This window comes from Dama dama, chromosome 12 (assembly GCF_033118175.1).
Source record: "Dama dama isolate Ldn47 chromosome 12, ASM3311817v1, whole genome shotgun sequence".
Taxonomy (NCBI): Eukaryota; Metazoa; Chordata; class Mammalia; order Artiodactyla; family Cervidae; genus Dama; species Dama dama.
The window spans coordinates 43,567,692-43,639,780 of record NC_083692.1 but is presented as its reverse complement, the minus strand read 5'-3'; the positions used below and the strand labels follow the sequence as shown (position 1 = coordinate 43,639,780).

Genomic DNA, 72,089 nt, shown 5'->3' with positions numbered 1-72,089 from the left:
TTTTACAGCATACCACAGTTTCCTAAATATGAAGGGGAATTAAAATAAGCGAAAATACAATAACATTTATATTGCAAGTAGTAGTTAAGTTTTTTCAGTGGTTCTTTAAGATTGTTCAGATCCATCCACTATGTCTTTTGAGGGTTACATCTTCTACATTTTGTCTATGCATAAGGAAACAAAGGGGCCCACAACACTGTAGAGCTTGTCATTTTGGCTGTCTTAATGAGCTGTCTGACCAAGACAGACAAACAATGACAAGATTTGAGATATACAATGAGATACTTAGGACAGACTGGCTACTATAGACTAAGGTAATTTTCTGCTGTTTTGGGATTAGTTACTTCTGAAATACACATACAAATACACAAATGGTCTCAATATAAATCATAAACCAGGAAATCAAAATGAGCCTCTCCATTAGTGAGGGCTTCCCAGGAAAAAGGATAGTTTCATGAATGAAAAGCTTCTAATTATTTGGTGTCTAGGATTTTCAGACAAATTTGATGGCCCTTTTCCTTCAACTTTTGGGCTGGGATTGGGCTGGTAGGGTGGGGAGGGGTATGAGGGGAGGGTAAGAGCCGGCAGACCTACTGTCAAACTGTCCTGCTTTGTGGGAGGTCCACACTGCAAACAAATCCATTTACTTTGGATACCTTAATACCTGAATTGAAATGGTCAGTCAGGAATAATCAAGTATGACATGATTGGCTTTTTAACAGAAAAAAATTTAAATGAGTCATATTTGAGATAATTTGGTCATTCTCTGGTGAGAAGGAAGCAAGAGAAAAGCCTTCGGAGCAGCCCCTATAGGCCGGGTGCTTTACAATATGCAGTTCTGTTTTACAATATGCAGTTCTGTTTAATCCTCACAACAACTGTGCAGAGGCATCAGCGGCTCCATTTTACATGTGTGTGAACCGGGCTCAGCAGTTTGCCCCAAGATGTTGCTTGAACAGTGAATGTGAAGTTGGGGTTTCCACTCAGGGCCAGTCTGCCTCCCCAGCCCATGTGCTCTCCTTGTGCCACAATGGCACAAGCTACTATAAACTGACCTTCAGATAGTCCCTCTAGTCTTAGTAAAGCAAAAGTTTTTAGTAGGTGGGCTGGTGGTGAAGCTTTAGCATCTTTTCACAGCAGAGACTCCTTAACCTCTGGTTCTGGGGTGACTCAGATCCCCAATTTTCAATGGTTGTCACAGGCTATGAACTGGAGGGGGCACTTGGCTGGGCTGTGGCACCGGCAGCCGCAAGGCATATGGCCTCCTTGCCATGATGCACATCCCAAGTCAAGTGGGGTAGGACTCTTCGAGGTACCCTTTCTGTGAGAAGAGAGCCTGAGGCAGGGCTCCCTAGGGGGCAGCCCCTGGTCACAACAGTTAGGGACTGCATGGGCAGAGGGGAAGCAGGTCAAGTGACATGCCACCAAGTTACAGTCACTGGGAAGAGAGCCCAGGCGGGGCTGGGTGGGGGTGGGTGAGATGATGCTACTGAAAGCAGAGCTTCCTCTGAGGGACACTGCTTCAAAGCTGCAGGACAGCAGTGCCCTGTGCACTCTGGTTCTAAAGCCTCTGGTCTGTACTGTTGCCCCTTCTTCAAATATCCCTAACAAAGGGATGAGTCTTAGTTAATTTAACAAAACTTCCCTGAAACAGTATTTGAGGAGGAGATCTATAGAGGAGGGAGGGCCAGGGCAGCTGTGACTAACCCTGGAACAAAGCGCTTTACATGCCCTTGTCTCTTTTGATCCTTATATCAATCAGCTTAGAGACCCGAAAAGTCCTGCCCAAGGCCTAACTCAAATCTCTGACTGGAAATCCTGTGGTTCTTTTCCTGCAGCTGGGAAACAGGATGGTGTTAATAATATATACAAGCACATACAGATTCTAAAGTATGATATGGATCCAGAAAGGTTTGGGGTTGGAAGTGATCTGCCTTGAACTTGGCATGATCATCAAGTGAATAACAGGGGCAGCTCTTCACCTGCTACACTTGAGTCCATCCCTGGAGGAAGGGCTAACACTCTTTAACAGGCAACTTTCCACTTCCTTTTCCAGACTTTCTCTGCTGGGGTATACCCACAGGTAATTCCTCCAACCAAAAAATCAGAGGGTTAGTGGGCAGCTTAGGAAATGTGAAAAAAATGATAATAGGTTCTGCTTTTGCACAAAACATAATCATCATCTTTGTGCAAAGATATCCAAATAATTCACATGCCTCTACTTCCCTCGAGTACTTGTCTTCAATCACACTCTCACCCTCTTTGAGTTCCTGCCTGGTATGTGGTGCTGTGACACATATGGTCAGCACATAGATGCTATATACTGACCTTGGACAACACAGGCCATGTTGTCCCGGTCTCTATTCAGTGCACAGAAAGTCTCCTCTCATCCGGCATCCCTGGGTAGAAGAAGAGGGCCACTTCATTTCTTAAAAAGTATATCCGTTGCAGTTTGGGAGCTGACTTAGAATTTGCCTCGTTTAGACTTCTCATTTTGGAGGTGAGGAAACTGAGTTGAAGTGATTTGCCCAAGGTCCACGCAGCCAGTCATAACAAGGGATAGAACTCAGTCCTCTTGATTCCCAGTCCAGTGCTCTTTCCTCTGTATTATAATTATTAATGAAGAGGATGAGAGTTCAAACTATTACCCCTATTTTACAGATAGAAAAACTGAGAGCATAATTCAGTTTAGGAATGACTGCAACTCCAAAATTATGAAAATTCTTAAGTTTATGGAAGTGATTTGCCAGCTCCTCAGGAATTATATTTTTCACTCTCCCTGATGGAAACAAATGTGCAGAGTTCACTGTTGCAGTGAACACACTGAAGTGTTCAAGGGCTATTCAACCTGCTGATCATATAATTTCTCTCCTGTATGAAAAGTAAGCAAGGAGATCAAAACTGGTACTTGCCATGATGAAGCCTAGTATCCAAACAGATAATGCATTTATAGATTCTCCTAAAAAGGCAAGCCAGCATATATCTGCATGTCAGATGTGTCACAGCCATGCCCCAAACCAAAACTTGATAACAAAGGGTACTGTAAGAAGTAGTCTTTGTGGATTTTCCTCCTGCTGGACCCACACTTGAATTTGGTTCTACTCCAGAAAAGGCTTTAACAGAAATACCCTGATATGCAATTATGGGAGCTCTACAATTGTGATGACAATTCTAAAAATTTAACAGAAAGGTGTGAACTCAACAGGGACTGAACTCTGTGCCAAGTTCTGTGCTAGGACCTTTACATAAGTTTTCATATTTAATGTTCATGACCTATGATGCTAGCATTGTGAGCACTGTTTTCCATATTAGGAAGCTAAAACTTCTTCACTTAAGGAACTTGCCACCATAAAGTGGTAGTTGATTATTCAATATATGTTTACTGCACTTAAATGATATGCCTGGCACTGAACTAGATGCTAGTGATATAAAGTTAAATAAGACATGGTCCTCGTCTTGAAGAAGCTCATAGCTCATGATATTTGTTTCCAGTTGATATGAGGACTTCTGCTTGTCAGAACTAGATTAATGTAAATATAGTATTTTCTAAGTAAATTCTAAAACACTTACTCTAGAACATTCATTTTGAAGGTTGGAAAGGGTTATAGACGAAATCCTAGGATAGGAAAATATGTAGGACTAGGGTCTACAATGAGAGGGAAAAAAATGAAGACAGAATTGGCATTCATGACATGTGGAATAAAATGGGCAAAAAGCATGGAGGTGAGAATGATCAGCTCACATAAGAGGGCCAGCAAACCTTGGGTTTCTTCTCTTGGCTGAAGGTGTTCCATGTTGAGGAATAATGTGAACAATAAATATGGTGATACAAGACACTGGCAGAAAACCTTAGCGATTGGACAAAGCAGTTTGAATTAAGTGATCAGAAAATGAGGAATCAATAAAAATATGCTGATTCAGGCTCCTGGTTTTTGAATATCACCAGACTGTAGACATCTATGACAAATAGTGCCAGAGGAAGAGTTTTGTCCATGTGTTATTGATCCTGACTTGGGCATACTACCAACTAGATCAGTCTTTTGAAATCCTTGAACTCATCAGGAGTGAACTGATGGTCCTGGCCTGGGCAATAGCTGCAGAGGATAAAACCCAACTGGAGATGAGTTCAGAGCAAACAATGGGCTAGGCTTGGTGATTAGATGAAAGAAGGGAAGGAGGAAAGAAAAGAGAATGCTGGTAACCCTAGAAATAACAGAAATTTAGGAATTAGCTACCTAGTAAGACTAGTTTTCAGTAAGGTTTAGATATTGTAAATGTGCTTATTCAAGTGGAGGACATTCCTTGAAAACATTAAATATATCCCCCAAAGTATAAATCAAGATATTTGGGGTCTAAGAATTTGTGCTCTTTTTAGAGTAGAAGGTGGGAGTGGGGGGAAACCTGGAAAACATCATGTAGATGCTAAGCCATTAGAATTTTTAAGATACTTTAATGGTTTTATGTGAAGATGAAGAGTAGGAGTACTCTGGAACACCCAAGAAGCCTGGGACCACACCTTTAGGCAACTGACAGATCTGTTGAAAAGGGTCTTGCTCCTACAAGTGTTTGGAAGGGTGTCTGTAAGAATGAGTGTGGAGAGGGACAAAACAGAAGACCTGGGTGATTAATGAGAAAAGAGGTCACAATAAGGAATCAGGACAGAAGATAAAAACTGACCAGAGACTTTAGAAGAGAGCCTGAAGCAAATTGTTGCAAGATGTTCTCTGCAGCAGCAGAAAAGTAAAAATTTTCTTGGACTGGCAAACAGTTCATCAGACTAGTGAGAGAGAAGTCATTGGTATCCGCAAAAGACAGCATGGGTGGGAACAGGAAACTGGTGAACCAAGGCGGGTGGAACATCAGAGTCCAGTCAGGCCTTCTGACATGCAACCCCATGTGCTGGATGGACGCAATACAAAAGCTTGGCCATCAGCATCAATCTGTTTTAATATCTAATTGTCTGGCTGAGTCAGACTGGGGAGGAAAGAGCATGAACTTTGGGAGTCAGACAGAAGGATTTTAATCCTTCCTCAGCCAGAAACCAACTGTGAGAATATCGAGGAGACTTAACCTCTACTTTTTCATCTTTAAAATGGAACTGCTTTTATTTATCTTACAAGGTTATTTTTTTTTTTTTTTCCTTTTTTAAAGACTAAGGTAAGAAAAGATGTCTATAAATTATGGTTAAAGGTACTCAGGACATACCACCTCCCCTAGGACAGTGGGTTGTGTAGCTGTGTTACTTAGTGTCTTGCAGTTCTTAATAGGATTTTCAGAAACCGTTTTTGAAGGTCAGGGGCAGGGAAGTTCTGGAGAGACAAGGGCTGAAGCTTCAACTACACCCTACTCTTACTAGAGCACTGCAATTCCATAGAATTTTTATTTAAAAAGATGAGGAGAGCAGAGACAAAATGACTGATACTACTAATGAATTTAGCAAAGTTTCAGGCTACAAGGTTAATATACAAAATTCAATTGTATTATATTACATTAGTAGCAATCAATTGAAAAATAAAAATTTAAAAACCATTCCAACAGAATAGGACCAAAAGCCATAAAATACTTGTAATAAATTAAAAAAAAAAAAAGGATGTTTAAGACTGCTACATCAAAAAGTACAAAACACTGCTGAGAGAAATTGAAGATCTAGATGGCAAGATACATCAAATTTGTGCTAAGGCTGTATCATTAAGGTGGCAATTCTGCCTAAATTGTTCTGTAGAATCAATGAACTGTCAATTAAAATTCCAGCAGGCTTTTTGTTTTGTAGAGTTTCAAAAAACAAAGCTGATTTCAAGATGTATACAGAAACGTAAATAACCGAAGTATGGTCAGTTAGGAACATCTGAGAAGCAGGCAGGGAGACTGGATTTAGATATGCAAGAGATTTTTAGAGGAAAATGGGGAGGAGAAAAGGTGGGGAAGGGAGCAGGAACAGACAAGAACACTGTCAGATCCCAATGCAGGTCTGGCACCCATGAAAGGAGACAAAGAGGGAAGAATTGTGTGGGAAGGGCTTCAGACTAGAGTGTAATTCTGAGAGTTTTAGTTAGGAAAGGGGTGTCCCCAGGCAAAGATTGCCTTTGGAAGAGTCTCACACTGGACGGAACTGGTTATCAAAATACCCACACCATACTCAGTCATTGGTTGGAGCCACCAAGAGAAAGATAGCCTTTCTGTGAACTTGCTGGTGAATCCATTGAGTTAGAGTCATCAACCACACTTCCAAAAGCAGGTTCTTTTTAAGGAGATCTGAGAAGCACACTTCCATGGCAAAGTAATTTATTTATTAGGCTGCTCTGGGTCTTAGTTGCAACGTGCAGAATCTTTTAGTTGTGGCATGAGAACTCAGTCACAGCAGGTACTAAGAACTAAGGACTCTTAGTCTAACTCCCCAACCAAGGCTTGAACCCAGACACAGGAACCCGGAGTCTTAGCCGGACCACCAGGGAAATCTTGCAAAGTAATTTATAAAGAACAAAGTTGGAGAATTTGTCTTCCAAGTTACCAACCTTATTGCTATACTTCATTACTTTCTATAAAGCTACAGTAATCAAAACAGTTTGGTATTGGCAAAAAATAAACATACAGATCCCTAGAACAGAATAGAGAGTCCAGAGAGTCCTACACATACATATACTGCCAATTTTAAACAAAGGTACCAGGACAGTTCAATGGGGAAAGAAAACTTTTTTCAACAAATCGTGCTGGATCAACTAGATATGGTTAAGGAGGTAGGGGGTGGGAGAGGCATCAACCCTTAACTCACACCATACACAAAAATTCACTCAAAATGAATCACAGACCTAAATGTAAACCTAAAACTGCTAAACTTTTAAAAGACAAGAGAAAAAAATCTTTGTAATCTTGAGGTGGTGAAGTTTCCTTAGAATACATAAAAAAGCACAACATAGAAGAAAAATTAATAATTGGACTTCATCAAAAGTTAAAAAACTAGATTTTCAATAGTGAAAGTGAAGTCGCTCAGTCGTGTCCGACTCTTTCCAACCTCATGGACTGTAGCCTACCAGGCTCCTCTGTCCATGGGATTTTCCAGGCAAGAGTACTGGAGTGGTTGCCATTTCCTTCTCCAGGGGATCTTCCTGACCCAGGGATCGAACCCAGGTCTCCCACATTGTAGGCAGACGCTTTACCATCTGAGCCACCAGGGAGATTTTCAATAGACACTAGGAAAACAAAGTAGACCACAGACTAGGAGAAAATATTTGGAACACATATACGAGACAAAAAACTTGATTTCAAAACTTAAAAAAAAAAAAAAAAAAAACTCTTAAAAAAACAAACAAACTTAAAATTCAATAAAACAAACCAATTTTATAAAACAGGGGTGGGAGTTCCCTAGTGGTCTAATTGTTAGGATTCCAGGTCCAGGTTCAGGCCCTGGTCAGGGAACTGAGACCCTGCAAGCTGTATGGTGCTGCCAAAACAAAGCAAAAAAGGGGAAATATTTGACCAGATGGTTCACAAGAGAAGATATATGGCTGGCCCAGCCCTGATGGCCCCCACAGCTGACTTGGGCTGGGTCTCCTCTTACCTTCTCAGTGAAGCAGGTTGGCGTGGGGGCCAGAGTTTAAATAAAAAAAAAAGAGGATATACAAATGGCCAGTAAGCTTGCTAAAAATAGCTCAAAGTTATTAGTAATTAGGGAGATGCAAATTAAGACCACAATCAGATACTTCTAGAATGGTTAAAATTAAAAGACTGACACATATCAAGTCTTAGTGAGAATGTGGAACAACTGGAACTCTGATACTTCTGGTACTTTGAAAGATAATTTGGCAGTTTTTTAAAAGTTAAAAATATAGCTACCACACGACACAGCCACATTCTATTCTTGTATGCCTGTGTTCATTGTAGCCTTATTTGAAATAGCCAAAAAGCTGGGAAACAAATTGACGGTTCATTAACAAGTGAATGGATAAACTGTGGTTTAACCATAAAATAGAATGCTACTCAGCAATATTGAGAAACAAATTGTTGAACTGAACAATGACATAAATGAGTCTCAAAACCAATATGCTAAGTGGAAGAAGCCAGACAAAAGAGTACAGCTTATATGATTACACTGAGATAAGATTCTCAAAAATGTAAACTGATCCATAGTGATAGGGAGCAGATTTGTAGTTGTCTGAGGATGAGGCAGAGGAAGGGATGGCTTACAAGAGGATGATGAAAGTGTTACCTTGAGTTTGGTGATGATCTCATTCATATATATACATACATAGATATGTGTCAAAACTCAAAAGATTGTATGCTTTAAATATTTGAGGTTTATTATATGTCAATTATGCCTCAATAAAGTGGTTTTAAAAAGATGAAGGAAAGAGATAAGAGCTAGTGTAAACCAGGCAATCCCATCAATATAATAAAAAGATTTGAATGGTGTCCTAGAGAAACATAGGGAAGAGTGAGTCTATTATTTACTTTCCTACTTGTCTATTTAGAATCTGCCTTTACCTTAGGCTGGAGAGAGTGGAGGAATGAGAGATGCCTAGTAATAACTGGCTGTGGCAGTTAAAACTTCCTGGAGCACTCCAGCTTGCTAGGCTGGGGTCTGCACAAGGAGTAGCCTTCCCTTTTGACAGGGGAGCAGGCAGACTAGGTGCCTGGGTAAACACCATGGGGGTTGATCACATAGAGTCTGGAGCTCAGACGGGGGTTGTACTTGCTGTTTTATGGTCTGCAGTCACCATATTGACTCAACAATTTTATCTTTGAGTCTTTGTTTTGTGAGCAAAGTCCCATGGGACAGTGAATGCACCAGGAACTTGGACCCTTGGCTCAAACAGGGTCATGCCTCCTGCAACTTCCCAAGGTTTGGATTCCCCACTCCTCTGTCCTGCCCAGTGAACACGGCTGGGCACAGATGGGAGGACAGGACTGGTGCACAGCCAAAGGGACTGAATCATCACAGGGTGGTTGACCTAAGAGTAGCCCTGTGCCCAAGAGAGCACAACAGCAAATGGCAAACTTTAAAAGGCGGAAAGACCATAGAAGAAAGGAAAACACCTTTCTCTCTCTGCTTTTTGAACAAGGGGCTCTGCCTCTTCACTCTGCACTGAGCTGTGCAAACTCTGTCTATGTGCTGGCTGTGGAGCTGCCTGCCTGAGACTGCCGTGCTCCTCCCAGACCTGCCTGCCCAGTCTCTGCAGCTGTGGACTGCCACCATGATAGGAGCTGGGCCAGTTTTGCTCCTAAGAGCTTCCCACCACTTGCAGGGGAAAGGTGTGACTCAATTCAGCCTGCCCAGGAATGACAGAGAGCTGAGAATTATCAGAAGAAGTCTGGAATGGAGGGCAGATTCGCTCTACAGAACAGGAACTCTATCAGGATAGACGCGAGGGAAGTCTTGCTCTCCTGAGATTCCTCTGGATGCAGACTTCCCTGCTTGTTGATTTCCTCTCCAGTGTGGATTAAGAGTGAAAGTCCTGATGTGGTATTTTGAAAAAAGTAACCATGACAACAGCCAAGTCCATAGAGATAGTAGTAGAATGTATTAAGCTCCCTTTCAATACCTACCCCTTCCTTCCGGAATGGCTGCTCCTATGCAGTGATCCAGCTTCAACAAAAGAGCAGAAGGAAAGAGCAGACCTGGAAAACCTTCGTGTGCCCAGGCCCATCAGAGATTAATGGTATCTTGTTGATTTGTCAGTTCTGTGCCTCCATCGGTCTTTACACAGTCCAGGTAGTCCGAATCAGCTTTAGAAAACTTATTCTGGAAGGATGAGAGCAGATAGGAGCTCTTTTTAGAAACATTTCTGTTCAATACATGTGCTTATAAGTAAAAATAAACTTGGAAAGTTTCATTAAGTGAGTTGGGATATGATCAAACTTTGACTCTGTGGTTGGAGAATGAACTGGTAGGAGTGTTTTTCCTTTGGCCCCAGGGGAAGGGCTTCCCACCAGCCCTTCTCCAGGGCAGAATGAAGCAGTCTAGTCTTCCAGGGCACTGGCTGGGAAGAAAGGAGGTCTGGGTTCTAAACTCTACCACTAACTTGGAAACTTGGGTGTGCAGTTTAGCCTCTTAGGCTGAGCCAGTGTTTGCCCTGCTCTGTCAGTGGATGTAAATCACTGTGACCTGTGAGGGCATATCACATCTTTGTCTTTGCTTTTCTCTGAGTCTGGCATTTTCTGCAAGGTGAAAGATAAGTCTTTCCTCTGCCGAGTCTGAGAAGACTTGGGGAGAGAACAGAGGGTTATTGCAGCTTTCCACTGAGGAAATCAGCTATTTTTCTCAGTGTTAGGGGAAGGTAGATTTGCTTTTCTGTGAGATTATGTTATAACTAGACTTATCAAGACTGGTCATGTATGCCAACCTGTAGCCTAGCACTTAGCTCACTGGGCATCAGGGATCTGAGAGGCTCTAGAGACAAAAAATTCAGGCAGGCATTGGGTCACAGAATAACAGATAATAATCAAAGGAAGTGGGGGAATGCCAGCCCCGTTGAAAGGGACAACAGACTGTTGGCCACAGGTATTGTGGGTCCAGTGTGGGCCGATCTGAGTTTTTCTCAAGAGAGGCCTGAAATCTGGGCTTTTAAAACTTCAGATGTCCAAAACTTTAAATAACGGCAGTGAAAACAAATTTAAAGCATAATGTAAGCCAAAATGAGACAGGTTAGCAGGCTGGGTGGGTTGATGACAGAAAGTCTGGTTAGCAGGGGGAAATACAAGAGCAGGGCAGTCGTGTCCTACTCCTGCAGAGAGCCTAGGCCGGAAGCAAGGTCCTAGGCTGTGCCTGTGCAGGCCACTCACCTCCTGTCTGTCAACTCTCCTCTTCTGTGTCTCCCCCTTCCTCCAGCCTGAGGATACTTCACCTCTCTGTGGGAGGAGGAGGTATAGGAACCCCTACCACCCAACCTTTTCCCAAAGCCACCACTGTGGCAGTCCTCCCTACCCCTATAGGGCCTGCATTTTGAAACTCAAAAGCCAGGAAAGTATTTTTTTCCTTCTGCATTCTGCTTTTCTGAGGCAATGCAAAATGCTCAGCTGATTTAATGAGGAGAGGGTATAAAGGTAAACCTGGTAACACTAGCTAACCTGCCCCTAGCCCAGGGGCTATACTGGATGGAGGAAGATCACACACAGCAGGAGGCTCGAATGTGGGCCGTGTGCTGGGGAAGTTAGGGCCAGTCTGGTACAGCTGGTGGAGTGTAGGGCAAATAGCAGGGGAGACTGGAAAGACAGGTGATAGAGGACTTAACATAAAAATTTAATTGGCTTCGATGTCTGATTACTTATGTGTTATTTTTGTAAGACTAGTGGTCCAACCCTACATCTGTTTTGTGTAATTTTTTCATCCATGCACTTTAAAGTGACATAAAGGACTTCAGAAAGCATAGTCTGGAAACCATGCTCATCATAATTTGCCATCTACAAAGTATTCAAAGCTGACACAGTTGAACTCCTTGAGGATATTAAGTAGCCCCAGACTTCCCTGAGAGGTGCACCACAGCCGTCACTAAGCCTTCTTGCGATTTCAGAAATCACTCCCACTTGCTGCGTGTCCTCTCCCCACCGCCCCGACCCAGTTCCCATTGCCTACTTTGCCAGACTCCACCAAACTCCTCTTCTTCCCCCAGTGACCCTTTCAAATCCATCTCTGACCCCTGAGGACACTGTTTTCCTTTCTACCCTCTCAAGCAGACGATTTGTTTTCAACGGTACAATCTCCAGTTTCAGTGTCAAGAACCTGGGTGCTGCCTCTGGACCATCACTCTCTTTTTCTTTTTCTTTCTAAAATACTGTAACATCCTTGAGGTTCACGCTGTCCACCCCCTTACCCTGACTTCCCTCCTCACTGAAGCCTTTAGCCTCTTTCTCTGGGTCTTCCTCTCCACTTTATCATCCTAAGGCACTACATGTCCTTAGTGCTGATGAAAGCAACACCTTGACTGCAGAGTTTGTTGATGACTGCACCTTCAGTGACCTTCCTCCTCCACACCTCAGCACACTTTGAGAGGCATAAGTGAAACCTTGTCATCACCAGAAACTGCACCTGCTCTGACATCCCATCCTCGTCATCTCATCCTCTCATCACCTTCCAGCTCATTTACTCAAGTCCCTTCACTGAAATATTCTCCAGCCTCACCGAGATCTCTAAGCCAGTGCTATCACCACTTTCTCTACGTCTTTGAACTTCCTCCTATCTTGAGCTTCTTCTGTATCTGGCCTAGAAGCCATAGTTCTTCTTATAATATCCTCAAAATATTACTGAGTCCATGGTGCCCCTTTTGCTTACCCTTGCCTGGCAAAGCCCCACAGACACACACACACACACACACACATATATATGTGTGTGTGTGTGTGTGTGTGTGTGTGTGTGTGTACACCTGTGCCTGAGTAGACCAGTATTGCTGGAGAATATGGCACAACTGTGTATATGGGCATGACGCTAACTTCATGTTTGCCAACCTTGTTTGTATCTTCAACACTGCTCAGTCATTTTACCATGCCTTGCTAGAAACTCCTGCTACTTTCACAAATTTCATTTCCTCTTCTCAGAGCTTTAGGCTTCCAATCCCTTTATTCTCAAGACAAGAAGAGAATGATGACCTCCACACTCCAGGGAGAATGACTCCTTCCCTCCTCTTTATCCCTACAGCACTTCATTCAAGTGGTCAATATTATTGCCAGTCGTATGTAACACAAGTGATCATGTAGTTAATTATGTCAAGGCATTGTGCCATCTCTGATGAAATAGCCACTTCAAACTAAAACAGCTGAAAAATAGTCATAAATTGAAAGAAGTATATTTATTGTCTTTATTTTCTTGACTTACAATTAATTAAAAGCATCTTTTCATTTTTTTTTTAAACAAAGTTCTGGTAGGCCATGTTAACAATGCTTATTGCTCATTTATAAATAAGATTTATATATACTCCTTCCTTTGGTTTTGGAATTAACAATTTCTTAGTTCCAAAATAGCTTGAGGCACCACCTTGGAGCCTCTTGTATCCTGAAAACTCATGGTAACCTCATTCTTACTCTGCTGGTTCCAATTAACCTTTCTGTAAGCTATTTATTTGTATATGCTGTAGCCTTTTAAAAGGGGCTAGACAATTTTAGCCACACTGGATCAAATAATAACATGGTTTAATTGATACAGGAGTGGATTGGATTATACATCTTGGTCTTCACATCTGTATATATATGCCTAAAAATCCCCAACATTCACTAGGGCTTCAGCAGTATTTTAGGACCAATGCCGTCTATGGAAACACTCAGAATGTATCTGAGTACAAGTCCTATGCTGTTACCAACAGCACTTGACCATCTAATTCCAGCGGAATCCTAATAATACCACAAGACCAGGACTGTCTCTCTGGGAGACAGTTCCCAGTTCCCATCTCTTCCTCTGTCTAGAGTAATCCATTTGCTGTTCCATCTTTGTAATTTGCATACTCCTTTCCTGCAGAGTTTACCACATAAAACCTTGCTATTTTTGTATGTATTCGTGTCTTTCTCTTTAAGAAGCTCCTGACGGCAGAGATAATATTCTCTTTGTGTTCCTCCTACCCACTCCCACACCTTCCACCCACCCAAACTGGAATCCTAACACCATGCTTTGCGCTTAGTTGAAGTTCAGGGTTCTAGAAAAGTTAATGGATGAATGAATCATTAACATAATGTGGGTCATTTCCCCCATGCAATGCATCACCTGTCTTTGCCCACTCTGGAAGCCCTCAGCCTCTACTCTGCCCACTCCCCCAGCTTCCCATAGTTTCTCCCCATCTGTCTGGCATTCATCTCTACCTCTAAAGCTGGCATTCATCTCTACCTCCAATCTGCTGAAATGCTGGTGCCTGCTTCATAACTCCCTCTTTTGACTCCTTTTCAAAGCCATTCAATAAGACTTAATTCTAAGGTTTAGCACTCTTCCATTTGAGAGCTGTCCTACCACTCTGGGCTTCTCTAGCCCTGATAATACTGCCCGCTCCCCATCCTCAACCTGTGCAGCAAAGGAGCTGGTTGTCTTGGAACCAAAAGAAGCTATGTGCAGTGCCCAAGTCACCCACTAAAATCCCCCTGGAAACTGAAAAGCTGAATGTGTTTCTCCCTAGGTTCTTTCCTTATGCCATCTTTTCTTGAACATCGCCAAAATGCTGCAACTATCTCCAATTATTCCTAAGCTTAAGTGTTTGCCAGAAACTGATGCATATGTAAAGCATGCACTCTTACTGCTCATGCAAAAAAAAAAAAAAAATTTTTTTTTTTTTTGCTTTAGTGATTACTTAACAGATGTTCCCGGCTATAGTGATCCTAAATTATAACTCGGCCTACCATTACTCCATAGATGTTTTCACTAACCACTCTCTCCTCTAATGATCACATCGCCCTCTCATTGTGTGGGGGGTAGGGGGTGCTGCATCATTAGTCCCATTTTATAGATGCACAGTCTGGGGCTGGAAGAGAGATTTTGTGATTTTCCTAAATTGCCATGGTTTATAAATGGTGGTGGTTGTCCTGAGACTTTCCTACTTTCTCAAGCTTTTGTCATATTTGTCGTGAGCAGCATTTGCTGCAGCCAACTTTGGTTCCTTGGACATTTAGTCATCCATTTAAATGCTGGCTTCTTTGTTTATTTTTGGATTTAATATCTTCTAATTGAATAAACCAGATTTACATTTTAAAGGGAAAATCACCCTTCTAGTCCTCTGTTTTTATAAATCTTTGTAACAATTTTAACAGGCCCCTATGTTAGAATTACAAGCAGCCAAAAGATATACATGGAGCACCTCCTTGTTAGCCCTACCGCCAGGCACAGGGAGGCTGGTGCAGGGTGGGAGATGGTATGGGATAGGGTGGGGAAGAAACGCAGGGAGCTGGAGGGCCTGGAATGCGGTCCACGTTCCCCTGAAGGAATAACTGTTTCAAAGTTTATCCTTCCTAAGATGGTTTTTTCCTAAATCACAGAAATGTGCTGCATAGACTAATAGAGGTCTTGCTAGAAGGGGAAGGGGGGAGAGAGGCAGGATAGTTTACCATCTAATCTGAGAGTCAAGCCACATGCCTCAAGTCACACGCACACAGAGGCCCCCACCTGGGTTGTGTTGGGATAAAAGACATGCTAGAAACGTCACCAAAAATGTACACCAAAAGCTGGCTGCAGCCATAGGCAATAAAGGAAAATAAAGGAGAGATGACTGTAGGGTGAGAAAATCTGGATAGCTCTGTAGAGAAGAGACAGTTATTTGGAAAGCACACAATCCTAGCTAAAGGAGGGCAACACTGTCCTGTCTCCTGGCAGAGCCCTAGAGTCCTACCTAGTGCTTGCTTGAGACTCCAGTCATGTGGACGTATGTAGAATATGAAATGCTACTGTCCGCTACAAAGGAGAGGAGAGAGAAGAAAGCAGGGACCATAGAGTGGGTAAGGGCGTGCTTCTGAGCCACACTTCCTGGATCTGTGTCCTGTTTTGCCACTCAGCAGCTACATGAACTTGGGCAAGCTACTGGTAGATTCTGGACTTCAGTACTGGTAGTGCCTACCTCCTAGAGCTGGTATACAGATTAAATGAGAATATTACCCACAAAGTACGTAGAACAGTGTCTGGCACACAGTAAGTGCTCAATAAGTGTTAGTTATTATTATGATCACACATGCATACATGTGTATACGTTTACTGATACGTACACATAGGCAAAAACAAAATGCCTCTTGTGATCCACAAGTAGTACTAGGATCCATAGATGGAGATTTATTCTAAAAGACACCAGGAAAGATCAGAGAAAGAGGACTTGGCCATCATGTGTTGCTGTTGTTTTTACATGAGTTAACACTTTGAGATAAGAACTCAGAGGAAAGGACAGTAACGAAGATGGTGATGTTTGGGCTGATCTTATGTCTTGGGCTGAGGCACTGCAGCAGGGGGTCCAAACATTCAAGCCTTGTTTGGATTCCCCACACCACAACCTGGAGGCAAAGCTGCTATTGGCTTTGTTGCTCTGTTAGAGTCAACAGTCATCTGAGTTGTGCCCTCCCCAGGGGATTTTGTGGTCCAGGCCCTGGAGGTCATGGAGACCAGCCTCATTGGTAAGGGAAATGAGGGCTGCTCTCATCACTCTGACAGAGTCACTGCCTGCTCTGCCTTGTTCCAGACTGAAGGGCACACAGAGGCCTGCCCCAAAGTGCAGGAATTTGGGGCCATCATCCTACCCTCTACACTTGGTGAAATCTATACTCTTGGGCAAGTTACTTAATCTCTTCAAACTACATCTGTAAAATGGATGCAATAATAAAAAAATCATTATGGGACCAGTTGTGAGGTTTAGATACAACATGGTAAAGTTTAGCATTCTATAAAAGGTAGCCATTATCATTGTGAATAGCTTCAACCCCTGTTGTTTTGATGCTGCAGGTAGCACATCTGAAAGCACACCTGAAACTCATAATTATGGTGACCAGAAAATGTACTGATTAAACAGGGGAGTTTTTGAGTAAAGGGAGTGCTATTAGTGATGGCACTGGGACAACAGGCATAAATTGGGACTGTTTTGGGTAAACCAACCAGTTCACGATTTTCTACCCATTAGGAAATATTTTCTCCTTGACATTTCTATCTTTTGAAAGGCATTTATTTTATTGTTTATATTGTTTAGCTCTCACTGATGGGGGAATGAATATGTGCTAGCCCTTCTACCCAGCACTCTAAGGAAATGAACTCTTAACACCCTTATGATCACTATAGGAGGTAGGTGTGACCTCTACTGCACAGCTATGGAACCTGAGGCTCAGGGAGGTTACATAACTTACCCAACCAAGGTTACAGGTCCACCAAATGGTATATTGGGGATTTACAACATCGGCCAAAGCCTATGACTTCTACTGGATCAGAATGTTTAGAGGTGATTTGAGGATGATTTTGGGGGGCCTTCACTCCCTCCGCTCACCAGCTGGACCTAAAGGGTGGGTTGAGGTGCGTATCTTCCTCCCATGTGTTTACCAATTCCCAAATCACCAGCTCTGAATAACCATTGCTTGCAATCTGATTTTCATAGAAATGGGAGCTTCATAAATACAGTTATTAAACCTGCTCCTGGTTTGTTTGTATATGGAATTTTGTGTAGTTTTCATAAGACCTGAAGAGTAATAGCTAAGCTGGCAGTAGATTATATCTCTATTTTTTCCATTTTGATATTCCCTGGGTCGGGTAGGGGTGGGCAGCAATATCTCTAGACCTGATGCTCTTCATAGATGAGCTATACAGAAACCCTTGTTTCCGGAATGCCCACCTTGAACTCTGCCTTGGTGATATAGATGCACTGCCTTACCTAATAAGTAGCTACTGTGGAAAACATTAACCTTTGAAAGCTTAGTTCCATGGGAACAAAGCTATGGCTCCCATAAAACTGGGGAATGATACTCAGAACTCAGCTGAACTTTGGGGACAACTTTATCATTTCTGAGGCCCTAATTTTCAGTAGGATAGCTCCCATGGTGTAAGATAATGACTGGTACCTATAGCAGCAGCATGAGTATGAAAAGTGCTCTTTGGCAAACACATTATTCATCCATTGTCACAGAGCCCATCACGTCCAGGGTGCTCATCCAGAAGTAATCTCTTTACCGACATCCTGTCATAGCAAGCGCGTTTTCCTCCATACCCTCTGGGACTGGTTTCTCAGGACCACTGATAAGAGCTTCCATGTAGAAATTGGCATCACTAGCAGGCAAGTCACAACTTTTGTCTCAACTAAACTTTGGCCCCAGGGACAGCCTTCATCCAGGGGGTTAAGGGCTTCCAAACTTTCAACAGTGGCATTGATGCCAGTCCTGAGGAGTGGGAAGATCAAAATTCCTCCCTCCCTACCCACTCGCAAGCATGCAAACTGAAAATCTATTCTTAAATATTCTGTTGAGTAAAGATTCCTTTGTGTTATTTTAACTGGGTTTTTACGGAGACAGGGATTCATTTTTGTGTCTCATATCACAAGTGACTTTAATGAGAAATGGTGGAAGTCAATTCAGGGGAGCCTACACGCACCTGGGTCTAGGCCCCTACTTCACTCCCCTGACAGGTCAAGAAACCATGCAAGAAATTACAGCCTTACTCTTCCAGAGACCTTCAGCACAAATAATGCCTGCTCCTAATAACCAGAATAATGCCTCCATAATTTGGAAAGAGACTCCCTGCTTTTGGTACAAGTACTATCTTAACCATCAGGGGTGTCTGTACACACTGTTCTATCTCCCTGAAATAGGTCATCACTTTGTGGTTTTTTTCTTTTGGTAAACACCTGCTATCTTTAAGATACAGCTTAAGGGGGGCACCTGACCTCATCTGGAGGATATGGAAGTTACATAGGGCCCAACATGCTCCCTTTGACAAACCTCATCTCATTTTTATACTTAACTAGTTCAAGGCCTGCCTTCATTCTTGGATCATGAGTTCTAGCTCATCCTGGACCTGTCAGTCATGTTCCCCACAAGGCCATCACCTGGCAGAAGCAGAGAAGCTTCTCACTGAAGGAGTGGAATATTTGGGAGAATGTGTCTGGGGCAGTGGTGGTAGCATATCAGAACCTTGTAGGGACCTCTGGAATGCTTACCTGAAGCTGGAGATGCTTTCTGTCTCCCTTTCAGGGATCACTACATGGTTCGTTTCTGCTTTGCTCCTAAAGTCCTAGAGAGTTAGAAGAAGCCTTCAGAAAATCATGCCTTCCATTTGATTATATCACTTTACAGTTTATATAGATATTTCACCTATGCTATCTCAAGGCAAGGAAGGTTCTATTATTTCCATCTTACTGGCAAGGATACTGAAGTCTCAGAGTGGTGTAGTAACTTGTCCCCAGCCACACAAAGTATGGGGTGGAACTGGAAAGTGAATTATTTCCTGCTGTGACACAACTACATTAACAATATAGCATCATTAAAAACTATAACAATGCTGATTATGTCTTACTTTCAAGTTCCAGCTGGTCACAGATCATTTGGAGCCTTTTTCAAACTGTCTCTATCACTTAACAAGGATTCAATCATTGCCTCTTTGCAAGTTTACACTGACTTGTAGAAATTTTTATTATTGGAATTCTTATGCCTGGCCAAAATCTCCCATGTTCTGTGTTTCATCCATTCTTTGATAAGTCATTTTTATGTGTTTGCATTTCTGCTTGCTGCTCTTTCCTTCAGGCAGGACACTAACTTCCATGTCTAGCCTATGTTTATTCTTCTGGGTCTCCAAGTGCATCTTTTTTCGCTATTCATCCCCTGATACTTCCTATGTTACCTTCTCTAACTCTGGACCCTTCCTTAGGTGAGGTCTAGAGTACCTACGACATCAACGATGCTGCTTCGGTGTCACAGGGTCTGGTTTCAGAGCCACATGACTGCTAAGTTAACGACTACGTCCGTCAATTCATGTCCAAACAGGCGCTTCTCCTGTGAGCCTAACTGCTCAGTCTAATATCACCAAAACATCACTGGAGCACCTTCGTTGGAACTGCTTTCAGAAATCAGTGGCACCTTATTTTTAATATCCTCAGTAAGCTTCTGGTTCAAGACAATGGATGAAGCACATGCTACAGACTTTCCTTGTCACCCCAAGACTCTGAAAGTGATAGAAAAGATAATTTTTACCTTCATAACTGAATTATAAGACAAGAAGAGTAGCCCTCCTTGGGCCAGAAATTCTGGTAGTGTAAAAAATGTTGGGATCAACCTGATGAAGGAAACAAATCAAAATACATATGGGAGAGAAGAGTATCCCTCCACAAGCAGGACAAAACCCAGTAGGGCTCCACACTGAAGGCCATGGATAATGGAAGCTGGAGAGAACCGGGGGCAACTGGCGAATTGAAGAGCTGGCCTCAGGAGCTCTTATGCATCTTCTCTGCTCCTACCAAGTGGCAGCTGAAGTGCGGCTCTGCCCAGAGAAGCTACGGATAGGGAGGAGCGGGGCTGGAGACACAGAATATACCTGAGCCCTGATGCCTCGGTGCTCAGGTATTCTGACTAGCAGCACTCCTTCCTCGCTCTTCCTGAAAAGAGAGTACAATCTGCAGCAGAGTATCTGACTTCTTCCAGTCCTTCCCCAAAAGATGGGAGCACAGAAGCAGCCCAGCTGACAAAGAAATTCAGCCACAAAAACGAGCATGTAATTAAGACTCACCAAACATTTGATGACTGCCAATGCCATGGAAGGGACTTTATTTAATGAACTGTAAACAGAAGAGTTTATAATCCACGAAACAGGGCTCTAGAATATGTTGCATCAACAGCCTCAAAGACACCAGCAGACATTGCATCCATAAAAGGATGAATAGATAATGGACATTAAAATTTGACTTTTGAGATATAAACCTGAATGCATGGACTGAAAAGCCAAATACATAACAGTTGAAGTGATGGCTGGGAGATTCAGTCAAGGAACTACCTTACAATGTGGCACAAAGAGATAAAAGATGAGAAATACAAAAGAGGAGGTAAGAAACATGAAGGATGAATCTGTAAGACCCAGTATTTGTTTAACTGGCGATCTAGGAAATATTCAAAGAAATATTAGCCAAAAATATCCCAGAACTGAAGAGGACCTCCTAAATACTCAGCACTATAAATAAGTCACAGATATCTCAGTGGGGCCAGTTTTTCATCCACTGTAGACAGACTTGATTTGGGAAGCAGTAGAAAGCCATTTTAAGCCTAATGTAGTTCTTATTGACAATGAGATATAAGCTAAATTAGATGGAAATTTAAAACATTTTTTCAAGACTCATAAATTAGTTCTGAAGATGCCTGCTGCCTCTACTGTAAGCACCTACACATACAGTTTAGCTAGTAGGATTTCCTGTTTCCTTGTATAGGAGTATACATATGCTAGCTTCCTAGCATAAGAGTGTGTAAACAAATTAGAAGCCAAGGAGTCAAGTAAGAGAGCAATGCCTCTCCTGCATCCTCCTCAACATCCTCACCCCTACTTCTGGTTCCACCAGTGGAAATTATTAATGCTTCCCAATGTGACTCCAGCTCCTTTGGTTCATTATCCCAACCACACTGCTCTGTCCTACCTCCAAGCATTGCCAAAGCCCTCTTTTCTGCTCACCATCAAGATCCTAGCCACATTTCAAGGCACAGCACAAGTCCCACCTTTCACATAAAGGCTCCTTTGGCCCTCCTCTGTGCTAGTATCTCTTCATGCTTGTGACGACATCATGCCTATTAGTATTTCCTCCATCTAGCCTGCAAGCTTCCACAGAGTGGAAAGAGTGCTACACATGAACAGTTCCACCGAACTGCTTCAGGTGCCTGTTAAAATGAGAATACCCTCGGGAGAGAGAACAAGCTGAAGGATTAGCCCCTGGACACTAATTGTTTTGGTGAGATGATTTCCTCTGACTGGGGAGAAGGAAGTGGGTGGATAGGAAATGTGGGGAGATAGCACAGCCAAGGAAATGTGGTAGAGAGTGGCTCTAGAGTTGTATTTATGCCACCTCAGCATCTCTCACACGATCACCAATTACTCCATGGCACTAGAGTCACAACTGCTGACATATGGACCACCAAGGGGACTTAGAGATCATCTAGTTCCCAGGCCCTCAGAGTATCCAAGAAGGTGCAGTTATCTGCCTGCAAGGACACATTTCTTCAGTGATCACCCCCAAGAACACAACTCTAGTCTAGAGAATCTGCTTACCAACTATTCCCATACTATCCCTTATTACCCACACTCTTGTGGGAGACTAAAGACTAATGGCAGTAACAGTGTTTATTGAACTCTGTGTTTCATATAGATGCTCTGGTAAGGCATCAACATGCTTTATCTCTTTTCCTCCTCACAGTTACCATATCAAGAAACACTATTATTTTCCCAATTTTTCTGATAAGGAAACTGAAGCTGAGCTGTAGCAGTAAATGTACTCACACAGAGATAGGGAGTCCATCTGAACCCTGGAAATCTAATGGCATGGTCAGGGGTGCAGGAGAAAATTTGAGTTCCCCCTGTCAATTGTTTTCTCATTCTCTGGACCTGCAATGCCTTTCCCTCAACTTGATGTCTTGAATAAAATATTCCTCCTTCAAGTCCTGCTCATTAGGCCATACCCAGACTTCCCAGGATAATCTCTTTCTCTTCTACCCTATCGTTTGTTGATCATGCTTCCGGTTGAACAATTATAATATTAACAGTAATATGGGTGACTCTGCCTTGTCCAAATTAACTTCTTGAGGGCAAGGGCCTCATTTGGTTCATTGCTATATTCCCAGGGACTAGAACACTGGGTGGGTCACTGTAGATATTAAGTTTTTGGAGTGAATACAGTAGTCTGCATGTGCACTTGCTCTCCATGAGATAGGCTCCCCCATGGCAGAAGCCCAGAGATCCCATCAGCCTGGATGCCCACTGAGGCTTAGGGCAGCTGTGGACAGTGTCAATATGAAGTGGGCCCCAGACGTGTCCCTCATTCTCCCTGTAAATATTTCTCACTGGTTCCACTGGCTGCATAATTTACCACCGTATCAGGACTTCCTCATCTGAAGGATGTTGGAGCCCAAGTGAAAAGTTAAATGACATCAAAGTTAAAGGAGATTTCACTCACTTAACAACCTGGAAATCACACTCTACTGGTCAACAAAGGTGGTTCTGATCTGGAAAGAGCCTCTGGGACATTGGGAACCGGAAGTAGTAGGTGGATAAAGGATCTTAGGAGCTGTAAATCTGAAGTCTGTGATAGGCTGCAGGGAGTCCAGAAGCCAGCATTGTATTCAAAGTATATTGATTACTGAGTGTGTTTCTCCACGGCTTTCATTAGATTCTTAGAATGGGTCTGGGGCTCTAAAGAGAATGAGAAGAGCCAGAGATGGCCAAACCTGGCCACTTGCACCTCACATTCCCTGACATCCCAGGTCAGGGCTGGGTACCTGAACCCCTAGGTGACACTGGCTGGCCTGAGGGCAATCCAGAAGGAAAGAGCCAAGAAAGGGGAAGAGGGAGAACGCACTGGGGAAAGGTGTGAAGGGAAGCCGAGAGGAAGGGTGAGAACGCTGGGCATCAGACCCACAGCTCAAAGAGGTCATGTGTCCCAATCCCTTTGTTTTATAGATAAGGAAAGGAGGTCCAGAGTGGTTAAGTAACCCCACTGTTTGAGGTCAGTCAGTGGCTCCCTCACCAGAGATTGGCCCTGCTCTAGGCCATTTCTGTGGTCTCACAGTTTGTTCATTAAACAACAGATAAGCTCACAAGTAAAGGCCAGCATTGCTGCATTTATCTGACTATTTGGGTGGTGGCTTCAGGCCAATTCATTGCTGGAATTTGGCATTTGGAATCAGAGATAGGATAAGGAAAATATCCCTCTGGGCACATGTGAATGCATCATGACCCTAAGAAGCTTAGCTTATCAACTGTTCATTCATTCCCTTCACCAACATTTACTGAGCACATACTAGGTACAGGCACCCACTGTGTCCCCCTCGGAGGCCCCAGAGAGGAGTGAATAGTGAGGATTTGCCTTGGAGGAACTTGCGCTGTAGTGATGATGGACATCCCACTGCAGAGGCAGCTTTGTTGCTGCCCTTCAAAGGACTTATCACAACCAGGTAGGTGAGCCAACGCAAGGCTTCTGGGGACCTCGGTGTGGTTAATCTTGGACACCAAGGCTCAGATGTGGCTTTGAATCTTGTCACAAGAAAGAGGTTCAGTGGCCTCTGGCTGGTGGCCCTGGGACTGCCCTAAGAACCCCTGCTTTGCAACCTTTCACTGTTGCTCCTGGAGTCGGGAGTCACACAGTTCTGTGTGCCAGGGAGACTCTGAAGCCTGAGGAGCAACAGCCGAACCTGCTGGTGCCCAGTCCCAGAGGTTTCATTTCGACCCTGGGCTCAGTGAATCCTGAGGCAGAGAGAATCCACATCCTTGACTGGGGCTCAGGGAGGCTTGGGGAGTGAACAAGGTCACAGGGCTGGTTACAGAGCCTAGACTGGAACTTGGGCCCATGACCCCGAATCCTGCTATTGTGATACTGTCACTTCTGCATTTCCTCACCTCAGGAAAAAAGTCAAAATTGGGCTGAAAAAAATCCCACTACCAATAACCCTTTGAGGCCAGATAATATGTTGTGAAGTCACTTAGTCACATCTAACTGTTTGTGACCCTATGGACTGTAGCCTGCAAGCTCCTCCATCTGTGGGATTCTCCAGGAAAGAATCCTGGAGTGGGTTGCCATTTCCTTCTGAAGATAACATGTTAGATCTTTTAAAATTGAGTTGAAAAGTGAAGTGGTAGGAAACCTCTTGAACTGCTATGGGAATGATGCCCAGCCTGGCCTGTTCTCCCTCTCCATGAGACAGGCTCAGCCTGCTGGTAAGAAAAAAGTATGGTTTGGATGTCAAGTGGCTCCTTACAAAAGGCTCTGAGGATGCCATGGGTCTCCAGTCTCTCGACATCAAACCCCACCCACCACCCCCAACCCAACTTGTCTCATGGCCTGAAAAGGCCATCATCTAGAAGGCTCTTCAGGTGGTCAATGCTAATACTTTAAAACAAACTCACCTGGGGCAGGATATCAGATGCAGCCTACTGGGAAGACAATGGACTGGGTATCTGAAGGACAACGGGGCAGCTTCAGATGGGTGAAGGTGAATACTGAGGTAAAAGGGCAGTCAGTAAGCAGCTCTGGAGAAAGGAGCAGTTTCACAAGCATGCTTTGGAGTCATGGGACCTCAAAGATGAGTAGGCCTGCCCGACGCCCAAGAGCTTTGGGTCTGTGTGCTCATGTGGAATGTGGATTTTGGTATTTAGTATAGAGGGAAATGTGCCTTTCAGGCACAGTCAACTGTCTTTCCTATGTGTAAGGAAAGCTTGTGGCTGAGGTCTCCCTGTGGTGCCCTAAAGGGGAGTCCAGGCCAACCACACAATTTTTATCCCACCAGATCTCCCTTGTTGGTTTCTATTATCTCTCCTCCAGAATAAGAAATTCCCAGGGACTCACTCGGATGCCTGCTAGGAAAAATGACTGACTCACCAGTGTCATGACCCCAATGCTAGGACATGGAAATCAGATCACAGAATGTGTACACGGAAAACTTTTCCCACTTTTAAGTGACCATTGACAAGTGACCTTGGTTCTCTGGATCTCATGTGGTTGGTTCAGCTTTCAAAGGAGAGAACTATGCTATTATAAGATCTTGGAGTTTTGCTTCCTCCCCGCAACCCCGCCTGCCATCCCAGATCTGATACTCTGTGTTTTCTCAATGTTCATGGGCAGTTTTGCCTCCCATCTTACAGACTTGTAGTCCTCACATGATGTCCTGGTTTACAGCACCTTCCTCAGAAAACTTTCCACATACCTCCTGTGTCAGAATGTAGCACCTTGTTCAGACAGGGCCCTTAATGTTTAACGAAAGCCTCCACAACTCTGAGTTATAGAATGACTCAAGAGTCTCTCAGGATCCACATCAAAGGAAAAGGAGGAGGGGTGTTTCTACTAGGAGAGAGAAGGCTCAAGGAAGGAGAGGAAGACACAGACCTCTCCTGGGAAGCTTGCAGGGCAGAACCAGTTGAACTGGGGTGACATGGGGGAGACATGAGGTAGGTTATCTGTGGTTCAGTGAGGCGTCAGAATGTGGGTAGAGAGAGCCAAGAAATATGGCTGACTAAGGATAATTCTGGAAGCCTGTAGTTAACTGGAAGCAAAAAAGGTTTTTAACAGGATGTAATGAAAACTGAGTTGGAAAACAATCTGGCAGCAGTGTGCAGGATGAACTGAAAGGGATAGTCTGAAAAGCAGGACGTCAGGTGACAATGGAGAATAAAAATCTGCGTAGAGGTGGAAATGGTTCAAACACAGGGGACAGATTTGTAGTGAACATATGCAAAGGCCTGGACACTGTTCCCTCTGTGGGACATAGTTGTAAAGGATGTAGACCCAGACCCTCAGCCTTGGGGGACCCTCATCTTCCAGGAGTGAAAATAGGGAGACAACCCTCAAGAATGAAGACCTCATTTTATTCAGTAAAGGATTTGAAGAAACATACACATCCAATTCAGAAGGATAAATATAAATGATTTTAACTGTTGTCCTCAACATCCCTTTAGATGAAACAATGACTTGTGTGTGACTGACCTTATAAAGTCACTGGTAGTTGAAGGCCTGGCACCACAGCATGACTAGGCAAAGGCATCTGCAGAAGGAATTTCCACACCAGGTCCAAGTATGCAACTCCTCAACGGTTGTGGCACTTGATACTCAGCAAAGGCTGCAGACGGGCTGGAGTCTGATTGGACCCATGGAGAGATGTTCTGTTTGGCATCACATCTGAAAATCTGAGAGGAGTCCTGGGCTCTATAACATCTACCTATCTCCACAACTGTGTCATCCGTGTAGCCCTTAAAGTCATCAGATCTTGGGAATGCCAAGAGTGGAATGAAGGGTCCACCAGAAAACTTCAATTTGGGGAGATTTTTCCCAACAGAGGCTTTTGAAAACCACTGGATATTAGATTTGAAGGTAATTTTTTTTGCAAAAGTCTACAAGGAAGACATTAATTTGCTTTCAACTGACCACTGAGAATACGCTTTGGTCATTAATGGAGCAAAGGGTAGGGTTAAGGTCCATTTCAAAAATTAAGATATGGGTCCAAAGGTAAAGGGAAATCTTGTGTTAGAGATAAAACATTTTTAGGGAATATCTTTAGAACCTTGTGATAATGTGTTTAGACTGTGATAGGGAGCAAATATTCCTAGGGGGTAAGAAAGTAAGGGTAAGGGGTAAGTAAAGATTTTGAGAATGACTAGGAAAATGATATATGAGAAAGTTGGGGTGGGAGGAGAAGTTTAGGAGGAAGTTAGTGGATTTGGTTTTAGCCATACGTGTGAAGTGATGGTGAGACATCTAAGTGTTGATGTTCACTAGGCACTTGATGCTTCAGATATGGGGGTAAAGAAAGAGGACAGGGCCAAGAAGGGAACTGAGGGTGGGTACCCACACAGCAGCAAGAGCTAAAGTTAGGAAAAGAAATGCATTCTCAAAAGGAGTATGAAGCCAAGGGCTAAGCTCTTAGGCTGGGAAATGCTCAGGGAGCTAGGAACAGGTACAGGGGAATTTATTACAGAGGAGCAGTGGGAGAAAAGGAAAAGCCTATCAAAACAGCCATGGGCAAACAGATACAAGGAGGAGAAATAGCCAAATGCGTCCAAAGCCATTGGAGTGAAATCAAATGAACAAAGACAGAAGGTGGGAAAGGTACAGACTAGGAGGTAGGAAGGGCATTAATCTCTGAGGGACTGATGTGAATGTAGGTAAAGCAGAAGCCAGAAGTTATGAGGAAATGGGTATAAGGGAAATGGTAACATGGGTTATTTGAAGAAAAAGAAGTTAACCTGCAAAGTAGAGAGGAGGCCAGAGATGTAAAAGGCCTTTTTACATCCTTGTTTTAGGAGAGGCAGCCAGGAAAAAAACCAGGCGTGTAGTGAGAGGACACAGAAAGTGTGTTTGGGTTAAGTTATGGGCTTTCAGCTCTCACAGATTGGTGCTCACCTTCCACTTTACCACTTGCTTTGACATGCTGAGGCTCAGTTTCCTCATCCGTTAAATGGAGGTATAATGAACTCATTCTAGAAAGTTGTGGTGACTGAGCCCTAATACATGTAGAGCACTTGGTGAAACATTCCAGGTGAGAGTGAAACTGATGGCTACAGCTATCTGGTCTTGTCCACACTCTTCAAGGGACTCTTGACACCCACATCCAGGTTGTTTGTTCCTCTTGTAAAACATCAATAACAGCTGTTATATCTTTTTCTAAAAACAGAAAAAAAAATTTTTTTGGAGATTCATGCCTTTTGAACATTCTCCAGCTTCCATCTTCCTCTCAATTATCATAGCATCCTAGCCACGCCTCCTTGCTCATCAAAAATGCTGGCACTTAGCCATGAGCAGCCTCTCCTGGTTTCCTGTTAGCTTTGGGCCAGTCCTCCCCTGCCTTCCTTGTAAGTTTTATCCTCTACATTCTGTCATCAAATTTTGGTGTCCCTTAAGATACCCTTCTCAGTCTATACAGTTTCCATAGCTCTTAAGTCAGCTTAGACCTCTTTCCTGAATTATAGATTATATATTACCTCTTGGATATTCCAAACCTCAAAACTGGTTCACGCTCAGAAACTGGCACACCACCCCTCTAGATACAAAGTGTGGAGACTTAGTATGCCTTCATACTTAACATTTTCCTTTTCCCTCAAAGCACTGTATTTATATCATGACCATCATGCCAACTTAACCACCAAATATCTCACAAACCTGTCCACTTGTCTCTGTTTCCCAAGACCATGATACCTCCTATTACCTGAAAAACTGGAAGTCTCCTCCACCCTCTCCAACACCCCTCCCTGCACTGTATTCTTACCACTGAAGTCAGAGATTTAGATTTTTAGAATGCAGGTATGACTTTGTTGATTCCTTGCTTAAAGCCCTTCGGTGGCTCCTCACTTCTAAGACAAATTCTAACCTTTTTAATATGCCTACAAAACTTTGGTGTATGCTGTCACTTCAGCTCAACCCCAGTGCACCCCACACTCCTCCTGCTCTCTGGGCCCCAGGTCCCCAGCCTTCTTCCTGTTCCTTGCTGATCCTTCTTTCTGCTTTACATCATGCTCACTTTTGCTCTGCTCCCATTGGTCCCAGGCCACCAGTCTCATTCCAGAGCCCTTCCTTGGGATAGGACACTCTGCAGCCATAGGTCTTCCTGTCCCCAACTGGAAGTTCTCACTCACTTGGGGAACCATTCAATAAACATCTGTAACTCCTCCTCCAAGACTCTGTCAGTCCCTGGGGGCTGAGGTCACATCTGTCTTGCTCCATGCAAGAGCCCCAGTAGTCAGCCTTCTATCTGTGGGGACCAAGATCAGCAGGTGTGGCAGGGAGAACCAAGGTGACTGGGTCACGTTTTTCTGGGAGTGGGGGCATGAAAGAGAGATGGGCCAGGAGCGCTAGAGAGAATGAGGAGGGCAGGCTTGCACCCAGCACTCAGACCCTAGGGGGCTGTGTCTTCTCCCTACTGGACAGGTCACTGCCATGCTGCAAGGTAGGATTTGATAGGGTCTGGCCAAGTTGGGCAGCACTTTTGCAAGGTAAGAGCCTGCCTTCCCACCTTGCAGAGGGTCAGGGCTGTATCAGGGGATCTGGGAGGCCCTTCCAGCACTGTGGGGCCCAGAGTACATCCTGACCCCCAAGGCCCTGGTACACCCAGCCTCTGCTGTGCCCCCAGCTGACTCTGCCCTTGCTCACACTGGGGACTCTGTACTGGTATTTCTTTATCTTGAGGTTGTAGAGCATTAAGGTGGTAGGATACCTGTGGTTCACACAGCATGGGAGCACAGGCCTAGTTCAACAGGAGGCCAAAGTCTCTGCTTGGTACAGTGTGGGATGCCTCAATGAAGGAGACCACTCTGCAAACAAATGCCTGGAGAGCCAGGTATGTGAGATGGCTTTTGAAGGTACGTGACCACATGTGTGTATATGTATGTTTGTGGGTGAGGGGAAACTATTCCTGGCACAGGGACATATAAGTAATCTCTCTGAAGTTCTAGGACCTTACTCCATTCCTGTACCATAACTCAAAGGCCTATGTTCAACCTGTGTGGCCCATTGGAATGTTCTACTGGACAGGAAAACCAATCTGCAAGGCAGGGACAATCTTTAACGACTTTTCCAGCTATAGCATTCAGAGGTCAGAAAAGCTAACTTTTTAAAAGGGAGTCGTTCTGAATAGCCTGGGAATGAATATACATAACTGAAAGATCCTTGAATGTAGCGACCAAATGAATCCCATCACAGGCAGCTAATGGCATGATTCAGAGCATGGGCTCTGGAAACAGACTCCACGGGTTCCAATCCCATCTCTATAATAACTAGCTGGGTGCCCAAGGGCAAAATACTTACCACACTTTGGTTTTCTCATTTGTAAAATGGGTACCATCATGCTTAGCCTACTTATTGTGAGGATGAATGACTTAATATTTGTAAAGTGCTGGGAACGTTGTCTTGACACACAGCAAATGCTTTGTAAGTGTTAAAAAAATTCTCATCCTTTGGGTCTCTCGTGCTCTTTGAGGCATCTTTATGACATATTTTTGAGGAAGATGAGGAATCAGGCTTCTTTGCCCCTGCAAACATTTAGACATACAGGCAGTGCTAACATTGTGCAGTAGTGCAGGACAGTAAAATGACCATGCAAGCTGAAACTATGCAAGATAATCCTAAAAATTGTACTGTGACCTATAAAAATTTTGTTGAAACATGAAAAACTCTCTTACTATAGGTTTTAAGTGTATATGGAAGTGCAAAAAAAAATAAGACCAATATTTTAATACATTGTAATTTAAACATTAGAAACATTGCAATGTGTTTTTTTTCTTTGTAAAAAAAAAATTTAGCAAGAGTATTTCAGCAGTCCCTGCTGTCTTCTTTTTGTAGAACTGGAACATTTTTTCTATGCCTTGCTGAACTGTCATACTCCTTTATAAATTTGCATCAGCTTCCAATATCTTATACTTTGTGCTCCCAATATTGTAATATCTCTGTGAGAGTTTTTTAAATGAGAAATTTTTGCTCTCAGCACTTCCTCTGGGACATCATTCTCCTTCACTTTCTTCACTTATGCTTTTAACACTGCTTTCAGGTTTCATCAATGTAGACAGAAATGCTGAGGGTCTTGACTGTCAGGAAGTCACAAGGAGCTTACTCAGAATGAGCTTTACTTACTCAGTAAAATTTCAGTCTGGAAACTGAATACCTAAAAACTCAATCTGTTCAAAGGAACTGCTCACTAACAAAGGAACCAAATGCTAACAGACACAAGACTGACTTTTCAGTCTCAATTTACATATATTTTTTTTAAAAGGAAAAAAACTGCCCAACATATGTGCAAGAAGTTTTAGTGCCTTGCACTTAGCTGTTAATGATTACTTAAATGGTAGAATAATAGGATGAATCAATAGAGTGAATCAGGCAACTGAATGAATTCAACTATGTCATGAAATTTCTGTTCTTGCCAGAAATGTGTCCTTGATTGCATATCTAAGATTTCATATGGATAAGGGGAGAAAAGTAATTATATATACTTCAAGAATCTGATGAAAATTATGGCTTCTTTCCCCCATAAAAGAGCAGATATAACATTTTATTCAGTATTTCAAGGAGTTTCCATAACCCCTGATATCCACTTACAAGACTTCATTAAGAATCTAGAACTTTATCACTAGGTAAAACCCAGCCAATTGGACCATAAAGAAGGCTGAGTGCCAAAGAACTGATGTTTTTGAACTGTGGTGCTGGAGAAGACTCTTGAGAGTCTCTTGGACAGCAAGAAGATCAAACCAATCAATCCTAAAGGAAATCAATCCTGAATATTCATTAGAAGGACTGATGCTGAAGCTCTAGTACTTTGGCCACCTGTTGCGAAGAGCTGACTCATTGGAAAAGACCCTGATGTAAGGAAGATTGAAGGCAGGAGGAGCAGGGGACAACAGAGGATGAGGTGGTTGGATGGCATCACTGACTTGATGGACATAAATCTGAGCAAACTCTCGGATATAGTGAAGGACAGGGAAGCCTGGCATGCTGCAGTTCATGAGGTCACAGAGTCGGACATGACTTAACAACTGAACAACAACAAAAACTCAGCCAAAGTCTGTTTCAATAACACTGCAAGTCTTGGAAACTTAGGACACTTTCCAAGGGAAGATAATCTTTGGAGTAGTCACCTGGCACCAGGAACTGAATGGAATGGTTGCTCGTTCTTCATTACATAAGACGATTCAATATAAGTCTCTTCAACAAACTACAATCCCTGAAAATCTCTTCTGAAAGTATAGGTATTAGAAATCCTTATTGAAAAGAAAGACTCAACACTACATTGTTGAAAAACACTGCAGAGAGGAGTGGCCAAGATGGCAGAGTAGGAAGACCTTGAGCTCACCTCCTTCTGTGGGCACTCCAAAATTTTGATTATTTACAGAGCAACTATCCATGAAAGTGATTTGAAGTCTAGTAGAAAAGATCTATAGCTAAAGGTTTAAAGAAGGAACTATAATATGGGTAGGAGGAGATATATATAGTACAGTCAAGACCCATACCACCAGGTAGGTGAATCCACCAACAGGAGGATAATTACAATTGTAGACATGGCCTCCAATAAACGAGGGGTCCAGGCCTCACATAGGACTCCCCAGTCTGGGAGTTCTACACTGGGAAGATGAGCCTCCAGAACATTTGGCTTTGAAGGCTAATAGGGCTTGCTTTTGGGCTTCCCAGGTGGTACTAGTGGTAAAGAACCTACCTGACAATGCAGGAAACTTAAGAGATGTGGGTTTGATCCCTGGGTTAGGAAGATCCCCTGAAGGAGGGAATGGCAACTCACTCTAGTATTCTCGCCTGGAGAATCCCATGGACAGAGGAGCCTGGTGGGCTACAGTTCATAGGGTCACAAAGAGTTGGAAACGACTGAAGCAGCAGCAGAAGCAAAGCTTGCTTTCAGGAGCCCCAGAGGGATGTGGGAAATAGAGACTCCACTCTTAAAAAGTGTACACAAAATCTCACATGCTCTTGGACCAAGGGCAGAAGCAGTAATTCAAAAGCTAGCAGGCCCACTGGCTGATCTTAGAGATTCTTCTGAAGAATCAGGAGGCAACTGAACCTCAATGTGGGGATGACACTAGCAGCAGTCATTTTGGGGAGTGGATCCCACCACAAGGACATTGTTGCTGGTAAGCACCATTTTGGAATCCTTCGTCTAGCTTATTAATGTCAGAACCTGGCCCATCCCCACCAGCCCATTGATACCAGTCCTGGAAACTCCAGGTCAGGTGACTAGGCTAGATAGGGACACAATCCAAACCTACCAGCAGGCCTGTTTCTATACAAACCCCTGAGCCTCTAGACACCCTGGAACATGGCCCCACCCACCAGTGGGCCAACATTAGCCCTGGACCCAGAATCACTCATCAGGGAGGAACCAGCCCTGGGATCCCTTGGGTCCCAGCCCTGCCCACCTACAGGCCAACATCAACTCTGGGACCCCTGAGGCCCTACAGCCAAAGACCCCAAAGACCAGATCTGCCCACCAGTGAGCTGGAATTAACCTCAAGACCTGACTTCACCCTCCAGTGGGTGGACAACAGCCCTAGGACCCCCTGGGCCATGGCTTTACCCACAAGCAGATGGACACAGCTCTGGGACCACCAAGGACTGGCAGCTAGCTGTGTCACAATCCAGTGAACTTGCCACTGTGCCAGCACCAGATATGGGAACCCCTAGGCCTATAACCAGAGAACCCATGACCTGACTCTGCCTATCAGTGGATTGGCAGTAGTGCCAGGACCTGCCCTTATTGGTAGTTGGGCACCAGCCCAGGGAAACCCTGTGCCTTAGTCCCACCCACCAGCAGGCAAAACAACCACCCCAGGACCACAGTAGCCCCAGGCCCAGCTATGTCAATACCCAACCTACCCACCAGGAGATTGGCACCACCCAGGAATGCCCTGGGTCTGGCCCTGGCTAACAGGAGGCCTACAGCAGCTCCAGGACACCTTGGGAGGACACCCTGGGAGGACACCCTGGGAGGACACCTCTCAGCCAGCCAACTCAGGATTTGACTATAAAATATGTCAAAAAGAAATGTTGGGGAGAGGGAGAAAATTCAGAGTTGTTAAAATTCATTCAAACTTAAAAAATCAACACAAAATGACTATATAATATATATACACACATATATGCTCATATATATATTACTATATATAAACATTTTGTACCCTGAAATAAAAAATCTATAGTAGATATACACAGAAAAAAAGAGGACTCCACACATAACACTAAAAATAGCCATCAAATTACAAAGGAAGAGAGAAAAAGGAATTTAAAAAAGCTTCACCAAACAAAAGAGAATTAATAAATAGCAATAAATATATAACAATGAAGAGTTATTTTTTTAATCTGTTTTTTTGGGGCTGTGCTACATGATATGCAGGATTTCATCCCATGTAGATCCCTGATCAGTGACTGAACCTGTGGCCCTTGCATTGGAAACACGGAGTCAACAACTGGATCACCAGGAAATAATTACTTTAAATGTAAGTGGAGTAACTGCTCCAAGCAAAAGACATAGAATGGCTGAATAGATATGAAAACAAGACCCATATATATGCTGCCTATAAGAAACTCATTTCAGATCTAAACACACACACACAAAGTGAGGGGATAGAAAAGCATATTCCATGAAAACAGGATAGAATAAAGCCAGGAGGCCAGTGCTTATATCAGAATAGACTTTAAATACTGTTATGACAAAAAGAATGCTACATAATGATCAAGGGCTCAATCCAACAAGAAGTAACAATCAGTCACATATGCATCCAACATGGGAGTACCTAAATACATAAAGGGAAATATTAACAGACATAAAGGGAGAAATTGACAGTAATACAAAAATAGTACTGGACTTTAACACCCCACTTACATCAAAGGACAGATCATCTAGACAGAAAATGGATAAGAAAATATTGACTTTAAATGACATATTACACCAGAATAAATTAATAGATGTATAGAACGGTCCATCAAAAAGTGATGCATGTGCATGTAAATCATTCTCCAGGATAGATCACATCCTATGCTACAAAACAAATCTCAGTAAATTTAAGAAGATTGAAATAAAATCAGGCATCTTTTCCAGCTACAAAGTTATGAGAATACAACCCAACTACAAAAACACATAGAGGCTAAACAATACTAAACAACCAATGGATCACTACAGAAATCAGAGGAAATTTAAATATCTGGAGACAAGTGAAAATGAAAGCAAATCATAAAGGTAAGAGCAGAAATGAAAGGGAGACTTAAAAAGAAAAGATCAATGAAACTAAGAGCTGATTCTTTGAAAAGAGAAAATTGGAAAACATTTAGCCAGACATCAAGAAAAAAAGACCCAAATCAATAAAATCATAAAAAGGTACAACTGACACCACAGAAATACACAGGATCATAAGAGATTACTATCAACAATTATATGCCTATAAGGTAGATGATCTAGAAGAAAATGACAAATTCTTAGAAGTGTACAACCTCTCAAGACTGAATAAGAAATAGAAATATAGACAGACCAATTACTAGCTATGAAATTGAATTAGTAATACAAAAGCAAAATCCTCCCAACAAAAGTCCAGGACCAGATGGCTTCATGGGTGAATTCTACCAAACAGAAGATACCTAACACTCTTTTCAAACTATTCCAAAACTTTTCAGAGGAAGAAATACTTCCAAACTAATTCTACAAGGCCAGCATCACCCTGATAGCAAAACCAGATAAAGATAACACACAAAAAGAATATTACAGGCCAATATCACTGATGAACATAGATGCAAAAATCTTCAACAAAATATTGGAAAGCCAAACTTGACAATACATTAAAAGGATCATACATCATAAATAAGTGGGATTTATACCAGGGATGCAAAGATGGTTTCATATCTGCAAATAAGTCCATGTGATTCACCACATTCCCAAACTGAAGAATAAAAATCATAAGATAATCGCAATAGATGCAGAAAATCTTTTGACAAAATACAATATCCATCTATGATTTAAAAAAAAAAAAAAAAACTCTCAACAAAGTGATAATAGAGGGAACACAGCACACTGAAGCCATAAATGACAAGCCCACAGTTAACATCATATTCAGTGTGAAAAGCTGAAATATTCTTTAAGTTCAGGAGAAGGATGCCCACTCTTACCACTTTAATTCAACATAGTTTTGGAAGTCCTAGCCACAGCCAACAGAGAAGGAAAAGATATAAAAGGAATCTACACTGGAATGGAAGAAGTAAGACTGTCACTGTTTGCTAATGACTTGATAATACACATAGAAAATCCTAAAGACACCACCAAAAAATTTTACTAGAACTCATCAGTGAATTCAGTGAAGTTGAAGGAGACAAAATTAACATGCAGAAATCTGTTGCATTTCTATACAATAAAAGGCGCTACTAGAAAAAATTTTAAAAATAATCCCATTCATAATAACATCACAAAGAATAAAATACCTTGGAAAAATCTAACCAAGGAGGTAAAAGACCTATACTTGGAAAACTATAAAGACACCGATGAAAGAAATTGAAGATGACACAAACAGATGGAACGATATACTGTGCTCATGGATTGGAAGAACTAATATTGTTAAATGATCGTACTACACAAGGTAATCTACAGATTCAATAAAATACCTATCAAAACATAGCATTCTTCAAAGAACTAGAACAAGTATTCTAAAAATTGTTTGGAAACAAAAAAGATACCCATTAGCCAAGAGTATCTTAAGAAAGAAAAACAGGAGGTATCCATGATTTGAAACAAAGCTATAATCATCCAAATAGTATACTTCTGGCACAAAATCAGACACACGGATCAAGGGAACAGAGTGGAAAGTGCAGAAATGACTCACACTGATATGGGCAATTAATCTACAACAACGAGGAAAAGACAACCTCTTCAATAAATGGTACTGAGAAAACTGGACAGCTACACACAAAAGAATCAAACTAGACCACTTACACCATCTATGAAAGAAAATTAAAAATAGATTAAAAACTTCAATGTAAGACCTGAAACTTTTAGAAGAAAATACAGATTTTGACACCAGTTTTAGCAATGTTTTTGGGGATATGTCTCCTCAGGCATGGAAAACAAAAATAAACATAAATAAATGGGAGTACAGTGGGAGAAAAAAAAATCTTTTGTACAGCTAAGGAAACTATCAACAAAACAAAATGATCATCAACTAAACGGGAGAGGATGATATGTCCAACAAAGTGTTAATGTCCAAAATATATAATGAACTCATACAATTCAATATCAAAAAAACAAACAACCCAATTTAAAAATGGGCAGAAGACTTGAATAGACATTTTTCCAAAGATACACAGATGGCCAACAGTCACATAAAAGCATGTTCAACATCACTAAATTATCCAGGGAAATGCAAATCAAAATCACAATGAGACATCACTTTACACCAGTCAGAATGGCTATTATCACAGAGAGAAAAAATAAGTTTTGGTGGGGATGTGGGGAAAAGGGAACACTTGTGCACTATTGGTGGGAGTGTTAATTGCTCTAGCCACTCTAGAAAAAAACCCGAAGCTTCCTCAAAAAATTAAAAATAAAACTACCTATGATAGGCAATTCTACTTCTGGGTATGTATGGAAAAAAATTAAAACACTAATTCAAAAAGATACATGAACTGCTATGTTTCTTGCTGAATTATTCACAATAACCAAGATATGGCAGCAATCTAAGAGCTCGTAAACAGATGAATGGATAAAGATGATGTGGGGTGTGTGTATAAAATGAAATATTACTCAGACATAAAAAGGAGTGCAATATTATGATTTGTATCAACATAGATGGACCTAAAGGGTATTATGCTAAATGAATTAAGTCTGACAGAGAAAGGCAAATGCCATATGATTTCACTTATATGTGGAACCTAAAAACCAAAACAAATGAACAACCATAAGTAAACAAAGTCATAAACACAGAGAACAAATAGGTGGTTGCCAGAGGGGAGGGGTTTGGGGGAGTGAAATAGTTGAAGGAGATTAAGAGGTACAAACTTTTAGTCACAAAACAAACTAGTCATGGGTATAAACTCTACAGTGTTGGAACACAGTAATAATTACATAATATCTTTCTGTGGTGACAGATAACAACTAGACATCATGGTGATTATTTTTGAAACATATAGAAATAGCAAATCACTATGCTGTGTGTACCAGGAACCAAAATGGTGGTGTACTTCGATTAAACCTCAAAAACAAACTCATAGAAAAGGAAATCAAATATGTGGTTGCCAGAGGCAGGGGGTTGAAGGGGGCGGGGGATTAAATGAAGGTGGTCAAAAGGTACAGACTTCCAGTAATAAGATAAATAAGTGCTTCCCTTGTGGCTCAGCTGGTAAACAATCCTCCTGGGTTCAATCCCTGGGTTGGGGAGATCCCCTGGAGAAGGGAAAGGCTACCCACTCCAGTATTCTGACCTGGAGAATTCCATGGACTGTCTAGTACATGGGGTTGCAAAGAGTCGAACACGACTGAGGGACTTTCACTTTCCAGTAATAAGATAAATAAGTACTAGGAAAGATAAAGTACAATATGATAAAGATAAACTACACTGCTGCATCTTACATATGAATTATTAAGAGACTAAATCCAAAGTGTTCTCATCACAAGGAAGACTGTGATTTTTCTTTCTTCAATGTTGTATCTGTATAAGATGATAGATCAGCACTAAACTTATTTGATAATTATTCCAGGATGCATGTAAGTCGAATCATTATATTGTACACCTTAAAATTGCATACTACTGTATGTCAATTACAACTCAATAAAGCAGAAAAAAAAAATGCTCACCAAGAGAAAAAAGGAAAGAGAAAACCACATCAGAACCAGAGAATCAAACTGAAAATTATCCTGTACAGGAGATTAGCTGTTGTGGAGAGCCTGGTGGCTGGGTGGCACTTGAGGCTCCTGCTGGTGGTATCAACCAAGTCATCTCTTTTCTTCCTGCTTTCCCACTTCTCTTTTTCCTCCTCTCTTTTTATTCTTTCTCTCCTTTTCTTCTTTCCTACTACCTCTGTCATATTCCAATGTGTACTGCTTCAACCAGAGGTTTTCAAGCTTCATTAAGCCAATAGGAAAAGATTGTCCTGAGTGAGTCACGTTGAATTCAATAGACAATTTGTGGGAGGCTCTGAGAATGCCTCAGTGATGCCTGAGAAATACCTTCTGACTGGGTATTACTTTGGGGGAAGTAATCCCAAGCAAGCAAGGTAGTTGGGGATTGCATTTTTAAAAATGTATTTGGCTTCAGGGAAAAATATTGCTTAAAGAGAAACTGCTGATGAAGTCACAGAATGACTCCACCTCTGGAATGAGCTTCATTTTCATATATTTTGGTAAGAAATTTGGCTCTTAGTTGAGCACTCAGTCACTCTACCCACTCAAGGGCAAGGTGATAAGGTTCTATCAGACCAAGCGTCTAAACGAACCTGAGACTCTACCAAGGTCAGAAATGCTGCACTTCAAGCCAAAAGATCTCTCTTGGGCTTGCTTGTTTTGACTTGTAACTATAAATCTGTCTTGTCTAAGTGTCCAATCATATTATAAAACAAAGCGCCAATCTCTACGGTACAGCATCCTCTGAAGCAACAGGAGTCCTAAATGTACATTTTGGGGATTCTCTAATTTTTCCACTCTTCTGATCTCCACAGGACTTTAAATTGCTTCCCGAGATCAAGTAACACAAAATGTTCTTGGAAGTGCTGAACCCAAGGCATTACAATGTCACTAGCATGGTGTCCGAAGTTGTGCCTATTGCCAGCATTGCAATCCTGCTGCTCACTGGATTTCTTCTCTTGGTTTGGAATTATGAGGACACATCCTCAATACCAGGTAAGGCAGTCATTTATTTCTGTATCTAAGGAGATTGTTTCCTTGGGCTTTTGATCCATAAGGGTAAAGGAAATTCTACAAAACGACCAAGAGTAAACCTGGGGGGCTGGCTGAAGTCCACAGCATATAAGCAAATGAGGACTCAGGTGAAAAAATGTTAGGCAATTATCTGCACATGTTTAATGAAAACATTAAAACAATACCTCAGATAATCTCTTCCAGGCTCCACTTTGCTTTGGTAAAATAGACTTGGCACAAGTATCCTTTAAAATAAGTTTACCATGGGGACAGCAAAGTAAAATTCCAGGAACTTATTTTTCTTTTGATCAAATTCATTCCAACTTTGCTCTGAAGGTAAAAATGTCTCTGGAATGCCTTCTGTCCTTCTTTCTGTCTCCCTCCAACTTTGCCTCGGCCATGTCCTCTGCCCTCTCCCTCCCCAAACTTATTCTTTCTCTTTATCCCATTCTTTATTTTCTTTTATCCTTGGATAAGGTAGTGATGTTGATGCCACCATAAGAGCTGGATGGGTCCTGGATAGTGGAAGAAAAGTGGGGGACCACTATTATTGCCTTGAAAACCTAAAAACATCTTCAACAAGCTCTGTGGACCAATTAAAAATAGAGTATAATATAATTATCCAGATAACTTCAGTAGGAACACCATCACTCCACACTGTCATACTAACTCAGAATTCTCAGAAATATCAGACTGCTTTTTAATTTTCAGGGAAAACTCCTCATAGCAAGCATCTGTCCCCAGTCCCATAAGACACTTGATAAGGCTTTCTTTCAAGAGCATACTCATTACACACTTTCAAGTGTAGGCCTCTTTGCACAGTGATGGAGAGTGGGAGTGTAGGGCTGCTGCAAAATGCCCTGGGTCTGGTTTCTTTATCATTTTCGAGAGAACGGCCTGTCTCTCTGTTTGATTCAGCCTGGTATTTTAGGTTACTTTAAATGCCCAATGTAATGGAATGCTTAGTTGGTTTTCTTCTCTACTCCCTGATAGGGGTCTGAAGGAAGACTGTCCCATGGTCTTTAACTCATTGAACCCATGGTCTTTAACTCATTGAACCCCATCTCCATCACTGCCCCTTTCTCACTGGATTCTCTTCCCCCAGTGGGCACCTAAGTCAGGGTCCATGACTGGTAGAGGTGAGGGAGGGGCTGTTTTTAACAAGTCACCCCAGAGGTTTGCATTGCAGGTGATGGTAGAACTCCCTTGGACCTTTGGGGAGGTGGGGGGAGGCAGGCACAGAATGAGCATCCCTGAAGCTCTGGGCTGGGGACATGAGGCTGTCCCACACTCACAGTCTATGACACTATCACACAGTGCTGTCACTCTCAGCCCTGCCTGAAGTGGATCCTCGTGTGGACTTTTCATTTTCCCAGGTGGTTTTCCTGAGCAGTCAGGGCCGAGAGCACAGAATGGAGCCCAACCCCTTCATTTGATAGAAAGGGAAATTGAGCACCAGGGAGGGCCTCTGCCTGGTCCAGGCGGTATGAATAACCCCGGAGCCAATCTCCTCTGTTCATACGTGAGGGGTTAAAGCTCCAGAAGAGAAAAGGCTTGCCAGCATCTCAGCTGGAAGGAAAGTGGGAATAGGGGGAGCAGGGGAACCACCAGGAAGTCCTAAATCCCAGATGGATGTTCATTTTGCTACTAGGGAGCTTCTATTGAATAGTTCCATGCTTTCCCTGGGGAAAGGTGAGGTCTGGTTAGAACGCTCTAGCTCTAGAACCCTCTAGGCCAGATCCCTCCAATCATCAGCTCTCTGGGCTCTGAGTTTTATGCATATGGAGAATCTCAGGGTCAGTGGAGCCAAAGAGTAGGGAAGGTACAGTGAGCCAAATTCCTCAACTTAACAATTTTCAAAGCAGTTTCATGCCCACTTTCTCTTGTGAAGCTCTGGGCACTCTGGTGAGGCAAGTGTGTTGATCCCTACTTTGCAGATGAAAAAACTGAGACATAAAGAGGCCAGAAGTCCACAACTAGTAGATGATGAAGCTGGGACTCAAATCTAAGCTTCTTAAACCCACATTTACTGAGAGGCCCTGTGTTATCAGGTCATGGGGACAGGGGGTCCCCGGAGTGTGCAGAGGTGACACACATAGGCAGTGCCAGGGAGGGCCGTGGGGGTTGGAGAGGAAAGAATCATTCCTACTTGGTGATTTGCAAGCTTCAATTTGGGGAAACTGCACCAGTTCACTGATCTCTGCCAAGACTATGGTTACCTGGCACCTGGCAGCTCTCCCTTCCCCAAGGTTACAGGGTGATGTCTAACCTTGTACGTGGGCCCTGTCCTCCAGACCCTCTCTCTGCCCTGTGCACCACATTCTTTACAGGAGAACTGGGGAAAAAGGCATGGTGATACAGTCTCCTTTTGCCCGTTAAAAATCTGTTCTACATAAAATGCACAAATAAACATGTGATTACAGATCAGAACAAGAAGGAGGATGTTAGCAGGATCCCAGAAACTCCTCTTGTGCCTTTCCAGTTATACCCTCTGTCACCCCCAGAAGTAAATAAATAGCCTTCTATTCTATAATGATCACTCCTCTGCTTTCTGATAGATTTTTCACCTAATTTCATATTCTAAACAACATAGTTCAGTATTACCTGCTCTTGCATGTTTTAGCAACAGGAATCCTATATTACTTAGTCTTCTGTCTTGGTTTTTTCCTTACACTTCTGCCTGTAGGTTTCATTCAGGTTGTGGCATGCAGCTGCAGTTCACATAGTATGCAGTTACATGAACATCTCACTGTTTAGTCACCTATTCTACTGTTAGTGGACATTTGGGGAGTCTTCATTTTGGGGCTACTGTGAACAAGGCTGCTATGAACATTCATGTGCACAGGTTTATTTTGTCTAATGAGGTTTAGCTTAAGATTCTCTACTTAAACCAGTCCATTCAGACTGAAATTATTGAGCCCGAAAGGAACTGGTGTGGTGTGGACTACTTTTTACTTGTAGAGCTGTGAAGAGCCTCATGTTAACTTGTGTTGTTATTTTAATTATTTCGTATGTGTAACTCACCCATATACGTCAGAAGACGTAAAAGGACATTTGGATTTATAGGAACAAGAACAGCAGTATCTTAAGCAATTGCTCTTTTGAGTGGTGCTGAAATACTGATTGTGATCTGATCACTTTCCTAGGTCCCAGCTACTTCCTGGGAATTGGGCCCCTCATTTCCCACTGCAGGTTCCTCTGGATGGGGATCGGCAGTGCCTGCAATTACTACAACAAGATGTATGGAGAATTCATGAGAGTCTGGGTATGTGGAGAGGAAACCCTTATTATTAGCAAGTAAGTCTCAGTAACTGGAGAGATACCTGAAAAATCAAGGTTGGGATATTTCCTATTAAAAAGCAAACTTATTTTGATATTTTGCCATCTTTGTTTCCAATGGTTTTACTACTTAAATAAAGATGAGTGATTCCCAGGTAAAAATATAACACTTGAGACAAACAGAATAATTGGGTTTTGCTTGAAACCTGAGGTATATATAATGAATTCTGGAAAGACTGGAAATTATTCAAAATATCTCTGAGCAGGGAATGTGGAAACTTAGAATATAGATGATTTGCTTTTGACAAAACACTTGAAGGAGAGGTGTTATCTTTTATACTTCCCTAAGATTTTGGTCTTAACTGTAGAAGCAAGCATGAAAACAAATAAACAAGCAATAGTAACAGAAAACAAATACCTGAGGGGAGCGGAATTCTGATTGCATCAATTTGCTGATGTGTTTCTAATGCCAACAGGAGGGGAGACAGCAGACGAAGAAGGCATTCTTCTCTTTACAGAATGCTGCTATCCTAAGGCGACTGTCTGTCACTGTCCCAGTAAAAGCAATGGTATTCTCCTGCTCCTCGTACACTGTTACATTTTCCAGATAACTTTGGTAGAACTTTGGAGTTCACGCCAGTGTTAACAACATATGGATCAACTAAAGAACTAGCTTTGTGAAATATTAGTTCTCTTACTGACTGATCATAGAAAATGAAGAGTTTAAAATAAAGCACATATCATAAATGTTCAGCTACTTTGCTAGAATTTTAGCAAAGCTAGTTACCAGAATGTCTCATTAATGAGATTTTATATTTATAATCCCCTGACAAAGATTTACTCAGAAACTAAGACTGACCAGTGTGATTTACTTATTTATTGGAATTTTTTCTTCAGATACATAGACTATTGCCCAGAAATAAGTGAAGCATTTCTGGGAACTACATTGGCTTTTCTCATGCCATGATGTTATACATCATTTCTGAAAATACCATGGTAAACACAAAGCCTGAATATTTTGAACCAAATACTTGGAAGAAGGGAGAAGGGGAGAAAAAGGTGTTATCCTTCCAAATATTTCTACCCATCCAAGAATGTTATTTTGAACCAGACTAATTCCTCAATTGTTGCCTGGGTGTTTTCCCATTTCATTCAGTTAGGTGTTGTAAGAGTCTTAACAGTAACTAAGACTGACCATGTTTATACAACTAAACATGCTTATACAGCTTCAGTGGAAACGTCATTCAGGTGGAAATGTCATTTCACTGGGTTAAGGTCAAACACCCCAGTGCCGTGGTTCTGACTGTGGTCCCCTGACCAGCAGCAGCCACATCTGGCTTTCCATCCTTGGTCCCTCCCTGACACACTAAAGAAGAAAGTCTGGGGTCGGGGCCCAGGGGTCTTTGTCCATGAGCCCTCCAGGTCATTCTGAGGCACACTCCAGTTTGAGACTCGCTGCTCTAATGGTGAGACCATAGGTGCTCTTAGGCTTTACTCCTCTTGGTCTATCGAGCTCTGCTCAGCCAAATTTAAGTGAATTTGACATGTTCTCATGTTCAGAATCAGTACTTCACTCATTTTTGCAGCCAGTTTTGAGTCTCGAAATTGTCCTGGAACAGATGACGATTGAGCTTGGGGGACTGGGACACTGCCTCCTGCTCTTTGATCTCCCAGGGCAGAAAGCTGCCTTCCAGCCCTCCCCAGGTCAGCATCTGCCTCTCCCTCAGATACAGGTGAAGGGACCCACAGGATAGTTATCCAAAAGGATGACACCTGCAGCTCGGGATCTAGAGCACCGCTTCTTGCCCTGGCTTCACATCAAAGTCGCCCAGGGAGCTTTTCAACAACCCAATGCCCAGGTCACATCCCAACTTTTATAGTCTCTTGATGGGGTGACCCAGGCACTGATGGTGTTCAGAGCCCTCCAGGTAATTCCAATATGCTGCAGAGCTGGAAGGAGGAGAGACGGTAAGAAGCTTCCAGGACAGAGGGCTTTTCCCTTCAGTATGGGGAAATACTGAAGCAGGTTGCAGTGGATTTGTCTAATTTTCTCCCCCTGAAGTCTAGGTCAGGTGGTGGAGGTGCAAGACAAGACCTGGAGGGAAGAAGGAAGCACCTGAGAAAGGATCAGGTGATCAGGACAGAAACTGCTCACAGACACTAGATACTCAGATCCCCAGATAAATGCCCAGGAACCTCACAGGCAATTCCTGAAATAGGATCCTGGTCACAGCACGTGGCATCTGACCAGTCTGCACCTTTCAGGAAAGTGACCTTACTGACCCCGACACTGTCAGCTGCTTACTTCGCCCTGAGGACACAGACAACAGCCATCTGCCCTGCCCCCGGCTCCATCTCTGCTCTCCCAGCTCTCCCCCTGTCCTGTCCTCACAGGCTTTTCTCTGGTTGGATCTCTGTGTTCTCTATAATTGCCTCTGAGCTGCTCAGATTTTGTTGTTAAGGGCTGAGCTCCCCGCAGGAATAGGACGTGTTTGTCCCCATCTCCTTCCCTCGCTGCTCTTCAGATCCTCCCAGAACTTCCTGTACCTCTTGAAGAGACCCCACTGGACCCCAGAAAGCTTTTTCTTTGAATAATATGCCAGGTCTTTTCTCTCCTGAAAGTTTGATATCTGTCGCCGTTACAACTGTGCTGAGATTATGGCCCAACTTTTCAGATCAGCTAGTTCTGAAGTGGTGGGGGATGCAGAGCTGTGGGTGGGGGAGATGTCAGGCACCAGTGCTGCTGGGCTTCTTGCCTGAGCAGCTGGGGGCAGCGGGGGGAGGGCATCTGATCATCTGCAGGTAAAGTGCACACCATTCCCCAGGCAGGGGTGCTGTAAATAATGAGGGGCCACAGACACTTCATGCCATTAGTATATATTGGTGTTTGCAAGAATATCAAAAAGAAGAATGTGGGTAGCATCAATAAGGGAGTAGCACTTAATACACTGATGATGAGATGTCGCTTAGTCATGTCCGACTCTTTGCGACCCCATGGACTGTAGCCTACCAGGATCCTCAGTCCATGGGATTTTCCAGGCAAGAATACTGGAGTGGGTTGCCATTGCCTTCTCCAGGGGATCTTCCCGACCCAGGGGTCGAACCTGGGTCTCCTGCATTGTAGGCAGACATTTTACCATCTGAGCTACCAGGGAAGCCCACTAACTGGGGTCAAATTGGCCCATCTGCTACCAATTTAAATACTAATTATTGTTATAGTATTTATATACCTATTTTAATAGTGTATAAATTTATCCCCATGTTGTGGGATTTTTATGGTAAAACTCAGATAGTTCCAGGCAAACCAGGATGGTAGCCCACACTATTATCAGGTAGATATGTGCTGTATAGAAGATGAGGTGGGTGGAACATCTTTCAGATGGGGAAGAATCAGGATTCCATTTCAGATATGCTGACTTGACTTGCCTAGTACCACTGAATGGAATATTAAGAAGGAAGTTCTGACCATCCAGACCTTCCTCTGTAGTCAGAAACTAGCAAAGGAGCTGAGGAGGAGAGCCAAACAGAAAAGGGAAAACCAGGAGAGAGTGGTGGTCTGAAAGCCAGGTGAGGAACGCATGTCAGGGAGGATGGAACTGGCAAGTATCCAGATAGTGCCACATGACTAGACAGATGTGAGCACTGCATTTAGCACCAGGGAGGTTAAGGGTGACCTTGACAAGGGGAGTTTCAGTGGAGTTCTGGGGGCAAAATGTGACCACTGTGGAGAATGGGGAGAGAAGAATTGGAGGTGGCAGATACACTCTTCAAGGCGTTTGTCCTAAAGGAGGCAGAGGAATAGAATAAGGCTGAAAGGGGAATTTGGTCCAAGTCTTTTTATTTGCTAAGATACAAGATACTATGATATGTGTGCTTTGGTGGGAATGATGAGTCACAGAGGAAAAGCATTGATGCAGCAGAAAGAAGGAGTGTGCCAGGTGAGATGACAAAGGAGTGACAGGTGGAATTGGCCTTGAATAGGGACATGGAAGTTCATCCCCAGTAACAGAAGTGAAGATTGAACATATGGGCACTGATCCTGATGGTTGGACTTGCAGAGGTTTTAATTGCTTCTGTTTTCTCAGCAAAATAGGATCAAGTCTCTGTGTGTGTGTTAGTTGTGTCCAACTCTTTGTGACCCCATGGACTGTAGCCTGCCAGGCTCCTCTGTCCATGGGTTTCTCCGGGCAAGAATACAGGAATGTGCAGCCATTCCTTTCTCCAGGGGCTCTTCCTGGCCCAATCAAGTCTGTAGTTGAGATTAAAGGTGAGGAAGTAGAACAGTGGAGAAGACAGGAGGCAGGATATAACAGTCATACAGGAGACAAGAGCGTGATTGGACTCAGGAAATGTACTAGAATGGGCAACTGCACCTTGGGCCCATTTGAATTTAACTGAGACCTCCCTCTGTGTCTGTGTGTGTGTGTGTGTGTGTGTGTGTGTGTGTGTCTTTGTGCATGTATGGTTTTTCCCTAGCCCCATTCAGCTGCCAGGTGCAAGCAGAGTAAGCTGAGTTGGCTTTAACAGGGTTGAGATTTTACCAGGGAACTAGGACAAAGTAAGTAGAAGTTCAAGGAGGTGAGGATGCATGACAGGGAGAGACTTTAATGACAGACAAGAAACATCTTTCCAACTTTCTAGTAAGAAAAGTTCAAATGAACAAGAAAGAAGAACAATCTCCCTACTTTTTGCTGACCTTGACCTTCTGAAGAGACCATGTCAGTTGTCTTACAGGATGTCACACATTCCATATTTCTTTCATTGTCTCATTATGGTGTCATTGAACATACTCTTCTATTCCTGGTATTGCTTATAAACTGAACACTATGCTTATAAGATCAATCCAATCCAGATTAACTGTTTTGTAAGAATATTTTCCTGTTTAGTCCTGGACACTTCATATTGCATCATAATCAAGAGCCCAGGGAAGGTGGTCCCATATTATGAATACTAAATCTAATCAGCTTAGGGTGGTTGCAGTCAAGTCTGTTATATTCATTTTCTCTTACAGTGACCTCAGTATTAGAGCTGCATAAGAATATTAGAGGGCAAAAGACAGGGAAAACGTGATAGGATTGATGGAGTGTGAGTGACAGGCACAGAACAGGTCTACAGGAAGCAAGTGCTTTTGAATGTTTGGTCCCAGCTGTTCCACTGATTGTCTCCCCATATTTCTAATACTCATCATTCTTGAACCTCACCAAGAGTCTGTGAATTCTTTAAACTCAGAAGGGATTTTTTGTTTGTTTGTTTTTTTACCACCTAAACTTCTTTTTTTTACCACCTAAACTGACTTCCTGGCTACTTTTCATTCTGAAGAGACAGAAGATTTGCCTTCTTTGGAGATAGCTTTTGACTTCAGTCATGTTTTCAGAAGAATAATAACCCCAGGGACCAGGCATCTTAAACTACCCAGTATCCCTTCTGAGCTTGGTGACTCTCTGGTCTCTTCTCAGTGGTGAGAGACCCTCAGTCTCTCAGTCAATCAATGTAACATCCCCCTTACCTAGTGTTAGAGCCGGTACAATTATGGGAAGGAGGTCTCTACTGTCCACCTAAATGTCAGGAGAGCTCTGGGCTTAGCGCCTCACCAACCTTCCCTTCTTCACTCTCCTGATTTACTCTGGTTAGATAAAACCAGCCTACTTTTGATAAGTGATCTTGTTTTAAACTGCTTGTCTTTAGTCACACTTTGCTTGCTGTGTGTATCACCTTTGTCTTGCCTGCATGTGCGTGTTAAGTTGCTCAGTCGTGTCTGTGACCCTATGGACTGTAGCCCACCATGCTCATCAGTCATTGGGATTCTCCAGACAAGGATACTGGCGTGGGTTGCCATGCCCTCCCTGAGGGGATCTTCCCAGCCCAGGGATCGCTTATATCTCCTGCACTGACAGGTGGGTTATTTACCACTAACACTACCTGGGAAGCATTCTTTGCCAAGTTAGAGCCTCTGTCTCAGCGTAAGTAAGATATTGGTGCCCCTCGAAGAACACATTGCCTTTAAATGGTAGCTCTTTATTAACCAGCATTTACTTGGATTGAGATTTCTTATTCTCTTTTTTTAAACTGATAAGGTAGTTCCTCAAAACATATGGAAAGACCAATATCTTTTATGAAATATGCCAAAGCTCTAGGAGTCAGAGTAGAAAAATACTGTTCTGCCTGTTTCCTAATTAAAATGTGTATACTAGTTTGTGAATAATGAGACAATAAATTGCTTACTTTCTGCTTTAATTATAGAACAAGGTGGGGGAAGGTGAGAAAGCTAGAGGCCTAAAATCTTTTAATTAATAAGAATTTCAGTCCTTTCTACAGCATGATATTTCCACACAGGACAAAGTTTGGCTAGTTGGTCAAACTAATTCCTTGAAACACAAATAGAAGCATCTGGATATCTGGGTTTTTTGCTTTTATAGTTGTTAGGAAGAGAAAAACTTAGCCAAAACTTAGGATAATTTGGTTAATATTATCTGGGATTAACTCAAGAATATATGTGACTTAGTATTTTGGTTTGAAAATAAGATTTTGTTCCTAAAATATATATCAAGTAAATAATTCATTCATATGCTAATTCTGTTTTCATTTCAAAGCACTGCTTTCTTTTAAAGTTTAAATGGGAACTTGAAATCCATCACAGAGGTGTGGGTTTGGCTAGTACTTACCCCACCACCTAATCTACTCAGTTCGAGCTGAGCTCCTTTGGCCCAGGGTCTTCTATGGCAATGTGTTCTCACAGGCATTCACTGAACAACCTCATTAGAGCTAAATCATCCTTTTAGGAGTCAATTGCAACTTGGAGAGAGAGGAGCTAATGAGAAGATGACCACCCTAACCCACTGGAAGAACAAATGCATAGGGTATAGTAGCCACTCCCCATCTTTGAGAGTTGTCTGTTCAGAAAACAGCCAGAGTAGGAGAATTTGCAGTTGAGAAACAGAATTTTAGTATAGAAGGAAGGCAGAGCCAAAGTAGTGGTAAATACATGAAAATCTGTACAATATTAAGCACACCAAAATAAGGGAGAAAATAACATCTAAAGTAAAGCTAACATCAGAAATACGTTATGCATCTAGAATTTGCACAATTGAGCACTGTGTGATTCCTTCCAACTTCTATCGCCTGCACACCAGAAAAAGTCCAGATTCTCCCTCTTTTGCAATGTCAAAAAGATGTTTATAAATATATCCTAGGGATTTCCCTGGCAGTCCAGTGGTTAAGACTTCCCCTTCTAATGCCCGTGGTGTGGGTTCCATCCCTGACGGGGCAGCTAAGATCCCACATGCCTTGCAGCCAAAAGAATCACAATATAAGACAGATACAATATTGTAACAAATTCAATAAAGACTTAAAAAATGGTCCACATCAAAAAAATTTTTTCTTTAAAAATATATTTACTTTCCTGTTATAATGTGCATATTTTCCTTTATTCCTCTACTCAAATGTTTGATCCCTTTCTGATGTCATGATCGGTGTCTCTTCTGAACTCCACTCTGGCCTTGGATACATGGAATAGTGGGAAAGCTCTGGAAGGTCTATTTTAACTTCCCTAGCAGACGTGAGCAGGTAGGCTCTTGAGCCCTGAATTTAAGTGTTATATCATTTTAGCTGTGCCTATGGCAGCTCCTCACCAGAGCACACAAGGTGGGCATCTTTTATACACTTTCTGGCTCCTGTCTTGTAAATACTGCTGAACCATAGACTGATACCGGTTCACCCTGCACTGACTTTCTTCATGTCTCCAGCTGCTGCACTGCAAAAATCCTCTACTTCTCTGCTCACCACTCTGTCCCTCTTTTTAATTCCCAAGCTCTGCTTCTTCTTTCTGATTATCTCTGTAGAAAAAATGGTTGTCAATTTGAAGGTACTCAAGTGGAATTTTTTGAAGTTTCATAAACATATAAGGAGGAACGTCACTCTGCTATGCTTGTGTTACTAAGATAGATTTACACTTGGCCATGTGGTCCACATATAAATACTGTGACATAAACCCTGTAATCTGAAGAGCCTGTTGTCCTGTCCTACAGAGGGGTCGTGGTAACAAGCTTGGAACAGCTGTACTAGCATAGGGAGGTGGAAGTTGGTACATGAGAACTAAGGTTGGTCCAGTGGTTTGTGTGAGCTTTGTATAGGGTGAGATTTATGCTGAGGTTTTTTTTTTTTTTTCCCCCTCTGAAGGGCAAGGCTGAGTGAGGTGGTAATCATGTCTGCTGATGACTGGGTTTGTATTTTTGCTTTGTTTGTTGTTTAGATGAGGCATGCTGCACAGGGTGCTACTGGTGGTTGAGTGATGTCGGGTCTTGTATTCAAGTGAGCTGTGGATGTGAGTTTTACATGGTTCTATGTATTATTCTACACTAGTCAGGTACTCTTATCTGCTCTCAGCTGGTGTTCTGCATGCATTTCTGTGTCTGAAGGCGTATTCCTCATGTATCCGTGAAGAGAGATGTACGCCACATGCACCTACTCCTCTGCCATCTTGTCCTCCTAAAGTTTTTTATTAAAGTATAGTTGATTTACAATGTTTTGTTAGATATACAGCACAATGATTCAATTTTACATATATATATATATATATATATATATATATATATATATATATATGTATACACACACACACACACACACATACTCCTTCAGATTCTGTTTTCTTATTTGTTGGTGTTCAGTCACTAAGTTGTGTCCAACTCTTTATGACCCCATGGACTGTAGCCTGGAGGCTCGTCTGTCTGTGGGATTTCCCAGATAAGAATATTGGAGTGGGTTGCCATTTCCTTTTCCAGGGGATTTTCCTGACTCAGGGATCGAATCTGGGTCTCTTGCATTGGCAGGCAAATTCTTTAGTGCTGAGCCACCAGGGAAGCCCTGTTTTTCTTATACATTATTACAAAATATTGAAGATAGTTCCCTACGCTATATAGTAGGTCCTTGTTGGTTATCTATCTCACATATAGTAGTGTGTTTATGTTCCTCTTAACCCCCTTTCACCTTTGGTAATCTTGTTTTCTAGATGTGTGAGTCTCTTTCTGTTTTGTAAATAAGTTCATTTTTATCCTTTTTTTTTTTTCTTTAGATTCCACATACGAGTGATACCATGATATTTTTCTTTACCTGGTTTACTTACTATGATAATCTCTAGGTTCTTCCAGTTCCATTCAGTTGCTTGGTTGTGTCCAACTCTTTGTGACCCCACGGACTGCAGCACGCCAAACTTCCCTGTCCATCACCAACTCCTTGAGCTTGCTCAAACTCATGTCCATCGAGTTAGTGATCGCATCCAACCATCTCATACTCTGTCGTCCCCTTCTCCTCCTGCCCTCAATCTTTCCCAGCATCAGGGTCTTTTCCAATGAGTGAGTTCTTTACATCAGGTATCCAAAGTATTGGAGCTTCTACTGAACTATTGGAGTATAGGTCCTTCCATGTTGCTGCAAATGGTGTTATTTCATTCTTTTTTATGGCTGAGTAATATTCCATTGTGTGTATGTACCTCATCTTCTTTATCCACCCACCTGACAGTGGACATTTAGGTTGCTTCCATGTCTTGGCTGTTGTAAATAGTGCTGCTGTGAAAACTGAGGTGCATCTATCTTTCTGAACTATGTTTTCCTCTGGACATATGCACAGGAATGGGATCATTCGATCATAATGAAGCTCTATTTTTAGTTTTTAAAGGAACCTCTGTATTGTTTTCCATAGTGGCTACACCAATTTATTTAATACATTCCCACCAACAGTGAAGGTTTCCTTTTTATCCACATACTTTCCAGCATTCATTATTTATAGACTTTTTCATGATAGCCATTCTGACTGGAGTGAGATGATACCTCATTGTAGTACTGATTTGCATTTGTCTAATAATTAGCAACGTTGAACACCTCTTTGTGTGCTTGTTGACCATCTGTATGTCTTCTTTGAAGAAATGTTTATTTACCTCTTCTGCCCATTTTTTAATTGGGTTCTTTGATTTTTTTTAATATTGAATTGTATAAGCTGTTTGTGTATTTTAGAAATCAATCTCTTGTTGATCTCACCACTTGCAAATATTCCCTCTCATTGGTAGTTTGTCTTTTTGTTTTGTTTATGGTTTCCTCTGCTGTGCAAAAGTGTTAAATTCAGTTAGGCCCTGTTTATATTTGTTTTTATTTCCACTGTTCAAGGAGACACATCCAAAAAGATATTACTGTGATTTATGGCAAAGAGTGACCTTCCTATGTTTCCCTCTACTAGGGAAAATCAATTGGTGTGATATACCACATTAACACATTGAAGAGTAAAAACCATGCGATCATCTCAATAGATGAGGAAAAATGTTTTGATAAAAATTAACAGCCATTTATAATAAAAACTCACCAGAAAGTGGGCATAGAGGGAATCTATGTCAACATAATAAAAGCCATGTATGAAAAACCCACAGCAAACATCATACTCAATGGTAAAAACCTGAAAGCTTTTTCTCTAAGATCAAGAAAAAGACAAGGATGCCGACATTTGCCACTTTTATTTGCTATAGTTTTGGAAGTCCTGGCCATAGCAATCAGAGAAGAAAAAGAAATAGAAGAAATTCAAATTGGAAAAGAAGTAAAACTGTCTCTTTTGGAGATCACATGATATTACATAGAAAACCCTGTCCTTTCAATTATTAAATTATTTAAATGATTGATTTATACTTCCAATGCCATAGCCTGACTTATAAGTAGCCTTAATAAAAGAGCTTCTCATCAAAGTGAGCCTTTCTGCAAAAGAATTCTGTACCGCTGTCCTATGAAGACAATATTCTCCTCACATGTGGAGGCCCCATGATGCGTTCAGCTAGAAGTTTTAAAATTTCTATAAAACTCAATGCCTCATCATGCCCTAATTCTACTGGTATTGGAGGTAGGAAGCAAGCCCTGGAGGAGATCTGTGGGGAGGGGGCTGCCTCCTCCCTACCTACTTGTTCTGAAAGCTGAAGCTAGGCTGTAAGAACTGGTCCAGGAGCGAAGGTAGAGGGCAGAGTAGGGGAAGAAGAACTGGGAAGTTGAAGGAAGCCTAGGCTATTGGCAAAGTCCCAGGGATGCCATATCAAGGGCTATCTAATGGCTCAACATATCCTACATCTTGGGAGAACTCTGTGACCCTCTAGACCCTGGTGATTCATGATGGATGCAGAGCCTCAAAAGAACTGCTGTCACCACCACAGAGAGCCTTCCAGGTCCACCCAAGTCAGTCAAACTCAAGGCAGAGGTCCCCAGGTATATCCTTCAGTCCCAGAATGATACCCCTGGAGGGGCCAGGCCTGATTAGAGACTCTGGGGAATAGGTGGTACAAGGCAGAACTGCTGCTTTCAGACTAAAGAGATGAGACTTCAAATATTCCAGCCTCTTCCAATTCTGAGATTCACTTCTGTGGGGGGGTGGCGGGGAGAGGAGAGAAGGGCACCATCTGGAGTGGGGCTGCTCCAGGGCTGGAGGCTCTTGGAAACATGGTGGTGTGGAGGGTGCAGTCTCTCACAGCCTTGCAGCTTTGACCACATTCGTGGGTAATATTTTAGAGACTTGGTGTCAGAGAAGAAGGGCAAATAACAAATAACTCTGTGTGTGTTGTTTGTTGATCTTTAGTGATGCCCAGAGAGCTAGTAGGTAGAAATGTTTTAACTGGAGGAGGAGGTTCTTCTGCTAACACAAGTACATATTTAATCTGAACACTAGAAATACTGCATTTTTGTCTCAATCAAATGCACTTGCTCCAAGAGCCACCAGGTAGTCAAACTCATCATTGTGAGTTCTTGACCCTTAAAAATCAACACCAAGGTTTGCTTTTGCTGCAGGTCCTCAAGTATGTTCCATGTAATGAAGCACAGTCACTACATATCCCGGTTTGGCAGCAAACTGGGGTTGCAGTTCATCGGCATGCACGAGAAAGGCATCATATTCAACAATAACCCAGCGCTCTGGAAAGCTGTTCGGCCTTTCTTTACAAAAGGTATTCAGGTGCCGGGTACATTCTGCTGCTTTGTCTATGAGCATGTCTGTTTTGAAATCATTTTTAACTTCTGCTGCTTCACAGTTTTAAAACGGTTACAGCTAACATTCATTACATATGCATTATATAGTAGGTGCTATTTTAAACACTTAATTCTTAATTCCACAGTAGCTCCATGTAGTAAACAATAATAATATCACCTACATTTTGCAAATGAGAACACTGAGGCATAAAGAGGTTAACTGCCTTGCCCAATTTCCACCATTAGTAAATGGTAGCACAGAAGACAACCCCAGAGCCTACATATTTAACCACTTTGATCTGGTTCTTCCTGTTTCTACATCCCTCTCATGGATTTAAAAAAGAATTGGCTCTCTATATACTTAATGTCACTTCAATTAAGAATTGAGTGTGTCAGCCATATTTAGCACAGCCAACATGTTTGCTGAACCATTGGTTGACATCCCACATGTTTTAACAGAAAACAGTTTGCAAATAACTTAGATAATTTCAAAACTGTGAATGGCTATATATGTCATTTCTTCCAGGCTCTAGGTTTTTTACTTAAGTAAATACATTTCTAGAGAGCTTATGACTTTTCCCCAAGGCAACATCGCCAGATATGGAATAGCAAAAACTAGATCCCAAACATCCTAAACTAGCGATTTCCCTCTTTACCATCTGCCACTGGAATTGAAGTCTTTCTTATAGTTTTATGGGTCAAAAGTCTGATGTGGGTCTCACAGGGCAATAATCAAGATTCTGCTGCTGCTGCTGCTCCTAAGTCACTTCAGTCGTGTCCGACTCTGTGCGACGCCATAGACGGCAGCCCACCAGGCTCCTCTGTCGCTGGGATTCTCTAGGCAAGAATACTGGAGTGGGTTGCCATTTCCTTCTCCAATGCAAGAAAGTGAAAAGTGAAAGTGAAGTCACTCAGTCGTGTCCAGCTCTTAGCGACCCCATGGACTGTAGCCTACCAGGCTCTTCCGTCCATGGGATTCTCCAGGCAAGAATACTGGAGTGGGTTGCCATTTCCTTCTCCAATCAAGATACTGGGAAAACTCTATTCCTTTCTGGAGGATCTAGGGAGAAAATGTTTCTTTGCCTTTTCCAGCTTCTAGAGGCTGCCCACATTTTTTGGCCCATGGCCCTATCAGTGATATTACATTCTGTTTATACGTCTGAAATGTGGCTTCAAACTCTTGAACTTAAAGGCAAATCAGACATCAGCCTGGGACTGATATTCAAGGTCAATCCTTTCATGCAAAGGATTGATTCATGAAGGAATTAGTTGTCCCACTTGCGGATGTGACAGTCACCCAGAAAACAGCATCCCCACCTTCCATATCTCCAACTCCTTCCTTAAGTCAGGAAGTATGCTGCCAACCCAAGCTTCTTTTTTATACCTGGGTGGACATGCTTAGAGTCTAGAACCACTTACAGATCTCTTCCTTCTTTGTAAAGTGTGTCTTCAGGGGCTCTGCAGCACAGCTGATTGGCTTTGTTTGAGCACTTTGAATTTAACAGCAAATCTGAATAACAAAAGACATAAAAAACCAATTACTCCTAAAGAAAACTCAAAGAAACTTGGAACAAGGGGAGAAATAATTTTAAGAGTTAAACTCTCAAGTTAGACCATCTGCCATCATGACCCAGTAGCTGCTAAGACAGTCAGCAGCAGAGCAAAGGGAGAGAACAGAGCTAGTTAACTCTACCAGGTTTCATTCATTCCTCTATTTGACAAATACATTTGGAGAGCCACCATGTTACTATGGACTTGAAGTACAAAGCTAATAGGTTATCATTGCCCGGAAAGAGTGCCCAGTTCTATGAGAAAGACTGCTCAAACAAGGATTTGTTTTGTTGTTATAACATTGATTGAGTAAAATAAATGACTGTAGTTTGAAGAGAAACTAAGATTAAGAGAAGGTTATATTTGGTAAGCGCTTCCCAATTGACTCAGTGGTAAAGAATCCACCTGCCAAGCCGGAGACACAGGTTCTCGGTCAGGAAGATCCCTGGAGAAGGAAATGGCAACCCACTCCAGTATTCCTGCCTGGGACAGAGGAGCCTGATTGGCAACAGTCCATGGTGTTGCAAAGAGTCGGACATGACCTAGTGACTAAACAACAACAAAAACATTTGGTAATTTAGAAAATTAGCATTTTACAGGTATAACCTATAATTAAACAGTAAGCACCTTAGATCAAAACAGTAAGATCCAATTTGAATAGTTCTGTAGCAATATTCTGCCACCCTAGGAAACATAAAATATCCTACTACCAAATCCAAATCTTCTTTAGAAGGGTATATAATAAACATGGAAAATCACAGATTTGTGATTTATAACCCCAAGTATTACATATTTCATTTGCAATCTCACAAATGATTTATCATATGAATAAAGGTATAATTTTGAAAAGTCTGTTTTAAAAATACTTATTTTTTTCATTTTTAACCATAAATGTGATGACCTGCTGTAGAAAATTAGGAAAATACAGAAAAAGTATGAAGAAGAAAATGAAAATTTCCACCCACTTACTGAAGAAAAATTTGTGGTCAGTTAAGCTCCAAACATAAAAAGCCAAAATTGCCTGATTGCTTGTGTACCCTGGAGTTGGAGGAAGCTCATTCTGATGTTGTCCTCTTCAGCTTTATCCGGTCCTGGCCTGGTGCGCATGGTGACCATCTGTGCTGATTCCATCACTAAGCATCTGGACAGGTTGGAGGAGGTCCGCAACGACTTGGGCTATGTGGACGTGTTGACCCTCATGCGGCGCATCATGCTGGACACCTCTAACATGCTCTTCCTGGGGATCCCCTTGGATGGTACTGAAATTTTCATTCTCATGACTTGACATTCAGCCCTTTACTAAACACGGCATGAGAAGGGTAATGAACTTATGGAAAGATATGCTCTTTTGTACACTGTTCTTCTTTAAATCTTTCTAAGAATTCCTAAAGTGTTTTCCTGGTATGTCTGCATTCTTCATTTATAAGCTCTTAAATATTCATAGCAAGAGCCATCTTCTATTTCTTTTGTATCTCTCCTCATTGCTCTAGGAAATAGGATAATTCTACCCACAGCTGAAACTTAATAGATGTGATCATTTCATTTGGTCATAAATATATCCTACCACCAAACCTATGTATTCAACCATTACCAACCATTCTTTTGCACATGATATATGCATACACACACACACAGACAAACCCATAGCCACATTCAATCTATTTAACTTTCTATGTATATATACAAACACACACACATAAATACATACATATACCTCTCCCTCAAAGCCACTAAGTATGAAAACTTCAAGCTGATGCTGCTGAAAATGATGATGATAACTCCCATAAATTTAGGATCTACAATGTGCCAAGTAGTATAAAAAATTGCTTCACATAAAGCTTGTGATTTAGCATTTATAACAATCCTGGCAAGATTTCTCACTCAAGAAGATGCTTTCCTCATTATATTATAGAAACAAATATTAAACACATCCATTTAACTCTACCACCAACAAAAAACCAAACATTAATCATGTGGATTCATTCCATTCTGCTATTGGCAGCTTAAAGAAATTTCTCCTTATTTGATTTCTAAGAGACTTTATTGATTCATACATTCATTCAACTAATATTTATTGATTGCCTATTATATGGAAGGTTTAGGTTCTGGGGTTACAGCAATGAACTAGATAAAGTCCTTGCCTTCAAAGAGTTCACATCCCAGTGGACATATGGACAGTAAACAAGTTACTATCTAGCAATATTTTAGGCAATAATAAGTGCCTTGGGAACAAAAAAAGTAGGGCAAAGGGCTAGAAAGTGAAGGGAGGCAGTTGGAGAGAAGCCAAAACTATTGTGGAGAGAAGGGGTGATCAGGAAGGCCTCTGATCCTCTGATGTGGATTGGACATCTGAACAAAGCCCCAGAAGAAGTGTAGCCCTGAACCCTCTGCAGATCTGAGGGAAGAACATCACAGGAATAAGACAAGGCATGATTTTCACTCTTGCCCACACCAACTGAGCTATCATACCTGCTCCCTGACTGACCACATTTGGACAAGCAAACAAGTGATAAGCCCTCCCCTCCTTTTTTCCATTCTCCTCGCCTCCTCTCCCCTCTCTTTAATTATTTCTTTCAAGAGGACATAACAGTCTGATTGACATCAGGATGGGCGTCTCATTCACTCTGAGGCCCTTAGTCACAGCCTCTTGTCTGAACTCCTTTCAGACAGGCACTCTAAAAGCCCTATTTGCCTGTTCCACACACACTCCTAAGGATTGACAGGTACCTATTTTAGAAGTCCCTTCTCCTTGATTCCCAAACAGCCTTGAATCTTAGGAGGGGTAAAGAAAAGTTCATTGTACAACTCTCTGTTAACTTATGCATGCAGACTTTGTTCCTAAGAACCTGCATAATCCATACAGAGTTCTGTGTATTTCCACCTGCTCACTGGGTCCTTGTTAAACTCTCAGTGAGCCTGGGGGCCATGGTGCACCAAAGAGGAAAGGACACGGCCCTGAGGTCAGACAGGACTGGGCTGCTGCCTAGGGGCTGCCAACCACACTGGCTGTATGGTGTTGGACAAACTTCCTCAATTCTATGAACTGCGGCTTCTGCATCTGCACAACGAGGACACTCTTACTCCCTTCGCAAGACTGTAAGGATGAAATGAAGTTTCTTTCTAAAGCACCTTACCCTGTGCCCGGTGTTTAGCAGTTGAAAATACTGGTCTCTTCCCTTCCCTTGTGTATAATTTGAGAAAAGCAGTGTTTTTCTCTTCTCTAGTATTCAATGTAATTCAAGAAAATCAATTAAGAACTGACTGTTCAGGAGACTTAGGATAAGGCACTGAAAACTACAAGATGAGTTCTACACTCTGAACTGAAATATAAACAGAAGAATGGTAAGGCTTTTTGCCTTTGGTGCCAGATTGAGGCCATAACAACATTAATTACCTTTTATTTCCCATGATCAGGAAAACAGAAGATGTTGGAGGCTCAGCCAAGGAGAAGCATGTGAGATTCTAAGCTGGGTCTCTACCATAAACATGAAAACTACCAAATCTCTGGTTAACTTGGCCATTTAGGTGCTAAAGTAGAATGAATTAGTGTTGATTTGTTTGGTGACATTCATGTGTCTGTAACACCCACTGAAGACAGAACCTTGTCCTGCTTAGAGTCCAAGATGCTGGGAGAGCCTACAGGGGATCTTCTTTCATTGGCATACCCTTCTTGGACTCACATTTTTGTTCATCTGCTCTGATGTTTTCCAGAAAGTGCCATCGTGGTTAAAATCCAGGGGTATTTTGATGCATGGCAAGCTCTCCTTCTCAAACCAGACATCTTCTTTAAGATATCTTGGCTGTGCAGAAAGTATGAAAAGTCTGTGTAAGTAACACATTTTGGAATTATTATTGATGAGACTGATTTGTGTGTGTCTCAGATGTTTCTGGCCTCTCTGGCAAGCTTTCTCGTCCCCAGAACCACAGGGAGCTGTTGAGTAAGATGCTGGTGAAGCACTTCTTACAGCGCTTTGGGCACATGTGGCCAGACCACAGGGGAAAGGCAGCCTTTGGCCCAGGGATGTTTTTCGTTTAGGAAGCTAAGAACCCCAAATCTACAACTAGGTTTGACACTGAAGTGTGTTTTGAGTTGAAGACAAAAGGGTTGGCTGAACCTATCCTTATTATCTGTCAAAATTTTCTTTGCATGTCTAGAAAAATGGAAACATGAAAACATTTATTGTGTTCCATTGAAACAATTTAACTTAATTCAACTTGTAAGAACTGACAGTAGTCACAAAATAATTTTTTCATGATGAACTTTTATAAGGTGTGCTTTGTTTGTTTGTTTAATTATACACCTTGTCTTGGGGGATCCTAAAATAGTCATTAAATGGCTTTGCCTTGGTCTCACACTAGTCTAGCAGAAGACTGGACAAACGTCCAGTGGCCTACTGGATAATCATTGGGTTTTCAGGGTGCAAGTGTTGTTGTTGTTTAGTCACTAAGCCATGTCCAACTTTTTTGCAACCCCATGGATTATAGCCCACCAGGATCCTCTGTCCATGGGATTTCCCAGGCAAGAATACTGGAGTGAGTTTCCATTTCCTACTCCAGGGGATCTTCCTGACCCAGGGATCAACCCTATATCTCCTGCTTCGCAGGCAGATTCTTTACCATTGAGCCACCACAGGGAAGCTCCAGTGTGTAAGTTGCCAGCCACTAAACATGCCACCTCTAACCACCAATGGAAAACCCAGGGAATTTAGAGGTAGACAGACCTGATTTGTATCCTATCTCTACCACTTAGTAACCAAATGGTCTTGGGAAGTTCTTTAAAATAAAATATAACCTACTTTCCAGGGTGGGATATAGGTTAATGAGATCCTCTATGTAGGGCAATCAGCACAGAGCATGACACATAGGAGACAAAAAACATGTTAGCTCTCTTCATATCTTACTCAGATGTCCTGAGTGTCTTAAATTCTCCAACTCTTAAAGTTCCCAAACTTGGTTGAAGAGCTAACTTCATCCATTTGCACATTTTGAAATTCAATAATATTAGTCTCCAAGGAGGAAGTCAACTTCATGTTGCTCTTGCATATTCTCAACTGGTTGATGAGTATCAGGTGGATGATTTGGACACATGGCCCCTTAAACATTTCTCTTTGTCTCAACCAGAACTTAGTGTGACTTGAATCAATAAGGTCAATTATTCATCTCTTCACTCTGGTCAGATTTTGTGGTGGCCTAAAGAGTCATACAGAGTAAAGCAGAGACATTACTTTGCCAACAAAGGTCCATCTAGTCAAGGCTATGGTTTTTCCAGTGGTCATGTATGGATGTGAGAGTTGGACTGTGAAGAAAGTTGAGTGCTGAAAAATTGATGTTTTTGAACTGTGGTGTTGGAGAAGACTCTTGAGAGTCCCTTGGACTGCAGGGAGATCCAACCAGTCAGTCCTAAAGGAGATCAGTCCTGGGTGTTCATTGAAAGGACTGATGCTGAAGCTGAAACTCCAATACTTTGGCCACCTCATACGAAGAGTTGACTCATTGGAAAAGATCCTGCTGCTGGGAGGGATTGGGGACAGGAGGAGAAGGGGATGACAGAGGATGAGATGGCTGGATTGCATCACAGACTCGATGGGCATGAGTTTGAGTACACTCCGGGAGTTGGTGATGGACAGGGAGGCCTGGCGTGCTGCGATTCATGTGGTCGCAAAGAGTCGGACACGACTGAGTGACTGAACTGAACTGAACCGAAAGAGTCATACTGGTCTGCAGCTACATTTGGTCATTTTTTATCTTCACTATTGTCAGCAGGCTCACAGTAACTTATCACATGAGACTGTATAACAGTTCCTCTTTGTTTTCTTTAAAATTAGCTCAGCAACATTCTCTCGATATATAAAATCTGCTAATGGATAGCGAACTAGGTAATATCTCCTATGACCGAGAGCAGTAAAGACCTAGAGAAATGTTTTAGTCTTCTTCCCCATATACCCTTGCAATATGCCAATATTTGTTTTTTTTTGTTAAGATATCAATAACATATAAAATTATGTTTCAGTTATACAACATAATGATTCAATATTTGTATATTTGGCAAAATTATCATCATCATAAGTCAATATCTGTCACCATACACAGTTACAAATTTTTTCTTGTGATGAGAACTTTAAAGATCCCTCTTAGCAACTCACAAATATCCAACACAGTAATATGAACACATACTGTTCATGACATCTCAGTGACTTATGATAACCCAAAGTTTGTATCTTTTGATAATCACCACCACCAGTTTGCTCCCACCCTCAACTTCATGCCTTGGTATGACATCTGCTCTATGTGTCTGTGAACTCCCACTTTTAAAAAGATTTCACACGAGGCTTCCCCGGTGGCTCAGTCATAAAGAATCTGCCTGCCAATGCAGGAGCACAGGTTTGATTCTGGTCCAGAATGAGCCAGAGCAACTAAGCCTGTGGGCCACAACCATCGAGCCTGTGCGCTAGAGCCTGGGAGCCCAAACTACTGAGTCCAAGAGCTGCAAACACTGAAGCCTGCGTGCCCCAGAGGCTGTGCTCTGCCACAGGAGAAGCCGTCACAATGAGAAGCCTGCACTGCAACTAGAAAGTAGCCCCCACTCACTGCAAATTGAGAAAAGCCCAGGCAGCAATGAAGACCTAGCACAGCCAAGATGAATAAATAGAATTAAAATAAAAAGATTCCACATATAAGTGAGAAAGATTCCACATACAAGTGAGAAAGCCAGCATGTATTTTCTCTATCATGCCAATACTTAAAATAATATATTGGATTTAGCCTTTTGGTAACAGTTCTCAACATTTAACTATAGTTTATAGCCTTGACTTTGCTACCAGTAGCTAGATATGTGGCTAATTCTGGTTCCTTAATATGAATTGTAATGTATACATAATTTAAGGATATTTGCAAATAATTAAGTATAAATTTGGTTATTCATGAACATTAATAGCTTCATCTACAACATTTCATTTTATTTAAACAAATGGCAAATAAACCCATTTTTTGGTATCTTAGCTGAGTACAGGTAGATTATATTTTCACTTTTATTTCCAGCAAGGACTTGAAAGATGCCATGGAAATTCTCATAGAAGAAAAAAGACACAGGATTTCAACAGCAGAGAAGCTGGAAGACTGCATAGATTTCGCCACTGAGTTGATTTTTGCTGAGGTACAGACCTACACTAACCATAATTCCTACACAACATATGTGTATGACTGAATTCAGTCATGTCCGACTCTTTGCAACCCTATGGACTGTAGCCCACCAGGTTCCTCTATCCATGGGATTCTCCAGGCAAGAATACTGGAGTGGGTTGTCATTTGCTCCTCCAGAGGATCTTCCTGACCCAGGGATTGAACCCACCTCTCCTGCATTACAGACAGGTTCCTTACCACGGAGCCACCTGGGAAGCACGTATGATTGTGTATAGGTGTCTAAAAATTCCCACTTGTTAATTGTTGCATGTTTCTGCTTTTAAATGTTTGCTTTAGTGTTTATATAAGACCCAAACTAAATAGCCCAGTATTAGACAATCTGATTGGACTGACCCTTAGGATTTAAACATCTCTGTGTCTGTACAATACAAAACATGAAAACCAGGGAGTGCAAAGACATTAAATACATAGATAAATGTCTAAATTGTTTGGCTTTGAGCTGAAGATTATTAATAAAAGTGTCCATTGTCAATTCCAGAGACTTGTAATTCCTACGATTTCATTTTGTTGAGGTAATTGATTCTTGAGTGCTACCTCCCTTCCTGTTCTGAACCTCGCTCACTTTCCCAATATTTCTCTCCCTTCCCATTCTTCAGAAACGTGGTGAACTTACAAGAGAGAATGTAAACCAGTGCATATTGGAAATGCTGATCGCAGCACCAGACACCATGTCTGTTTCTGTGTTCTTCATGCTGTTTCTGATTGCAAAGCATCCCCAGGTTGAAGAGGCAATAATGAGGGAAATCCAGGCTGTTGTTGGTAAGAATTTATCAAAGAAATAGAGCTCAGAAAACAATTTCTTGATATGAGCTTCTATGTCCTAAAATTTTTATGTCAAAAACTCTGTTACAATCTGCTCAGAGAACAATAAGGCAAGTCATTGTGTCATATTTTCATTATGCCAGACAGGTTGAAGTGATAGTTCTTCCTGTGCTTTCCTAATTTTAAAATAGCACATACTCATTGAAAAAATCCAAATAATGGAGAGATGTATAAAGCAGAAAATACTGTCACCTGAACCCAACCACTCTTCTCCTCAGCCTCATCTCAATTCCCAGAGGGAATCACTGTTATTATTTTGTGTCTTCTTCAAGGTCTTTTTAAAGGGCCACATAAGCACATACATGTGGTTTTATATGTCTGTGTTTAAAACACATGAGATCATCCACAAGGATTTGTACCAAAGGCTTTTGAAGGTCCACTCAGGGAGATGGCTATCATTTAAGGCAGTGTTTCTGGGTTTCAAGCAGTCCTTTCTTCCAGTTGGGAGCAGAGGGAGGAGAGAGGGTGATAGCAAAGGCAGGGGAGCAATCCGTTTCCCTGCCCCGCAGTCCTGGACTTCCAGGTCCTTCCTCCCCCTACCCTCTCCTCCTCTGCAGGGGATCCCCCAGGCCCCTGCTCAGCTCTTCCCAACTCCATCTCCTCCTGCTCTGCCTCTGCTTCACATCATTCTGCCACTGCTCCTGATATCCCCACCCTCCCCTAGAAATACTGCCACACTCAAAAGTCAGAATTGCTTTCTGGGAGAAAATGAAATGGTCTATTTGGAATGTGCTTCACATAAGTAATCTCTTTAGGAGTACATTTCAGACACATGTGAAGAGATATCTATAATGATAGACTTTTCTTTGTTGACTTTAAAGAATCTCTGTGAAACAACCTGTTTCGTTGATGAAAGGCAATACATTTAAAAAAAAATTTTATCTTATTTACCTTTAAAACAATTGAATGCTGCTTGAAATAGTTGACAACCAGGTGAAATTTCATACAAGTATTAAATATGTGAAAGAAGGTTTCTGCAGACGTGTTGCTGCAGGAGGAAAGCTGCCTGGGAAGGTAGATAGCAAGGAACCACAATAACCCCCAGGCTTCAGTTCTGGAATGTTTTCTCGAGCACCCATTTCAGGTTATGGGTTCTGTGCCAGGTGCAGGGGCACCTGGTGAACAAGCCAGGTCCATCTCTGCAGTCCTGGGGCTCTCAGTCTCCTGAGAAAAAGAGAACTCAACAAGCAGGCTCACTGGAGTGAGAAGGAGAGCCATAGAATGGCAGACTGCAGACAACAACGGGGAAACTGCTCTTGAGATCATAAGCCTGTAATATAATCTCCTTGAGAAGTGAAAAGGGCTTGTGCTCCACTATGTCTCCCTGACAAAACAGTCCTCTTGAAACAAAAAACTGGGACAAACACTAGTGCATGTACACGTGCTCCCTCTAGATCCACACACCTGGTCACTACTTCCTAGGAAATGACTTGGATTACCTTCCCCATCATCTGCCCTCTACCTCCCCACCCCAGATAGACACGCCCATTAGACTCTGAAGTGTACAAAGAGCAGTACATGAAGGGCTGGGTCAGTAGAGTTCTCTGACCAAGTAAGACCTCTCCTGGATAGCATAGTTATACAGTAGATAAACCTGCCTTGGGACTCTGGGTTGATTTTCATTCTACAGAAGTGATACCCCATCTGAGAATGCTTTAAAGTTTTGCCAATTCTGAGAGTGATCTGAGCCTGTCTGACCAGTGTTGGGCCATGCTGAGATCGTAGAGGTGTCCATCAGTCCCTAACTCACCTAGGGCTTATCTCAGGACCCCCTTTTGTGTGGTGGGCATAGGGAGTTCTTGGCACCCTACCACACCAGGTTGTCCTGGATGAGATGGGGAGGAGGGATGATCAAAGATATTTTCTGACAGATGACTGCACAGGATACCAGAAGAGAACATTTCCTTGAACATGATTAAACTTACCATCTCACTTTGACTACAGAAATTAATATCTTCTAGAATTTAGAGTAGGGAACTAAACTCAAGAACCACAGAAGTGGCAGATAAATGTTTGAAGTAGACTGGGTAGGTCTACATGATGCTGCAGCGAGGAGTTTCTCTATAGGACTCCTCAGACACTCAGCCTCAGTCAACTGCAGCCATGTGGGGGTGTGGATCCAATGTTTTTTTGTTTTTGTCTTTTTTAATTTTCTAGAAATGTAGACTTAACTATGAAACCCCTAGGTGTTAAGATGAGAAAATTGAAATCAAAATTTTCATTAGACATTCTACAGAACAAGCACAAAATATTTTACTCCAGTTACTGGCTTACATTAGAATTGTAGATATACATGTTTTCAACTAAGAGGAAACTGTTCTGTGGAAAATGTATGATTTTAAACACTGACCATATATTGAAATTAAGATGATTTGTGTCTTTTTCATCTTATTCTACAGGTGAAAGAGACATAAGGATTGATGATATGCAAAAGCTAAAAGTGGTAGAAAACTTTATTAATGAGAGCATGCGATACCAGCCTGTCGTGGACCTGGTCATGCGCAAAGCCTTAGAGGATGACGTCATCGATGGCTACCCGGTGAAAAAGGGGACTAATATTATCCTGAATCTTGGAAGAATGCATAGACTTGAGTTTTTCCCAAAGCCTAATGAATTTACTCTTGAAAATTTTGCCAAGAATGTAAGAGTCCTTCCTTAAAACTGAGTGTGCCACCCTTGAAAGCATCAACTGTTAAATCCCCTCTGTATTTGTGTTTGTACATTTCATTCTATTTACTCATCCCTTCCAGCATCATCAGGAGAGAACACAATTCCCCCGGCTAGAACATGCCCATCAGTTCTGTCCTCAAGCCAAGGAAGCTGGCTCTCCAGCTCTTGGAAATGTCTTCATGGAGGGCACATGAGAGATCAAGTGTGCACAATTGCCCTTAATTTGCCTAAAATGAGATGAAGTTTGTTTAACCAACCCACTCTTCCATTTAAACTTATTACCTTGTCATCATGTAGATTCAGCTATAGCATCATGTATGATGATTAGATGGAAATCAAATGAGAAGAAATGATTTGCTTTTTTTCAGTCTGCCTTTGGTTCTCCAAATGGCCCCACAAGTACTAATCTCTATTCAAAACATGACTTAGTAATTAGAAGAACTCCCACCTTGTTCTTAATTGAGGTGTACTAGAGATTCTACCTCCGTTATGTCAAATTCTAGGAAATTTTTTAAAAATCTGAATTATCCATGTAGTTCCCTCTGTGCCCCTTTTTCCATTGCCATGTGGAGAAGAGATATGATCTAAGTTAAACCAGTTCTCTAATTCATTCTGCCTTTATATAAGCAACCCATGCCATGTTGCCAATTGGTCTAAAATAACTAAGCATCTATTAGGTGCCAGACATTGAATCCAAATGGGGACAAGACAGAGAGATGTGTCTCTTTAAATATTTGTATAACAAAAAATATTTAGATTCTTGGCATTAATAGGACAGGAATCCACACTTTTGCCTAAATTTGTCTTTGTCATCAGGTTAAATGACCTGGGACAACAGTCTTTGTCTCAGTGACTGGCAGAACAGCAGTAAAGATGTGGCCTTCCCACAGAGCTAGCTGAGTACTTTACATGAAAATGTAGCTGGGAATTATTGAGGTTGTGTCTGTATCACCAAGGGTGAATCAAACTGGAAGGAGAAAGAGTATTATCTGAATCAGAGTCATCCCTGTCTGTGAAGAAGCACTATGGCCAAATCACTAAAACCGAGCATTCTGACTGACCGTGTTTTCAGGGTGAATGAAATGGAGATGGCTGACTCTAGCCTTTACTACTCTGGCTAATTGTCTGATCTCTTTCCCAGGTTCCTTACAGGTACTTTCAGCCATTTGGCTTTGGGCCCCGGGCCTGTGCGGGAAAGTACATCGCCATGGTGATGATGAAGGTCATCCTGGTCACCCTTTTGAGACGCTTCCACGTGCAGACTTTGCAAGGTCGGTGCGTTGAGAAGATGCAGAAGAAAAATGACTTATCTTTGCATCCAGATGAGACCAGCGACCGGCTGGAAATGATTTTCATCCCAAGAAATTCAGACAAGTGCCTCGAGCACTAAAGAAGTTTGGTCAGTCCCTGCCCCAGAGCACTGCTCAACAGTATTCTACATGGGAACCACCCATCTTTGCCAGGTGGTCCTCCTCACATGAACAACCATGGCCTGTGCCATTTTATAGGCTTACCTCCTGTGGGTTGTCAGCTAGCCAGGAGACACGGTTCATCTGATCAGATCCAAACCAGACACCAGGCTGCAAGAGAAAATAGAGGCCAAGAGTTTGTACAGGAAACTGCAGCCCTAAAGACTCAATTCCACAAAACATGCTTTGAAATAGACAAGCCACCAGCAAAACTCAGCCCAGCTCCTTACTGTCCTACACTGAACTGGGAGCTTTTTAACATCTGGGACAGAAGCACTCAATTTGATTACAAAGGCCAGGCCAACATCTGCGTACCTCAGATCAAACATATCTCCTAGCATGAATAAAACGGTTTCATTTGCTTTTTGGTGGGGGTGGGGGGGACTACAAGATCCATACCCTTGGAGAAATGCTTACAAATTCAGCATTTGACTTTTCCAACAAACTACATTCAATTAACTCTTGTTTATCTACATGCGACTTGTCTGAGGAAAAAGTTAAATTGAAGGCAATCCTTTCCGAATTTCTCAATTTATTCCTCTCTTAACTCTGATACAACAGGTGTAGATTCAGGTATAAGACTACTGAGTAACTTATTAATAGCCTGAATAAGATATAATTAGTACCATTCATCTGCCATTCTAAAAAATTCAAACAATGCATTTTAAATTAAATAAAATTCCTCTTCTCATGTCTGCATTGTTGCTTAGCTCCAGGAGTGCAGTAACCAAAAGATAAATTTAGATAATGGCACCTATTAACTCTTACTGAAGCTTCTGTGATTTTCAGGGAGGGTAAGATTCTAAGTGTATATCTAAATCTACAACCCAGTGGGTTCAAATTTCTAAGGAGTGCCCCTTGCACCATTATCCTTCTGTCTCACCATTTCTTCCCTCCTCTTTCTTTCCATGACCCCAAAAGCCAAGAGCAACAAGCATATCAGTAGAGAACATAGCCAGGGTAGAATCCCTACAATCACATTTTATCCTAGCTCCAATTTAACAGTCACCTATGAGATTTAACAGTTAACCTGGTTTACTGAATCACCACTATATATACCATGGGAAAATGCACATCTTGGAAGTTAGCGCCAAATCAAACAGATGAGTGAATTTTCCAAGTATCAATATGACTTTCCTTGTGTATTATTGATATGGCCTTACAAGTGTATCTGCTGAATGCCACATAAAAACTAAAAACTAAATTCATTTACAAACATGTAAATGTTTGCCATTGAGTCAACCTGAATATTCTTCTCATCCTGCTGTTTGGCAGTAGGGCAACAGCTGAGTACAAAATGAGAATGTAAGCTCCTGAAAGTGGAAGCTCTTTTCTTTCTTTTGGAATCCATGCCTGTCCCCTATTCTTACGCCCCATATTTGTGTTTAAGATCAATACCGAATTGACACTCTGGCCCAGAGATATTCTAATTGACCCAGAAATCAAGTAAAGGAGAAGCAGGTATCGTAAAAATTAAAGGATGGGCATTAATAAAGCAGCAAATATTTGAAAATGAAATTATCTAGATTATCTATATGACATAAACATATGCAGAAATATATCTGTGTATCTGGATATATCTGTGTAGTCAGGTCTAGAAAGTGAAAGTGAAAGTCGCTCAGTCATGTCCAACTCTTTGCGATCCCATGGACTACACAGTCCATGGAATTCTCCAGACCAGAATACTGGAGTGGGTAGTCTTTCCCTTTTCCAGGGGATCGTCCCAGGGATCCCAGGGATCAAACCCAGATCTCCCACATTGCAGGCTAATTCTTTTCTTTTATTTATTTAAAAAAAATTTTTTTTTTTTTGCAGGCTAATTCTTTACCAGCTGAGCCATAAGGGAAGCAGTCAGGTCTAGATGAGTATCCAAACACTTCAAAAGCCTGAAAGAAAAGGATTTTAGACTTAATGTATCCTCATTAATTTACTTGGTGATTATTAATGGTTTACTTTGTTTGGCTGGAGCAACACAGTAGAGAAAAACAGACTTTGGATCCCTGTACTTCATCCATCTAATTCTCTTGAACATCTACTGTATTTAATATGCATATATGCAGCCAAGGTCATACTCTGCCTATACAAAGTGAAATGGAAGGTGAATATAGTTGTATATAGATAATGCAGATACAAAAATATGCTCGAGGAAAACTGGGGTGGGGTAGGGGCAAGGGGAGAGGGAAAATATTGGTTAGCATTATCTAAGCAAACTCTCCCAGAAACAAGTTATCTGGGTAATTGTTCAGCTTGTCCCTCTTTTCCCTGTATTACAAACCTCGTAAGTATGTACAGACTTGGCTTAAGGAATATGGAATGTCATTGATTTTTCATTGGGTTGATGAACGTATATTTGAAAATCCTGTTTTCGCATCAGAATTTTGCCTCATTGTTAAGTACTTAATTGTGACTCTGAATGTGCTGTGTATTCTGTCTTCACCAACTCTCAAAGAACTGGAACGTATAAATTATTAGTGAAATGAATACACCTGAGGGCTCTATCATTTTCTGCTTGTGAGGAAAACTGTAGTCTCCCATCTTTGGAAGTTCCAGACACCTGCCTCTGCCTTCTTTGACCTCTTACTCTTCCCACCCCCAAGTGGAAAATCATCTCATTTAGAAAGACTCCACAAAATGGGATTTCCATTACAGCCAGTTGGAAGCTGTCACTTTTCATTTCTAAGCAGCACCCCTCACTACTCATGGTGCTAATGTTCCACAGAAGTGTGTGGCACTGGCCCGCTGGGAAGAGTGCTAGCTGGGCCTCCTCAGTCTCTTGTATTAGTTGATCTCTGGAACTGAATTTCTCATCTGTACTTGCACAAAGACTGGCTAAATTAAACTTTGTCAAAGTATGGAGTTGAATGGAATTTGTGGTACTTTCAGTCAAACTCAGCTCAAAAACAAAGTCAAGCGCTAAGGGCAAAGACAAACTCTCCATGGCTCAACTCAAGATATCACTCATTCTCTTATTGAAGTTTTTAGCAGGTTTTGACCTATGTCTAGGGAGTCACTGCCATACCATTTCCACCAGGTCAACAAGACAAAAGGAATGCAGAGAGATAAGGCAATCTGGTCATCAAACCCAGCCCATCAGGCATATTGCCTCTTTCACCTTCCATCAAGAAAGCATTACAGGAAACCCAAATAGGGGCTCTGTATCAACCTAGGGGGGTGGGATGGGCAGGGAGATGGGAGGGAGGTTCAAAAGGGAGGGGATAGATGAATACCTATGGCTGATTCATGTTGACGTTTGAGAGAAAACAAAATTCTGTAAAGCAATTATTCTTAAATAAAAAAAATAAAAAGAAAAAACATTACAGACTACAAAACAAATTAAAATTCTTATGAGTTTTTATGTTAAAGTTAATTAAAGTTTTTATATTAAAGTTAAAGTTCTTATGAACGATTACTGTAAGAATACCCTTAAATGCACTGTACTTACAGCCTAAAGCAAATTTTTCACAGACTTTAGCATTTTAACTTACTGATAAAACATTTCTTGTAATAAAAATCATAAGTTGCAAGACCTGGAAGCTGAACCTGCAGTCCAGGTGTTTTTTAATGTTTCTTTCACTTACAAATCTACAAATAAGGAGGCAGTGAAGTCTTGACTCTGGGCCCAGCCTTTTTACAAATGTATACTTGGGTC

General features: G+C 42.0%; 1 protein-coding gene across 1 annotated transcript; it reads left to right on the top strand.

The window, feature by feature from the left end:
• The first annotated feature begins 39,302 nt into the window (after positions 1-39,302).
• LOC133067209 (aromatase) lies at positions 39,303-68,361 on the top strand. The gene is made up of 9 exons (XM_061158378.1): positions 39,303-39,447; positions 42,612-42,762; positions 54,552-54,706; positions 57,359-57,535; positions 59,991-60,105; positions 63,318-63,432; positions 64,076-64,238; positions 66,701-66,942; positions 68,113-68,361. The coding sequence occupies exons 1-9, from the start codon at positions 39,303-39,305 to the stop codon at positions 68,359-68,361; spliced, it is 1,512 nt and encodes a 503-aa protein (XP_061014361.1).
• The last annotated feature ends 3,728 nt before the right edge of the window (positions 68,362-72,089 follow it).

Excerpts from the sequence above, each read along its gene's own strand:
- LOC133067209 (XM_061158378.1), top strand. The coding sequence starts at position 39,303 with ATGTTCTTGGAAGTGCTGAACCCAAGGCATTACAATGTCACTAGCATG. Across the intron at positions 63,433-64,075 it reads CTGAGTTGATTTTTGCTGAG|AAACGTGGTGAACTTACAAG; the intron begins GTACAGACCTAC and ends CCCATTCTTCAG. Across the intron at positions 66,943-68,112 it reads TTGAAAATTTTGCCAAGAAT|GTTCCTTACAGGTACTTTCA; the intron begins GTAAGAGTCCTT and ends TCTCTTTCCCAG.